Below are 69,837 nucleotides of genomic sequence, written 5' to 3' on the forward strand. Positions count from 1 at the left end.
TCCAAAATATCGCGAATCAGGCGAGACTGACTGTACCGCATTATGGTGGTTCGAGGTCGTTCGCTTGTCGCATGGAGCATATGATAGATAATTTTAAATTTTTAATTAGCATACAATTCTGTAGTTATTTAAAAAATTTTTAATTAATTCTCAAATTATAGAGAGATGCTGAGAGTGGGAGCTTCCTAATAGAATCGATATCTACCAGCGGACCCACCAGCGATGGTCAGAGGAGTGGACGACGGAGAGTCAGAAGCTCTTTGTAAGTTTTTTCAATTATTTTTTCGTTCGCAGTCTAATTTTTATTATAAAATTAAAATAGCTATAACTTTAATTTTCAGGACTATATGACAGACATGAGATTCCAGCCTATCCGCTCGATCGCACCCACAGATGATGAGATTTGTGATCAGATGTTTGGTACGAGACTTTATTATATTAGGAGTCTAGGATATGGAATCACTGCTCCCTCATCGTCACGCTCATCTAGGACTAACATTCATTCTGCAAACGATGCTCGGCTGACAGAAGTGCAGAGGCAGACTGAGCAGCGAGCTCAAGAGTTGGCTGCACGCATCGACGAGTATCAGCAGCTCCAGATCCAGATGAGGAAGCAGATGACGCAGATAGAGCAGACGATACAGCTGATGAGACAGCAACAGGCCGGTCCAAGTTCTTTCGAGCGCTCCCATTCCCTAGCTCGTTCTCCAGATGCCGACACTTGACGGCTTCTTCATGTACTTTTTTATTTTTATTTGAAACTTCTTGTAATCTTAATTTAATATAATAAAATAATAAAATTTATTTATCTATTTATTGTATAATTTTTTTATTTTAATTTTTTTATTTATAAAAAATATGATATATATAAATCAAAAAAATATATTCATATATTATTTTTTAAAAAAATATGATAAATTATTAGCGACGAAATTATTTTCGATGAAATATTGATCGCCAAAAATATTTTAGTACGATAATTTAATTTTTTTAATAAATATAAAATTATTAAAATTTTAAATATAATTAATAGCCATGAAAAATTATTCATCGTAAATAATTATTAGCGACGTAAATTTTTATCAAAAATTACCTTATTTACGACGTAAGATTTTCGTCACTAATATTATTTAATTTTATTTTTTAAAATTTTTTTATTAAATTATTAGCGATGAAAAATTTTTGTTGTAAAAAATATTTTTTGCGACGAAAATATTTCATCACTAAAAAATTTTAAAAATTTTATTTCAAAAAATATTTTAATTAAATTAATAGCGACGAAAAAATTTTCGTCGCTATTAATGTTTTATTTTTAGCGACGTTATAATTCATCGCAAATACTTTTTTTACGATTAAAATTTTTCAATAAAAATTGTTTAACGATGAAAATTATTTTATCGTAAATATCGTTTATTAGCGATGAAATATTTTTTTCATCATAAAATACTATCAACGATGCGATTATTTGCAACGAATAATTAGTGACGAAAATTTCATCGTTAATAATTATTATCGATGAAAATTGATTATTAGCGATGAAAATTTTTTATTGCTAATAACCTGTTTTATTGTAGTGTTTTTGGGCAGAAAATTTTTTTTCATGAATCAAATGAATCCTAGAATATTTCATTTGAGCTGCTTGGGTGATTCTTTTGAAGATTTCATTTGATCCCATGGAAATCTTTTATTAAGGTTTCATTTGGACTGTATCCATGATTCTCTAGAAGATTTCATTTGATCTGATGAAACCTTTTGTTGGTTTTGCAGTTCATGCAGAGGTTAATTAAAGCTAGTTCCCAAGGATAGGTTTCTCAGTAAATGAGAGAGAATAATTGAGGTCTTATAGAAACAAAAATAAAAAATAAAAAAAATAAAGGGGCTGTGGCCTCCGGATTTCCACAAATGGTTCCATATCTCTATCACCACACTTATTAAATGAAGAGAAGAGAAAAAATAGGAAAAAATTGGACTAGGGATGAAAGTGACCAAAAAATATCTGCCGGAATATTTTTTCATATCTAAACCTATTTGAATATGAATAAAAATTTGACAGCTGGGATTATTCCTCTAACTTAAGAAACTAAATGGAAAAAAAAAAAAAAAAACAATCTGATAGCTGAGATTATTGTCAAACCCCCAAATATTTTTGCCATTTCCTTCCTCCTTAAAATTCAATAAACTTAGAAAAAGGAAAATCATGTTTTAGTGAAAACTATTGAATTCCAAGCAAGCTATTGGTTGATAGATCTTTGCAAGCTTAGTGCACTGCAGTGCATTACCTCATGGGATGCTATAACAAGATAAAATGTCCCACATGTATAAGATGAAATCTACAGTCATGAGCATACAGTCCTATAGCTATAACAACATTTCTATCGCACATGCCAAAACAAGATAAAGCAGAAAACAAGAGTCATAATAAATAATATGCCCTTATTTTTTGATAGGAAAATGCTTCGTCCGCTCTCAGCACACCGGACTAAGTTGTTTGTGCATAGCCAGGGATAAAACAGAGAATAAATCACTTCGCGATCAATCTATCCATGCATGGCGTGCAAAATCTCGGTTCTGCACTTGTTCCAGATAAGTTGAGGGCTATGCTAAGCGGCACTCTTTTTAATAACCATTCTTGGGACATTGGAGCATGTGCAGCACGGTCACCGACACACATGCATCCCAAGTCGATAGTCTCAGGATTTTTAAAACATGTTGCATCTTCGTGGTATCCCATGGGACTGAAATCGTTCTAAATATCAAAATATCTATATTTATATTTATTGTGATTGAGGAATAAAAATATAAATATAAATATTATTTAGATATAAAAATATATATTTATATTTATTTTAAATAAATATAGATAAAATTTAGATATTAAAAATATGAATATAATTATGAATATAAATTAGATAATTAAATTTTATGACTATAAAATTAAAAATATTACTAAATAGATGATAAATCAAGTTCAGAATATATTTATATGATTATATATTTTTTAAAAAATTAATAAGTATTATATAAAATTATATAAAGTTATAAATAGATTCGATATTCGGATACAGATCAAATAGTTGTCTATTCATATCCTTCTTCAATGAACATGGACATGAATATGGATATTAGTCAGATTCTCAAACTTTTATTTATATTCGGATTGATTCGGATACGAAAATATATTCAGATGAATATTATCTATATCACTTTCACCCCTAATATTCCAAATCCCAGCATTTCATAACGCAAGCTTTGGCAGGGCAGCCATGATCCATAACACAGTAATCACATATGTCATGCTCACTTTGGGCACCAAGGTCTCAACAGAATATATCATTATATCCAAGTATTAAATTTGTATAGATATATAAGTCAGTCCATCGAAAATATATTTAGAATGTGTTTGGTTCATGACTAGAATAAAAATCAGAATCGGAATAAATTGTGATGATCATATTTTTCGGCATATTTGATTCATACTCATATGTGATTGGAATGACTAATCCTTAAGGAAAGTTAGGGATTGGATTTTTGAAGGGATTGAATCATTCTCATTTTTTCCTTCTCAAAAATTGAATGATACACAAATAGTTGGAATGAAAGTTACTCGTTCCCATTCCCATTTTAAACCTCATATCTTCCCAATCAAATATATCCTTATTTTATTTTTATTTTTCTTATAAAGATATAGCGTGGGGATGGCACCATCTTGGCTAAACCTGGATCGTCTCCATCATAAATTATATCACACACCTACAAGTCTCAACTAACATAATATTATATCTACAATATATAATATAGCATATAACATAGTACACATCTATAAAATGGAGTAAAATATGTAATGGTAAAATCTGCAATTTTAATTATAGCATTTCCACAACAATTTTGATGGAAAAAAATTTAACAAAACTTTTGTAGACCTCATCTATTTTTTATATCCATTTTCCATTGAACTTCACCATTTTTTACTCAGAAAAGATTAGATCTTTCCATTGAACTCGTTTAATGGAAATAGTCATTCGAATGGTTTTCAAAAATAGCATAGAAAGATGAATATTCTATGGGTTAAAAGAGCAGTACATGAAGATGGTTAGAACGAACGTACCCGAGACGATGAGGAGGAAGACCAAAACAAAGTAGGAGAACTTGGCCATCTCTTTGGGGGAGAGATTGTAGCAACGCTATGCTATTTGTTCAAGCTTAGCTCTGCTTTTTTTTTTTTTTTTTGGATGAAATAGACTAGAGAACTATGTATTTATAATCGCTTTGATGCATGAACCATGACCGAGAACTATGTATTTATAATCACTTTGATGCATGAACCATGACCATATAATTGTATCACTTGACGCATGCATGTATGTAATTTTTTTGATGAAAGATGCAAGTATTTAGTATCCCCTATTTGTTTATCACTTAATGAATTGTTGTTTTCTTTTTTTGGTGTACACTTGATGACTTATTTATTATCATTTAAGAACCACGATTCTGTGGGCGTTAGGATTTTCTGGGGTGTAGGTTTTTGGATGGTGATGTGGCAGAAATCTTCCAGATTTCATCATTAATCACCTTGATATGGATAGTAAATTCTTTTCTTAATTATCAGTCTGATCTTGATAATGATCAATTTAAACTGATAGTTCAAGAAAATACTATATTTAATGTTGTTATCCGATTTATTTTAACTGAGAAAATCGTAGAATCCATGTGATAGTCTATCATAAGTAGACAAAGAGATAACAAATATATCTCATCCAAAAAAGCAGGACTAATCATCAATTCTCCTTCTCGAGCCAGCATTCCCGATGAGGCAGAGATAACAATTTATCTGTTAGAAGATAACAAGCATATCTTGCCCAATAAGATCAGACTAAGTGTCTGATTTTTCTTCTCTCTCATGACTATTGAGACTCTATCTATAAATAGAGGCTCACAGGACATCCTCAAGATATACAATCACTTCTCTCCTAATATGCTTACTCCTTTCTATCTATTCTCGGATTTCTTATTTGAGCATCCCAATTTATCCAAAAAGAGAAGCAGGACCAGCAGCGGTAACGCATTACATAAGTCACCAATTGTTTATGGTCTTATTAGTCTTGTACATCTATTATGTATATTTTTCACATGGTCGATCGTGTGATGAGTTGGGTCAATTGCAATCATCAAAATGGATGAATATTGGGATCAAGTTTATCCAAACTTGCATTCTATAAAATGAGGTCGCGTTATGTAGTGAATGAGCCAACTAGAGTACTGCTGATAAGTTCTTTTGATGGTGAAGCAAAAGATCAAATCCCACCATCAATATTGGGAAGTTTTAAAAATAACACGAGCAAAATCCAATGGGCTTCATCTACCCACACAGAGGCATTAAAGAGAAATAGCACTGCATGCTAGAAAATAATAAAATCAATCATGGAAAACAAACCAATTTGTTATCTTGTTCCAATGTGAAATCTTAGATGCCATCCTCTTCAAACAAGTTGAAGAATGATTCAACAATCTTGCAGGCTAAAGAGTAATTTTATTTTTTTTTCCCATTTCATTTTAAGCATTGTGAACAGGGTGTTGGCCGCAGTCGCAAAGTTAATAACACATTTTATATCTATCCTGGTATATTTTACTTGCAGAAATCTTCTGCGGTTGGAGTGACATGTAAAACATGACCCATAAATTGGACATAACCAACGTAGTACGCCTCTTGCATCAATTGGTCCAGGCATTAAATTATTGATCACAAAGAACTATTAGTCAACTGGATTTGAGATAATTCTGGGCTGCTCCAAATTGGTGAATTTGATAATATTTTTGTTTGTGTCCGGATTCCCTACTTCGAGAGCTTGGATTTGTTAGTTGGTGACGACGGAAACAGTTACAAGAGATTGGACTCGCGAGGTGCGAAAATGAGGGATAAGGCCGAGAGAGCAAAGTCGGATGGCCTCATCGTCCGACGAGATGTGGGATATGGTGCCAAACTTTCTGGAAGATTACGTGTCGCGCGTTGGGAGCCGCGGAGGGCTCGTGGATTGAGGCATCCCTCGAGCTCGTCCATATCCCAAGCTCCAGGCCTGCACATTTCATATTAGGTGGGTCCGATCCGGTTTGGTTTGTATCCTCGAAGAATCCTTGATCTTCTCTCATGACATCAATCATTGATGGGAAGGGAAGATGTTGGGATGCTTTGGGGGCTATTCATCTATTTTGAGAGCTATGAAAGATATAATCCAATGATGAATATTATTTAAAAAAAATTAATTATTTTTTTGTGTGAAAGATGCCACTCAAATATGATCGAATTTCAGAATGAGATGAAATGCAGCTACGCAAAGGTTGTGCGCTAGGCACAGTTGGCAGATGGTTAGCATTTGGGTCGTGATAGGTTTCACAAGGTGAGAAGAGATAAGTCCATATTCTTCTTAACCCTTCGTTTCACTCATGCCATATGATACAACTTAAAATTGGCCTTTGTACACATGCCAACTATAACTACTAAACTTTGAGATCAAGATGAGGTTGGTATATCCGAGGTGATAGTGAAGTCATTCTACTTTTGATATGCTGCATGGGCACAACAGTATGAATGCCACTACTTGGTTGATGATTGGATTTAATTAAACAAAATCATCTTGTTTGAGTTTTTCTAGTAGAAAATTTTTCAACGCTCAAATTAGTTGAAATTCAACAAACAGTAGAGATAATGAGCATCGGAAAAGAATGAGATATGTTGAATGACTTACATGAGTTTATCCTACTTTTTTTTTTTTTTTTTTATAGAGGGAGTTCGGTAGTCATTATTAAAGTGAGTTGGACGTATAGTAACGGTATAGCAACAGCTACAATCATGATTAATGCACAGTAATGACTATCAACATGATCTCATGGTTATGGTCACTTTAATTACATGATAATGGCCAAATGAACATAACTACCGCTGCTAATCTCAGGCCGGCATGATCGTGCTTTTAATTCATTCGCATCCAAGGTGAATTGGTTGGACATTGCCAAGGTGACTTCACTTCAGTCATGATCAAGGTTAAAAAAAAAAAAATCCACCACATCACCAACCAATGGAAGTTCACCACGTGGCATGTATTAACAAATCGTTAAGCTAACATGCATAATACACAGATGGTTATCAAGCAATAATAGCGCACGTAACCTTACACAGTAACGAACACTGACCCTCACCATATATCGGCAGCACTTGGGGAATCTTCGGATACGCTTTGTTTACACTTTCTCTATGCTTTCTCCATACTACAAGCCACCCTCTCTTAAATCTCCACCATTTCCCCAAGGTCCCTACCCGACTTAAACATCGAAATGCTCGCACTGGGCAAACTTTGGCAAGTATACTTTAGTTCTTGTTTTAGGTTGGACAACTACTTGTACAATCTTGGCGAATCACTCTCTCCAACACACCATCTTCAACTCAAACCGGCTTTGCCAATCCAACCAGCATCTTCACCAACCTCACCTGCACAGGGCGACCTCATCAACACCATTCTCCAATCACCTCATGATTGGGGCCTAATTTTGGCGGCAACACCAAACAAGATCATAGAGAATCTTGCAACTGGCTTCTAGTCTCCTGATAGAAAGTCTAGTAAAAATTTACCGTCACCAAGGGACTTCACTAACGAACCAGCAAGCAAGCTTCATAGTTAAATACTGTTCCAATTGCAAGTGAACTGGGCGGAGATGGAGAGGCTGGAGGAGCTGGGCGAGCGAGCGGCGGCGGCGGAGACGCGGGAGGGGAGGGAGAGACCGTGGAAGGAGGAGCGGTGGTGGTCGAGGAGGGGAGTTTTGGGCTTGGCGGCGAGGGTGGAGGTGGCCATGGTCGCCAGATTGGAGGATAATGGGCTTCTAGGTTCTGGGTTTCACGCTGTTCGGAGGTTTTGAAGAGGTTTTGGGGATGGGGAGAGGGCTGGTGGGTTTGAGTGGTTTAAGTAGAAGGCAGGGTGGTGGGAGAAAAATGTCGGGGGGAGCACTATGGTAAATGAGTGGTTGTGGATGTTGTAGATATCTTGTGGGGTGGATTTATTTAAGTTTTCTGTGTTGTTTTAGATTAATTATTTTTTGATTGATTATGAAAAAATAAATTATTTTTGTTTTGATTTAAAATAATTGGAACTATGGAAAGGTAGAGGGATGGTGGGCACACAAGGGTAAGGGTGGGGGGGATCCAGAAATATCAAAAATTATATAAAAAATAAAAGAACTATATCTAATAAAACATTAGCAACAATTGTGGACAGTAATAATTAAGAGAGGCGCCAAGAATTCTAGTTTTCGCAATAAATCAAAATCTAAACCATTTTTGATAAGGATTGGACTTCGGAAAGCTACGTGAATGGGATTTTTTACCATCAGATCGACCGTGTATTCCATCAAAATTCGAATGTCCACCATCAAATTCTACCAAAATTCGAATGTCAAGATGATTCGATGGTGGACAAGTACATTTGCATGTGTGAATATAGTCTCCATAGACAAATCTTTTGACAATAAAAAATTAGAGGGATTGTTCCTGCTTTTACTTTCACCTCTACGATAGATGCAAGCATCGATGGAGGTGAGACCACCTCTAGCACTGCTGTCATTGCAATTGCATGCATTCTAAGAATGAATTCTATATTACTATTTCTACATGTCCACGGAGATGAGCCGTCAGTCACTACAATGTAAAGTACAAGAGGTGGACGGTTATTCCTCAAATTTAATTAGTCAAATAAATTTTTATATTTTAATCATTTTTTATTTTTAAATAATATAAGCATTCATTTTTTTTGAGCTAATTTGAATTTGAAGATTATGAGTCAAATGAGAATTCTAACTCTTTTAAGCATATATTCTCCTAATTGAGTTGCACCAAATTTAATTAGATACATTTAACTGCCAATTTAAAAGCAGCATGTTTGATCGGAGAGATTGGACTTGGGATGAGAATGAGAATGAACAATCTATATTTAAAGCTGTCCGATTGAAAAAAATTTTATTTTCATTTTAATTTCGAAAAGAGATGAAATACCTCAATCCTTCAAAATATATGCCTACTCTTTCTAGTATTTAAATTTTATTTTATTTTTAATTTTGATTTCAATCACGAGTCAAACATCTCTAGAGATATGGTTATTTTGATTCCAATTCAAATTATTTCGATTTTGTGAATGAAAAGTATCCTTAATTAAATTTTATTTTTATCAAAATTGCTTGATAAGATATTAGTAAGCTTTTTTGGCTCGTGGGGTTGTTGGACGGTTCATGCTACTTCTTAAATTGTTTGGATTGTTTACTTTTTAAACTAAACAAATTTATCTATATAATATAATATAATATAATATGAAAATTAATTTTTAACAGGAATTGCATGCAAGATTGCCAACTATACTTTAGAAGTCTGCTACATATATGACAAAAATATCTTAAAAATAGCTACTAGTTATGTTTTCGGAAAAAATACCACATACCAGTATTTTAGAAAATTAATAAGGTCTAAGTACCTTACATTGAGTCTTCTTGTTTTTAACTTTTTCATCTTTTTTTTTTTTCAATTTCTTCTTTTCGTATTCCATACCACTTAAATCGAGGAGATATTTATCTAAAGTAATGAATAAATTATTAATAAAAACACTTCTAAAAAATTAAAATAAGAAGAAATTGAGTGAGATTTGAGGCTATTGATAATAAAGATAATCTCGGCCTTTAATCCACATAAAGAGGAGATTATGGTACATAATCAAAGCGAGAGGATATGATGTCCATATTTGAAGAAGCATAAGGAAATACTGGTGAAGGAATGTGTTAAGAGAGAAAGATTTCAAATTTCTAATGATGACAAGCTATTCAATGTTTCATTTTCCTTGATGATAATGGATTCAGCCATTGATGACATCTTAACAATGATATTTTACTATGTGAAAAAGCTGGATCTTCTATAATAGTCCGATATTTGTTAATGATCATTAAGGTGACTACAACACCCATGGTCATGTCATGCAAGATAAAACTTGCATCAAACATTTTTTGAAGAAATGGTCTGCATTTAACACATTCAATTGTTTTGATTATGGGATGTAGTGGTATCCACAAAAGATTCATACATAAGCGTCGAGTTATACAGTGCCAATACCAAACAAATGCCTCAACCAAGAAAATGAAAAGTAGAAATGATGGTTATCTAACAGCAATGCAAATTTATGACTCCCATCAAATTTATTACAAGCCTTGAATTACTAATATCAACTCAAGGAATTAAAACCTTGATAGATAATAACGATGATGCGCTCCTTGGTACATTACGCAAATAGGTTTCCAACAACCTTTCAAAGATAAGAAAATTATGCAATGTTTCTAAATAAAATTCTGTATAAATTTTAATTATTCTACTAAGTTAAAATGAAATATAGTAACAAACTTCAACTTTCCATAAATTCATCATGGAAATAATCATCAATAAGCAATGCCAATTACCATGTCTATGATTCTTCATTTCCCTTGCTAGAAGTAATATATTTTACTTACACAACTGCATTCTCTCGCTGAAGTGCTTATACCAATCACACTGGTTTTTATTTTTCAGCTCTGCAATTCCATCACACCCGTAGAAATGAATTTATGTAGTCGAATCAGCAGATAATCTTTGATATTAAAATTACTCATAGCCATGGCCACGCAAGCATTAATTAATAACCACGAAAAAATCAGACTTTCGGCAAAAAGGGGTTATAGAAGTGATGAATAAGACAAATCTAAGGTGTTTATTATAATACGACACCACGTATTAAAACCCATGCGACGCATGGAATAACAAAATATATATATATATATATATATATATATATATATATATATATATATATTAAAATATATATATATATATATATATTATTAAAATTAAACAAAATAATAATTAAAATTAATTAATTGATTTAATATTAAAAATAATTAATAAATATTTTTTTTAATGATTAATATAAAATTTTTATTAAATTATAATAAATAATATTAAATATTCAGAATAGCACTTGTCAAAAGATCACTAATATGATTCTTCTCATTAAATTATAATAAATCACACTAAACATTTAGAGTGTCACTTGTTAAACATTCAGGATGCCACTTGTCAAAAAATTATCAATCTGATCCTTCCTTTTATTTGAAAAAAATCTACGATAAGTCTATCCGCATATGTGAATGGGTGGTGATTCGCACACACGGAGGCCCCCCGCCCTTTTTTTTTATCCCCCTCCCCACGCATGACTCACTGCATACGATGATTAGATGGTTATATGATATTTATCTAAATTATTTAAATACTTCTAGGATATATCCATTTTGATTTTTTTAACACGCATGTGACGACGTAGCAGATGATGATAGCCCGATTATAGATCCAATCACCACACGTAGTGATTAGATAGTTATGTAATGTTTATCTAAGCTGTTCATTACTTTTAGAATTTATTTATTCCTATATAGTCGATCCGTCATCATCTGCCACGTCACACACACGTAAAACACTAAAAAATTAAAAATAAATAAATTTTAAAAATATTTGAATAATTTAGATAAATATTGCATAACCATCCAAACACTATGTGCGGTAACTAGATCACGTGCGGGTGAGGGGGCGGGCTCCGTGCGTGCCAATCACCGTTGGTGGGGGGATGGAGCGATGGATCCATCATGCACGCCAATCACCATCCATTCGCATCGCATATGCCAACAAGTTTATTGTAGATTTTTTTATATTATACTAGATTATATTTTCACAAGCTTCATCCTTAATTAATTTAAATTATTAGATGTTTATTCGATGATATATCTAAATTTGAATTCGATTTTATTAATTATGATCTTTTTGTATGGTGTTTTGTTTTATTTTTTAATATATATATATATATATATATATATATATATATATATATATATATATATATATATATATATATATATATATATATATATATATGATTGATGAGCAGAAACTTAAATGGATTGATGCATTAGTTATGGAAGTGGTTGGAAATGGGTCTATATTTTTAGAATTTGAAATATTATTTAGTTTAGTAATAAATCTCATACCAATAAATACCGGTTTTGCTTTCACTTTCGAGGTTCAAAACTCAAATAAAATTTTCTTTTTTTGGTTCCCGATGGTTCTATCTGCTCATTCACGACGGGCGTGCAAGCAGAGCTCTTTTCCTAAATAATATAAAAAAAAAATTATTTACAAAAATAATTTAAAATTTAATTTTTTTATCAAAGTAATGCAAAAGGAGGAAACACCATTTTGAATAGTATTTTCTCCTTCCACGTCACCCCTATTTTTTTCCACGATGGCATCGTCCGAAAAAAAAAAAAAATGATGGTGAAAGTGACGTTTTTAGAAATGCGGGTTTGAATAGCGTTTTTAAAAACGCCATTTAAAATGACGTTTCTAAAAACACCATTCAAATTGGCATTTTTCATTTTTTTTATCCAAAAAAAAAAATCAAGAAAGTATGGGAAAAAATAATTTTTAAAATTTTAAATTAATAAATAAATTAAAATTTTGATTTTGATTGAAATTTAAAATATAAAAATTTAAATTTGTAATTCAAATAAAAAATTAATTTAAGATGATTTTTTTTCGAATTATTGTTTTTTAATAACAAATCGAAAAAAACTTTAAAAAATAAAAAGTGCCATTAAAAAATCAAAATTTTAAAAAAATTGAGAAAAATAAGAATTATAATATGAAATTTAAAAGAAATAATTTTTTTAAAATTAATTAAAATAAAAATATCATTTCAAATTACTTTCTCAAATTAAAATTAATTTATTTAAAAAATATTCGAAATAAATAAAAAAATAGCCTAAAAAAATTTCACAAAAACAGAAAGAAATGAAAAAAATAAAAAAGTTATATAATTATAAATTTAAATAAAAAAAAATTAAATTTTTAATTTGAAGTAAAATTTGATAAAAAAAATAAATGCATAAAAAAGTGAAAAAATGAGGAAAAAATGTGAAAAAAAAATTTAAAAATTAAATTTTTTAAAAAATAAGAATTTTAACTTTAATTTAAATAAAAAATATAATTTCAAATTACGTTGTCCATTTCAAAATATTTTTTAAAAAATTATCTCAAGAAAAGGAAAAAAATATTGTAAAAAATAAAAAATACCCTAAAAAAGAAAAAATAGAAAAAATAGAATTGAAAAAAATAGAAATTATAATTCTAATTGAAAAACAAAATTTTTAATTTTTAATTTTAAGAAATAAAAATTATAATTGTAAGTGAAATAAAAAATATATTTTAAATAAGTAAATTAATTTAAATATAATTATTTAAAAAATATTTTAAATAAAGAAAAAAAATACGTAATAGAATGCCAAAAAGATAAAAATGGAAGAAAAGTAAAATTATAATTTCAAATTATAAAAATTATAAATTAAATTTTAAAAAAAATATCATAAAAGAAGTAAATAAAAGAAAAAAATGGTAATAAAATAGAAATTATAATTATAAATTTAAAAAAAATTAACTTTAATTTAAATTAAAATTTATCATTCAAATTACTATCATCATTAAAAAATTTAATAAATAAATTTTAATTAAATTTATTTATTAAAAAATTATAAAGAAATAATTAAACAAATTATGAAAAAAATTAAAAAAACTAAAAAAAAGAAAAGAGAAAAAAAAAAAGAAAATGCCGAAGGGAATGACGTTTTCTCCTTTCCCCCCTTCTTCTCCCCTTCTCCCTCTTCTCCCTTCTCCCTTCTCCCTCTTCTCCCTTTTCCGGCGTCTCTCTGACGGCACGGTGGCACGGCGGTGAGCTGCCTCCTCTCTCTCCCTCTTCCTCTCTCTCCCTCTTTTTCATTGGCCACCGGTGTCAGAAGGTCGGTAAAAAAATATATAAAATAATTTTGAATTTAAAAAAAATCTAATTTTAATTGAAATAAAAAAAATCATTTCAACTTACTTTTTTTATGTTTTTCTAATATTTTTTAAATAAATTAATTTTAATTTGAGAAAATAATTTGAAATGATATTTTTATTTCAATTAATTTTAAAATTTTTATTTCTTTTAAATTTCAAATTATAATTCTTATTTTTTGTGATTTATTTAAAATTTTGATTTTATAATGACACTTTCTATTTTTTTAATTTATTTTTTGAATTTTTTTGACAAGAATTTGAAATGATATTTTTCAATTAAATTTAAAATTTTTATTTCTTTCGTATTTCTTTCTCTTTTTTTCTTTCTCTATGATATTTTTAATCTTTTTAATTTTTAAAATTTTTTTAGATATTTTTAAAAAACAATAATTCGAAAAAAAATCATCTTAAATTAATTTTTTTATTTGAATTACAAATTCAAATTTTTATATTTTAAATTTCAATCAAAATTAAAATTTTAATTTATTTATTAATTTAAAATTTTAAAAATTATTTTTTTCCCATACTTTCTCGATTTTTTTTTTCTGGGTGGAAAAAATGAAAAACGCCATTTTGAATGACGTTTTTAAAAACATAATTTCACGTCACGTTTTTAAAAATGCCATTTTAAGCTGCGTTTTTTTTTTTTTTTCGAACGATGCCATCGTGAAAAAAAATAGAGATGATGTGGAAGGAAAAAACGTCATTCAAAATGACATTTTCTTCTTTTGCATTACTTTGATAAAAAAAAATTAAATTTTAAATTATTTTTATAAATTAATTTTTTTTTATATTATTTAAAAAAAGAGCTCCGTGCAAGCAACGAGCGGCATCGGTTTCCAAAAGATTTCTCACACGAGCGCACGGCGCGGCAGGCCACACAGGCGGCGACGTGGTTCCCCGCGTGAACGTTGGGAACGACCAAGCGGTTTAGCCATGGGCCAATATCGACGATCGGGGTTTGGGAAATTCACGAGAAATTGTACCCACGGTCACATGTAGACCATCAATCACAGCTGCTCCTTTTTACAGCGGTACATCAAGATGCTAATTTGATGAATAAAACCTTAAAGAATACAACTATAGTTGATGATTTGTATAACCATGCAATGCATACAGTATAACATAATTTTTTAAAATTTATAGTCATAAAAAATTATATTCTACACTTCATATATAAGATCATCATGTACATAATTAATCATAACCGCTCATTATCATAACTCTTATTAATCAAATATTTATCTCAATGCTTTATTATATGAGTGAGACTGCTCTGACTGGACAATATGTGGGGTATTGCGTATAGAGTAGGGATACAAACGAGTCAAATTATTCATAAGTTACTTGAGCTCTATTTGACTCGATTATTATCGAGCTTAAGTAGCAAGATATTCGACTCAAAAGCTCATGAACCTACTTGAATAAATAAATATATATATATATATATATTATTTTTATTTATAATATTATATTACTGATAGATTATGGTTTGATTTCAAGCTAAGATTCAATTTCGAACGAAAGCTTGATCTCGAATATGGCTCGGTTGGTATTCAAGCTAAGTTGAATCATTCTCAAATTTTGACTATTTTTTATCAAATTGAGTTCGAATTTGATATATTAAGATTTAATTAATCTTCAATTAAATTTTAAATTTGAATATTTTGAGTTGAGTTGAACTCGAATTTTTAACTATTAAATTTATCTTGACTTGATTGGACCTCTAATTTAGGATATAATTTCTCTTGTTATGGATGTCTATGGTCACCGCTATGGATGGGGGCGTCCGGTGCTGGCAACAGCAAAATTTTCTGATTGCTTGTTAAACGCATCAGGGAGTGAATATAACCTATCCCCAATATCTTCTCCATTTTTTTTTTAATGCACCTTGATCTCGACATTTTGTGACCTTTTTGGGTGCCATAGCACGGGCGGCACGCATAAAGACCAAAAAAAACTCATGCTGATGCTCAAATCCATGGAAGAACGGGCGAAAAACTTTCGCTGCCGCCGTGTGCCCTCTTATCCATCATCCAGCGGTATCGATGTCAGCAATACATCCGTTCATCGGAGCGCGCTCTATCCAGCAGTATCTATGATTTTTTGTAAATACTTTTACATTTTTAATAGAGGCCGGTGCCACTCTCTTTATTTATTTATTTATTTTTATCTTTCATATCACCAAAAATATCTTCATTCTATTTCTAATAATAATATTTTTTTTTGATACAAATGAAAGCAGATACTAATATGATACAAGAGTAATCTAAAAAATCAAGATATACAAAATTTTGCAGTACCGATGAGCAGATCCCACTTTATCTCCGGACTCAATTATTCGAATGCTTTGTAATAAATATCGTCATTCAATCTGTAACAGTATTTATCTTCCGATAAATATGTCAAATTCTGATCGTATCCGATTGATAATATTAATATTTTTATTGAATAGAAAAAAAATAATTTATATTTTAGATTTTGAAGAGGGGGCTATGTTTCTCCTTGGATAGAAAGAGAGGGTGAGAAAATGCTAAGGGGTATGGGCTATGAACGGGAGCTCGGGTTTGGGTCATCGACCCTCGCTCATACTGATCGCTTGGGCCACGATTTAACCATCTCCTTGAAAGCCGAATCTCTTGCGTACAAGCACAATTTGCAGGAGCAGGTGTTTGGTCGCCTTTTTTCAAAAAAAAAAACCTTTTATTCAAGAAGGAAAAATAGAAAAATAGAGTACTACTATTAGGACAAGCAAGGGCTAATTCTCACAAGCTATCCTCTCCCAACTCAACCCAAGCGGAGACTCCCGGACAGACTAGCTGGGGAAAAGTATTTTACTTCTCCTATTATAACATAAGAATAAGAGTGTAGGGGGTGGGAGAGGTGACAAAAATCATATGGGCAGGCACTATAAAAAAGGGTGGGAGGGGTGACAAAAATCATATGGACAGGCACTATAAAAAAAAAAATGGAATGTGATTCTGATTTTCATGTTTCTCTTAGTACCCATTAAAAAAAAAAAAAAAGGGGTAAAAATTAAATATTTCTTTTACCAACTAAGTCATTAGTCTCATAATTAACAAAAGTATAGCATCCTCTTGACCTCTTTCCTCGTTATATTGAAAACATGCTTTTTGTTAGTAGATCCTACATAATCAAATAATACACATTAAATAAATTAAACATCTAACAAGTAAATGTACATCTATGGATAAACGGATATACAGTTTCTAGTATTAGAGTTTTAGAGAGAAAACTCAAAATTTTTCTTTCGTCAAAGGTTCCTAAAATCTTTTGCCTTGAATTTAGTCCCATTAGAAAAGAGCAATTTTCTTTTGATGCTTATATACCTTTTTTTCTTGCTCATTTTTGCTTTAGCCAACGAAAAAAATGAATTTTACATCACACATACGTGCACCATCCGGTCCGACTCGTTTCGCATGTGTGCAAAAATGCGATGTGGTGTGGCATGCATAGGTGATGGTATGACTATTTTATTTTTATTTTTATTATTTTATCATCATATTTTTTAAATTTTCGCTAACGCAATGGTCAATTTACTGTTTGACCAAATGATCGTATTTTTCAGATGAACATATCTTTCTTTGATCGATCTCTTCCCATCATGATCAATTAGTTAAAGTGTCTCATTGTGTCATCTTATAGTTTATATAAGACTATGAGTTCGGATGGAATCAGGCACTACAAGTAGTATATTTTTTTTTCTCAACTCTTATCTCTCTCTCTCCTACTTTATCTTTTTAGTATTTAAACACTTTTTCACTTCTGTTTAAATTGTTGAGTTTTAAGATATCTGTCAATTCTCTTCATGATCACGCTCTAAGAGAGAGTATCCCGATCATATCTTGAGATAAAATTTCTAATAAACACCAGCATAAGATTAAAAATTTATCTTAAAATAGTAATCACATACTTAGACTTCATTTCTATTTTTGCATTATAAATTAATGAGCTAATCCAACTAGACTCTCGATAAGTCAAATTTCTTACTCTTATCCTAATCATATAGTTTAGATAATTCTGAAGTTTATCAAAATCTTTTATATAAAATGATCATTATTTCGATAGAATACTATTTACAGAAAGACTCTCTATAACTATTAGAACATAATAATGACCAACATATAGTACACGGCCAAATCATACATGCCAAGTAAATTAATTATTAAGTAAGTTAACATATATCTCTAAATAAATTGATATAATTTTTAAAATATAGAGTTCATCAATACATAATCAAGTGATATATATTTAGCATTAGTCATCTAGCAATCTAATACGCATCTTTTAAAAATTGATACATAATTTATGGAATATCAAATTCATCAATATGCACTACATGATTGGATGATACATATTCCTTAATTTTTTGATATATATTATAAGCTTCATTAATACACACCCAGCAATAATCCAATAAATACTTATGGATAAAAAATATATTTTAAAAATTATATATTAATCTAAAAGTATGTATGGATCATCGCTAGATGTATATCAAAAAAGTTTGTATTATATATTAGGAAGTCGATGAATATATATCACTAGGCTATATTGTATGTATTGGTGAACATAATGTTCTAAAATGATGTATCAATTCATTTGGAGATATACATTGCGTTATTAAATGACTAATTTATTAAATATATATTACCTAACCATATATTATTTATTAGTGAAATCTATATCTCGAAAATTATGTATCATTTTACGTAGAGCTATGTATTAATTTAATAATTAGTTTGTTTGGTGTGTATTAATCGACTATATAGTATGTATTGATAAAAATTATATTTAAAAAAAAAGAATATCATATTTTTTATTTTTAATTATAAAACTAATGACTGTCTTTGATTTTTAGTTTTCATCTTTAAAATTAATATTAAAAAAATATGATAAAAAGAGTTTTTTTTTTTTTTTTTTCCTATAAAGGAAGGTTGAGACCGTCCCAAATGATCCCTGACCGCTCGCTTAACGGGCAAGAGACAGTACCATCCAAGTTAAGGTTCAACAATTGCAAGTTGTCAAATCAGCCATATAAAATTGGACCATGATGGTCCATATAACGCATCTTTAAAAAGAACATCTATGTTAAAATATATTTTTATTAAAAAAAATTTATAAACAAAATAATATCAATAACAATATCATGTATGATCAGACTTATCCCTGGGGCACTCTTTCGGCTAGATATATCACATGCTACAATATCAACTACCACCCATAATGCTGGTAGACATGGTGTTGCTCGTCTGGAAGTTTGGATGTTTAACCGAATTTGCCTGGGCCTTGAAAGCATATAAAATGGAGAGCCAATTTAAAATCTTGATGTTTTGGAAAATCTATGCATTATTATATAGCATATACAACAACTAGCACCATCTCTTGTGAAATAAGATCAGTTAGTCCAGGTCGCCAAGAATAAACACCACAATTTGATAGATATACGAGAAGAATGGAGTTGGAAAAAGTAAAAAACCTTTTGAAAAATATCTGAAAGCCGAGAAGGAGCTTTGCTCGTCTTTTTTAGAAGAGCGCTACAGGTGAATAATTCAAATTAGAACACTACCAAAGGAACGCCAGTACGCCACAGGGGGCTCTTGTCCAAAAAATGTCGCCTCTCTCCCTCTCTTTATCGTAAACAGCGAAGTCTTTTAAAAAGGATACCGTCCAAAAGGCTCACAAAAAAAAGGAACGAACCGGGATGTTTCACAAGAACTTAAAAAAGGACGTCTCTCTTTTTTTAAAAAAAATAGATGCCTCAGTTCTCTCCGTTTTCCCGTTCTTTTACCAACCAGCTCTATTCACAGACGCGCTAATCATGCTTTACATTAAAACCTGCCAACCTATAACAACAAGACAATAGCATGCATCCGTTCTAATGGTATAGAGTCTTCTACTCCATGTCCTTGGGTTACTTCTCCCACTCGTGACTGATGGAGGATCTCCTGCATACATTTTAGACTCAAACCAAACTTACCATTCTCCCAGGGACAACATTGGAATAACCAGGGTGAAACCAGGATTAAAATCCCAGTTCAGAGCATTCGACCCCGAAGAGAGTTGGTTGAACATCGGAGATCAAGCAGAAAAAAAAAATAATTTTTAAATTTCATATATATAAAGGAGCATGGAACCCTGAAGTAATTGATGCCATGAGTGATCCAATCGGAAAGAATAAAGATTTTCTGCGACCCACTAACCTCGAATCTAACAAAAAAAGAAAAGATAATAAAAAAATTATGAAAGTAGAATTTAAGTCTCTATTTTTTTATTAATTAATTTTCTATACTACAAACTGAGGTACATAGTCCCTATTTATAATAGTGTGATCCATCCTTACATATTTCAAATTTAATTACTTTTTTTTACTTTTTACAAGAACTTCCATCCTTGAGCAATTTGGATTGAATCCATCTTTCTACCTTAAATAGAGATCTCTAAAAAATTATGATGAATATAAAAATTATTTAAAAATACTAAAATTTTATAAGAGATAGATTTCAATTTTTACATTAATTATCTTCTATCACTCCATCTAATTCTTTATAGATTGAAAGATAATTTTCGATCAAAATCTTTTTTGAAAAGAAAAAAATTAGTTTGACTAATCCATTTCAAAACTCAAATTATGACATTTTGGTCCAATTTAGCCTTTTAAGGACTAGTCTAAAGTTATAAATCTTAAAAAGATATCTAATTTAAAAAAAAAACATCTCAATCGGACATCATTTAATGAAGTTATGCCTCCTAAAATTTGGCATATGATTCAACTTCTTGATACGATGGATCTTGATCTTAGATCCTATTTAGCTTTGTTCATAGTGGCCAATATGAACTACATCGAATAATGATAAACATAATCTATGTTAAGTATGATAATCTTTTTAAATATGCATAATAGTTAAATCAGTTCATATCGAATCTTTCATAGGAATTAGTAGGAACAGTAGATGTTTCCTTGCTCTTTTTTTTCTGTTTGCCCTTCACTTATTTGTACACAGGGAAAAAAGGATTAATAAACAGTTACTACCAAGGCTAGCGAGGCCTAATTCTCGCATGCTGCCCCCTCCCGTCCCAACCCAAGCCAAGACTCTCGGACAGGCCGGTTGGAAAAAAGGTATTTAACGTCTCTTATTTTGACACAGGGAGGGAGAAAATAAGGGAAAAGAAAAGTAGAAATCGATCCCCACTCGCTGCCACTATCCTACCCACCCCAGCTAATTGCTACGACAAGCAATGGGCTCCCAACAGAATCAGTTGAACATGAGAGATGGAGCAGATAAAATTTAGTTTTTTAAGTTCATATATATAGATGAGCATGGAACCCCGAAGGTACGATCTTGAGGAATTGATGTCATTATTAAACCTAACGATAGAAAAGCCATCCATCCACCCACTATATCCTACTACACTTGGCCATCCCATCATCGATAACCCCCAAAACAACGATAATTCTTCTTCCCACGATCTCTAGCAGCCATCCACTCGTATGGTTGGTGCGAGACTAGGATTCATCGTCTGCAAAGTGAAAGAGATGGCAAAAGCAACTCGATGTTTGGATGCAAAGCACCTCGTTGATTCCTTTTCCATAGTTGTTTTGTGTGTCTGTGCACGTGTGCTCAGATTTAGTTGATAAGACTATCGGATTACAGATTATTGGTATTTTCTGGGCTTTGCGCAAGCTTGATTACTTGCTAAGCCAGACATTTATTTGTTGCCCTAGGAATCAAAATCCAAATAATTTCAGGCTGGCCTCCTTATTCTGCCATGCCAAGGCTGACGGAGAACGCTACTTTCAAACCTCACATACCCGGGCGGGGTTTTCCCCATGCTGGCCCTGGCCTGGTGCTTTAAGCCAGTCACGCACTAGGTTTCTTAGCCTTGGCCACCATTGTCCTTTAATCAGGCTTGTCCTTCGTTGCAATGTTATATCAAATTTAGTCTCCGCATTAACCTAGGAGTACCTTCCTGCAAGAATTTTTTGTAACCTTAGGAAGTAATGTGGCCGAAAATAAGTCTAATGATAGCATGACCAAATTCATCTAACTCACGGCTGATGTAGTAACTGAGATAAACTCTGTAACTACTTGATGCAATCGGATCATGTCAACTTTGATCAATCTAAAACCCAAGCTGAGTATGATAGAAACAATCGAGCTCTCTGAGATCACATGTCACCCAATGTATCAAATAAAGTTTCACAACTCAAACAAATATTTAGCTCAATGGCTCTATTACTTAGTGTAGAAATAGGCTTCTTCCACTACGTCGAGAGTTAAAGCCTATAATAATGACTATGGATGATTACTCTACTTCTTTAGATAGTTACATTACATCCTAAGGTGATTAGGGTATAATCTTAGATGATTACATCATGTCCATGAATAGTTATTGTACCGTTACAGTATAATTTCAGATAGTTGTTCCATGATCATCAGGATATTTCGAATCCGATGGCTGCATATAACCCCAAACCCTTCCATGAAAAGTGCTGCAATATACATACTCACAAGCCTCTCTTTTCTCCTATTTTGCTCTTTATTCTTTTCCTCTATCATGAGAAATCTTTTCTGACTTAAGTATTGAAGGATCCGATCGAAGCCAACCCTGATAAATGCTCTACCCATTTGTTTTGTAGATTAACAAAGATGATGCATATTAGATTTGACTAATTTTGTCAACTGCATTCCATTCTATTGGAAAAGGTCAGTCATATCAATTGTTTTGTTTTGCATGGCTAAACCTAAAACAGTCCATAAATGTCAATGTTCAAGTGAAATCTTTGACAACATTAATATAGATATTTCCAAGCACGCAAATTTTTAATAAAATTTTGAAGTGCTTTCATTTTAATTGTAAGGCCTGGATTTGGATCAGAATGAGCGATCCAAAGATAAGTTATTACACTCCATAATTAATTTTATGATCGAATAAGGCAGGACAAGTCTTTTTTAAAATGGATAAATCATTTTTATCCCTATTTTTTGATTATTTTATACTATAATATCATTGAATCATGTTGGTTATTTGTGGATTAAAGATAGCTATAGCCATCTATTTTTTTGGCTAATAAATGATATTTTTGGTCATTTTAACATTATAGATGGGATAAATTTGGGGATAGAGCACTCATCCCTCCCTTATGGCCTTATTGGTATTACATATAAAACTGATAAGTTTGAATACTTCCATCCATCTACCAAGAACATCCTCGTATTTATCTTCAAAAACCTATTTTTAACCCAATAACTTTTTAACTAACGGTAAGTACCATATGTGCTTTCTCTCCACCTTTCATAATCAAATTATAACCCTTCTGTAAACTCTCAAAAAGATTGGATTCTTTCATTCTCTCTAATTTGATTAAACAAAATTCAACCGGTCACTTGCTTCTCCCTCTCTTTTCCCTAAAATGTGCGTTGTACATGCTTGGTTATAGCCGTAACATCAAAACCATCATTCACACGTTGAGGTGTGCATGATATATAATGTATATTAAAAAAATATAGACTAATCCTTGGCCAGACTAGAGCTTCCTTTCTTTATCGAAACTAGATTTTATGGTCCAAGTGTAATCCAACCTAAGCCTAAATATTAATGTTGCATTTGGTTCGGGAAGAAGAAAACTAAGAATCACAAAAGCTATATTTATGAAAATAATTATGCTGAATTACATCTTTTTTTTTTATTCTATTTTTTAATACAAAGAATAGCAAAAATATTGATGTTTTTTTTTTTTTAAATAATTCTTGAATGACGCCTTTTGTTCATTAAAAAATAAAAAGCAGGTATGAAATGGGTCCTTATGCGCAAAAAATAGCTTATGCAACTCTCATTGGGGAAGCTCTACCTATCCCAAGAAAGTACGAGCGGGATAACTATTTCCTATTTAGGTCTTCATCTCTAATGCTATTTGAAAGCCACAGGATTATTTCAAGCCTTATGCCTATTTTTATGCCTGAACTAAATGTAACCTAAAGAGATCGTTTAAACTTTTATTCAGATTCTAAGCATCAATTGATTGAGATGGATTTGGATTTGATGCATAACACCTGTTATATCTATGAACAATGTGAATGAAGCATGGATCAGGTCTAGCTCAATGGATCCATAATTGAAAAACTAAAGGCAATACATTGCAACCAAAAAAAAAAAAAAAAGAAGGCAATACAAGAAAAATAATTTGAAAATGAATAATAGTCAGAGATGGGATGATGTGAAGGAGCCTTTGACGGAGGTGACACAAGAAAGCGAGGAATGATGGGACAAGGGAAACTTACTATATCGGTATATTTTCCAAAAAAATTAGGTGTAATATATATATATATATATATATATATATATATATATATATATATATATATATATATATATATATATATATATATATATATGTAAATTACATTTATGCATGATACTTGTTGAATAGATTGTTGGATTTGGGTCAGGTTGGGTATGTTTTTCCTAAACCCAGACCTCGATTACAAGCCTTTTACTGGTTTATCTTTGGACCCGTACCCCAGGTAAAAGTTTACAGTCTCGATTGGATTTGGGTGGGGTACAGAGGTTAGAGTTCATAAGAGAGTGAGCATTATACATTACTATTGGGAAGATTGTAATGACGAGAAAAAGTGTGCTGTCCACCTTTACGTTAATGCTTAGAAGCTTTGTTATGGATCTTGCTCAAGGTGCCAGAATTATTGTGCAAGAGATTTACAACCATTTTTTTTTTTTTCAGGCCATGAATTCAATTCCGGTTCGGGACTCCTTTTGATTGCCAAAAAGCTGGACCGCCCTTACTGATTGTAGAACCGGATCTACCTACATCACTTAAAGAGCTCCTTGGAGCTTTCTCACAGACGTCTTTCAGAAATTTTGTCAAACTTTCCCGATAACCCCAAGTACCAAGTTGGGCAAAAAAGAATTCTGTTTACAATGCACCACGTTGTTTATTTATTGGCTAAAAATCTTTGCTAAAAATAAAAAAAAAAACTAAAATTTCAGTCTATCCATCTCATTTGTAATGGATTCTGTTTGCACTCTATGCCACTGAAGATTTTACTGAATTAAGAAAGCATTTAATCTTTTACTAGGTGTTAAGATATACCGACTGGTCCCTGTACGCCGACTTATCTTCAGACTGATCCGATCGACGTCCGACTCTACCGATCGATCCGACGGACGACTCCGACAACAACTCTGACAATAACTGCCGACAATGACTGCCGACAATATCCGACCGAAGGTATGCCGATCGAACAGATCCATACTGTTCTCGACCAGTCGAGCGGTCGAACCCATATCACTGACTCACTGTCGGGGGTGGCAGCCGATGTCCGACTTCCACAAGGCATCAGATCAGCCGACAGTGTTCTCGAGTCATCACCCGACGTTCCGACAGCTGAATACCGACATATAGTCTGCCGGCCCATCTGAACACCGTACAACCGCTATGGGCTGTTGTCCTGCCAAGAACACGCGGTACGGTCGCTCTGGGGCATTGTCCTGCCAAAGAGGATTAATTTCAATGACTTGACAACCCACGGCGATTTGACAGTCTCCGACGATTTGACAACTCCCCAGTTGTCTGCACCATTAATAGCGGGACCATATTGCATTCTACTATAAAACGGGGTAAGGCAATAGTTTCGATAAGCTTTCTCAAATCCTCTGAAGCGTCTTTAAGCTCTTGAGCTCTCTCTCTCCCCCCGTTGAGCTCCTGATTTTCCACTGTTGCCTAGTCTTCCTCTGACTTGACCGTCGGAGAATCTCCGCCGGAGACATCTCCGATCGGTGAGGATTTTCCTTGCAGGTGTGCGACCCCGGCGATCGGACGACGGGAGGATTGGCCGCTCAAGACCATCAAGATTGCAATTGAGATCACTGTCACTTGCATTGGCCAAGATTCCTGGCATTGAATCCTGCTAAGGATAATAATATTTCCACCAAATTAACAGCTGACTAAAAATAGAACTCAAGTTGCAGAGTGAAACAAGCTTTCCTCATCGTGCTCAACATGGGAAAGAGAAGAAGCCTTACGCTATATTTTAACCTGAAAGCAGATCTGTATGTCTTCTTTCCCAGTGTCGGCAGAGCACCTACAAGGAAACGGGCCATGTACTGGCGATTTGAGAACAACAAAATAGACCAAAACAGAACAATTCACAACATCACATCATATGGGAGCATTTCAGATGCTCTAAGTTTAAACCCAAAAGAATTAGTTCCTAACCTTTGCTTTACCCAATTCAAATTCAACTTTCACGCTCAAAAATAGCTCAAGGGACAGCCACTAACAGATACTTCCCGTGACCCAAGGCCATACTTTTGTGAGGCTCATAGGAACCTTCCCATTATTTAACGGCCAATCATTCATGTCTTTCTCTATCTCCTCCCATTCCAAATATTATACGCAACATGCTGCCCCCACTTGCAACTGTCTGTATTTGACCCAATCTCGAAGGCCAGCCCGAGGCAGCCTGGATTTCACATTCCGTCTCTGTATTCTTGACATTGAAAGGGAGCACTTCACTGTGAGTCTTCCACACTGAACCACCATGTATTTCTCATCTCAATACCCAGGGGCCACAGCTCAATTATAGCTAAGGGCAGTATTAAAAGCTGCCAGTTTCATTGCATGTCCATGGCCAGTTGTCAGATTCCTATTGAGCTCTTTGACCTAACTACCACGACATGGCTTGGTGTGATGGATGCACACCTAACTTCTTTTCAATTTTTTTTTTTTTTTAAAGGATCTGATCTAGTGTGATAGCTAGCATTATATAATTGTGAGTCACGCATGATATGTGAGGAATCAAAGCTGCTATAAGCTTCAGTGTGTTGTACGCTCTCAGGCTCCAGCTGGAAGTCTGAGGGCTAGCCTTCCACCTCTCCTTCTTCCCCTTCTTCCAAGGAGCAAATATGGGGCTATGGCTTTCTTCATGGATGCTTCTTCTATGCATTGCAAGCTCCATGAGTCCTTCTTCGGCAGCTCCGGCGAACCCATCGACCTTTTCTTCCTTCAAGGATAACTTCAACATCATGTGGGCGGAAGACCATTTCAAGACATCGCCTGATGGGCAAGTGTGGTACCTCTATTTGGACAAGAAAACAGGTGACAGCCTTCTTATAGTTTTAGTAACATTCTTGCGTTATGTTAATGTTGTTTGGTTGATCACGTTCCTATATTCCTTCTCTAAATCCATCATTAAGAAATTGAAGATTAGAATAGGAAACATATGATCTTTCTCTTTGCAATACAAGACATCTAAGATCTCAAACTGCAACCGATCTTTTGTGCATTTATCGATCACGTTCTTCTGAGATCCACATTTAGTGAAAGTATGATTTGAAGTCTCCCTTCTCTCTCTATTTTTGAATTCTAATGACAAAAACACAAATGCACTGCAGGTTGCGGCTTCCAAACACGACAGAGATACAGATTTGGGTGGTTCAGCATGAAGCTGAAGTTCGTCGGCGGGGACTCGGCGGGAGTTGTTACGGCTTATTATGTATGTGGCATATTAGATGAGATTTAGACGACAGTATCTTTGAAGGATTTGGATTGGATTTAGATCTCTGTGTTTGATGATTGCAGATGTGTTCGGACTTGGGAGCAGGGCCAGACAGAGATGAGCTGGATTTTGAGTTCTTGGGTAACAGGACCGGGCAGCCATACACCATACAGACCAATGTGTACAAGAGTGGGCTTGGTGGGAGAGAGATGAGGCACATGCTGTGGTTTGATCCCACCGAAGACTTCCACACCTATTCCATCCTTTGGAATAACCACCATATCGTGTGAGTATTCCCTTCAAACATTCTCCTTTAACTCTCCCCTTTAGAACCACTAGAAATCCAGGCATGCCTAAGGTAATTCAGGATGAGGTAGATCCTGTTAGTAAATTATGGTTCTTCAGCAGGGTCTTAAGTACGGTGGCTGCAGTAAGTCAACTCCAATCAAGTGGGCGTATGGGGTGGGGCTTCACTCTGATTGGAATAAGCAATAACTACAAACAGGTCCAACTGGACCCCAAGTACAAGATTTAAATACTAGGACCAACTTTACTAAAAAATGGGTGTAGAATATAAAAAATTTGCATCCAACTTAATCAGATTAGATCTGCCAAATTAACCTAATAAGTTCTTTGATAAACAAAGGCCTAAATCCGAAATCAGAAATTTTCCTGTTTGAAGTCGAGACCAACTTCATCAGACAAACCAAGTCATAGGCCTCAGTACCAAAGTCTCAAACCAACACAAATGAACTTGACTAGTTCCTGGTTTTCCATCAGCAGTGCAAATTAACATACCTACGAACTTCTAATATCTCCACGCTACTCTACTGCAGGTTTTTTGTGGACAGAGTTCCCATTAGAGTTCACAAGAACACTGATAAGCCAAATAACTTTTTTCCAAATGAGAAGCCAATGTATATGTTCTCAAGCATCTGGAATGCTGATGACTGGGCGACAAGGGGAGGCCTCGAGAAGACAGATTGGAAGAATGCGCCCTTCGTCTCCTCCTACAAAGACTTCCATGCTGATGGTTGCCAGTGGAAGGATCCCTTCCCAGCCTGCGTCTCCACCACCACCGAGAATTGGTGGGACCAGTATGAGGCGTGGAGCCTCCCTGATAGCCAGCTTGAGGATTTTAGCTGGGTTGGAAGGAACCTCGTCATATATGACTACTGCAAAGACTATGAAAGGTATCCCGTGCTGCCAGAAGAGTGCAATCTGTGACAAGCTCTCCATCACATCAAGAGAGAATGGTTTTGTTTCCTGGGCATGGTGCAGATGATATGATCACATTATTTAAGAGAATGATGTTATATCATTTATTCATTTGTTTTCTGTATTTAATTTTTATTATCAGAAACCAATTTAGTTTTCATTATCAGAAACCCCCAACCATGCAGGTGTGGCAAGAATTACGAGAAAATAAACAGACATGGTCGTTAAATTTCGAGTTGCAATTTAGCTTCTCTTTCTTTCTTTTTTTTTTTTTTTTTTTTGAGAGGAAAAAAAAAAGTTTAGTGATCCTTTAAATAGTAATTAAATTAAAAAAGCTTTCATCGCTCAAAATGTTTTGCTGGTGTACATCAAGGGTTCTTAATCACCTGATAATCCTCTCTAAAAACTAACGAAAGACCCATGAATTACAGGCCCTCACGTATTTCGTTGAAACCCATAAAATGCTTCCTTTGAATATTGTGGATCCCACATGGTTGCAACTCAAAATATAACACCAGCACCATTTTCGATGAATCTCTATCATTGAAAATACTAAAAATTTATTTATAAAAAAAAATATACTTCCTAGTGTATGTATAACAAATATTTAAAATTTTTTTAATGTATGTATAATAAATATTTAAAAATATTTATTAACTCATATAGATTTATTTGGACTATATTGGCAACATTCATATAAATAGGTAATGAATAGTTAACAAATAGACGAAATCAAAAAATTATTAGTTGAATTATTTATTCAAAAATATGTTCAAAAGTTGGCAATGCTTCCGCATAATATTACCTCTAACCAAATATAATAATTGTTCTGTTGCTATTTTTGAAAATAATTTTTTCTCGACAAAATATGATAAAATTTATTAAAAGTAAGTTCATAAAATATGCTAAAATATTGAAAAATCCTCTTTTCAATCAGCACTAACATACAAATTTTGTTTAGTACATATAGAACTTTTAGGTTTGCACTAAATTACTTTACCACCTTCCAGTATTTGGAATTCAACCGAGAACAGCAAGTGCTTGGACCTCTCTCTCTCTCTCTCTCTCTCTCTCTCTCTCTCTCAAGTTAGAAAGGATTGAAACAGAAGAAATTATTACATGGACCAGGTTCAGTGGACCAACCTAAATCCCAAATCCCATAGTATATGTACACAGTGGATAACAAGCACCCTACATTAGATCTAGAATTGTTTAAATAGAAGAGGGCAAGGTGGCGAGTGACTATCAGACTGGTCCGCTGAACCTCAAAACAGAGATTTTGCCACCTATAACCAATCCTTTGACCTCTAACTGAGCCAGAGGATGTACAATCCGGATTGAACTTTAGTGGTCAAGCGCTCTTATTTTAGGCTCTATAATGGAAAGTCCTCTAGACTGGCAGGAGCAGCAGGTTATCATGCTGTATTATGATGCTGAGATCTGTCTCAGGTTCTCCGGCTACCGATTATACTTATTCAGCATGTTGTTCTTCTGTGGCGGCACTCTTTATTGTCTTCAGAATCCCATATAGTTCACGTCTCGTGGGACGCTCCTTGGCAGGTTCTTACCTTATCATTGCAAGTTCCACATTTGTACTCTGTTATATTTGCAGGACGGATTCTATTGGTTAGAAATGTTTTCAAGTTACCTTATTTATGTTTGAGGATATGGCGCTGTGTATCGACTTATTAAGTGCCTTCACAGGCTCACTTTACACAAAAAGACAGAACCCTTGCTCGAAATATGAAACAAGTTTGCAACAGAAGAATGTTGCGACTTCACTTACCATTTCAAGGATGTGATGGATCAGTGGCGCTTTTTGTATCTCTTTGGTGAACCAATGCTTTTGCTTCTTCTCACATATGGTGGTTGCTGATGTTTCTTCTTCACATTCCTCCTATGACATTTACTCACAGATCAGGGGCTTATGGTTTTCTATATCGTTACCATGGTCTTTGTGGGATGCTTCTCTTATTACTTCACCAAGTTCTCTAGTGCAGCAAGTTTCCCTGGGGAAAAGCAGTGAAACTTGCTGCACTAGAGAACTTATCCATTCCACCACAACGCTGTCTTCCATCCTAACCGGTTCCAGTTCTATCTTCTATTGGCTTTGGGCCGTTGGCATCCCCATCGTCATCCTTCTCAAGGCTCCAGCGGTTGGTTCAAATGGGCACATCGCGACTTACAGATAGTTTTATTCATCTTAGATTTAAATTGTATTTATGATCTGTGACACTTTTGAGACCGTCTTTTGGTCTGCACGCTCCCGGCCCTACTTTGTCCTTGAACTTCTTTTCAACAGAGAGCCTGGCGGGAGGTGCTGAAGCATGCCTTCCACCAAATTCGGAGGGCCTCCCCTTCCTCGAATGAGGTATACGTCCTAACAATGCCAACTAGCCAACCGCTGGTTTTCTCAACGACTAAACATGAAATTTGAAATGCTCGAGAGCTAGAAGCACGTAGCGTAAAATACACGGTACCCAAACTATAAGATCTGTTATTCAAACCCAAACAAGTTAACTTCAAACTGTAGCTAACAACAAAAAACACAACGTAGCATACGTCCTTAATCCAAGTCAGGTCACTGAAACAAGGCAACTGGAGAAGTGCTCCCATAGTCTCACAGGACAGATTATATCAAGCATGAAGAGAGAAATAGCTAACAAGATAATATATGTCCAACTGCTGTCTGGTAACACTACTGCTGCTTGATTTGCAGCTGCTCAGAAACCATGTATTTTAATGTGCTCTTTCTTCACGATGCCGGCCTGCAACACAAGATTAAGTGTCATTAGCAGGGATAAGCAAAGCTTAGAACTACCCCCATGAGCTCCCCATCGCAGCCATACAAAACGGAACCACCGTGCATGGACTCGTCGAGAAGAGTAGTCAATGTAGGGGAGGTAATATGAAACGAGACCATCTGTCTGATATAAAGGGGTCGGGGAGGACGGATGGGTTAGATCTGATTAAAAAAGGGACACGATTTCTGCACAAACAGGTTTCCAAACAGCTTGATAAATTCTTAAAACCTATTTCCAGTCCCCTGGTAGCCGGATCCAGTAGGCCACAAGGCTAATCAAGACACCGCTCAATATTCTCTAATCGCTTGAACCAGGTATAACAACTTCAACATTTTGGTCTGGCCACCTGCACTGAGGTTCCATCGGTTGATAAATTTTTAAAACCTTTCTAGACCCCTGGGATGGTCGAAAGATCAAAGTTGGTCAATACCCTCTAACCACCTGAACCAAGCATAACAGATTCCAGAGGCCTCCTGCACTAACAGGTAAAGGGGACTTTGATAAATTCTAAGACTTCTGTCCCTGATCACTTGCAAACTTGGAGATTTACTGCATTTTGTTCATCACATTTACTCCACCCTCCCTCTCTGATGACCACTCGTAACTCCCTTCGTTTTGGTCTCGTGTCTTTTTTTTTTCTACCCCCAAGATATATGACTAACAAGTGTGAATTCAAGAGTTCTTTTGGTCTTATTCTTTTTTATTTTTTTTCTAAAGATATAACTAACAAGAGGGCCCTTTTTGTGTTGGGGAATTAGGTACCGTTCTATAAAAACATAATTCCGTTCGCTATGGTCATCCTTATCAACCTGATTGTCCACCCAGAATTCAGGAGAAAAAAAGAAAAAGACAACTCTGCCCCACCCCAAGCGTCAGCCATATTAATGAGGCTGAAAGTTTCCATAAGTGAACATACAGAGCCTAGAGAAATCACCCTAGGAAATCACCTCCCATCAAACAAACATGGCAAAAAGAATACCTGAACAAGGAAAGTGGCCACATTCTTCCGTTGATCACCTTGAAGTTGAATGACCTGCAAATCACAATGCATTTAAGGATGAAACAGAAGTAATAACAAGCGCACTAGAAATATATCCAGATTTCTTGCATTGTCAGCATCTAAATACATGTGATACCGCCGTACCTGGCCCAGCTCTGGGTCCTGGACAACAGTACCATTGCAGCAGAACTCCTTCTTGAGATCCTTTAAGATCTTGTTATAGCTGAATTCCTTTTTCAATCCTTGCACGGTGGTCAGACTCTTCCTGCCGTTGCGCTGCTGTATGCGCACATGCACATACTCTTTTGCACCAGCACCAGAGTCATCAGCATTTGCCTCGGCAAACGGATCTGCATCCAAAAGAAATCGGGGCACTAAAGATTCAGAAAGGAGTATAAATCATGCTTTCATATAAATGATTTGCTACAAAGAGAATGTGAATGCAAGCAAACAGTCAAGAAGTCAAGAACAGGATTTCGCAAACATACCAAAAGCAGTTGGAATCTGAACGTCAAGATCAGACATGAACACTTGACTGTTGAAAATCGACAGAGATCAAACGAACAAATATCTACCTGCTTTTTTGAAAGTTATGCTCAAGCTGAAAACCACGAGACATGAATTTTGTTAGATTTCAGAGGACAATTAAGAAGAAGCCGGGGAGGGGGGGGGGTGGGCGGAATGAAAATTCATAACAACCAGCAAACGAACATATCATCTCTTCAGCTACTCCACCAAAAGCTAACAAACAAATCTCATTGAAGGCTAATGAAGTATAAAATCAGCAATGGTGTTTTCTCAACAAAGCTATCATGACTATGAAATTACAAAAAAAAAAAAATGCATACCTAATTAAAATTATGTCCCAAGATTTTTGTCATAATATCTGCAATTTTATTTAAAAGCTTAAGAGGCATTTAACTCCAGCCTCTTCAATGAAAAGACTTTATGCATTTAAGCAGAGTGCCATTTCAATAATATTAACCCATCGTATAAATTAACAGAAGAATGACAGATATATACATGCATTATACATACATAAATATAAGTAAATTGATATGTATATTCCCTCAGTTATATTATCATTCAAATTATGAAATGTTATCCATATGATCTTACACTGTGTATGGTCTCAACATATGCTGTGGAATGGCACACAAATACCAAGCGGATGATTAAAACCGAGAAGAGAAGATTACATATCCAGAGTCAACAGCATGAATCCATGAAAATTGCCAAATAACCTCTGAACTTGATCACTCAAAAGCGTCAAACAAATGCATGAAATTTTCTCACGTTAAAGAACTGTATATTCCACTAGATTATTTTATTAGCCTAATCAGGAATATGTGAAATCCAATGCCCAAATTCATTCAGCAGTAAGGTTGCATCAGCATTGCCAAAAGACAAGCAAACTTCTCTCCTCACCAGATGATTTAAGCTCTTTGCATTTGTGTGAGGCCAAACTTGGACCTTGCCACATTTTCACCCAACTGACCAAGATTGACCAGGCAACACACCACTAAATTAATTTTTTAAATGGTCTTAACTCTTTACATCTAGACTCAATGAACAGTATAAATCTAAATTAACTTGTGACCCCCAAAACATTATCAACATGTTAAACCATGTCCCAACCTGACTCTTTTCGAGAAAATACCCATCAAAATTCTGGCCAAATTTGAATCCACTTGGTCAGCTTAACATCATTAATTATTATAGATATTAGACCAAGCCAAAATGTCTTGACAACCATTGACCAACACAGATCACACAACAGGACTCAATAAGCTTTCAAATCTTGGTATATAAAATCTAGCATCATTGCAGTAAAAATCTTCCTTTTGCACTCATCAGTATCTGAAAGAACGGCAGGTATGGACAGATACAATCTAGAATAAAAGGTTGGGACCAAAAATAACCTACATACATCGGTTATTCCATATATAACAAGCTTCTAATCGCAAACAAGTGAACAAACAAAACAAAATCATAATAAGGATAGGATTTCTCCTACCCAGAACACCCCGCCCACAAAAAAAAAAGGGAGGAACAAAGCCCCCCACATATTTCAAGATTATGAAAAAAAAAACGAGCATCAAAATGGATATCAAGTCAGGATCGGATACTTTGTTAAATTAAAATCCTAATTTTCATGGAAAACAAATATGGCCTTCACATACGCCCCTCTGGACTTGTAACCCTTTTCTAATAAAGATATTATCTAGCGTCTACATTTAGAACACAAATATATCACGCGATGACATACAATAAATAACATGCCAACAATGAAAGAAAAATTGAAGGAAAAAGAGCCAATATGTACCAATTTCTCGACATAAACCAAGGATAAAACTTTCTTTTCAAGAAAGGCTTGCAAGGATGCGTATCAGGGAACAAAAACGAGGAGCAAAAGGAGATCTTGAATACCCTCAACATAAACCAGTAATATCATAAAGAAGCCCCGACTTTCAAGAACTCTCTACTAGTAATCCACGCAAAGAACCAGATCTCAGATACCGCAAACAGGAACAGAACTAAAAAATAAAGAATTTACCAAGGAAAACGAAAAAAATCAAAAACCCCTTATCAACTCCAAATCACAAGAGGAAATAAGAAAATCCTAAGATCATACGAACACCAATAGAATAATTCAAAAAAAAAAAAGCACGAAAGAAATACTAGTTCACCGAACAAGAATCTTTCCTACCTCGCCGGAGACGAGGATTTGGACTCGCGTCGTTGAGATCCCTAAATCGCTCGCACGGGAGATCCGCTCTCGGTCCTCTTTATGAACTCCTTCGCCGAGACTTAGTTTCCTATTTATAGACGGAGATTAAAAAAATTCTTAACTCCTGGGGTTTTCTTTTACTCTTTCTTTCTGACCACAGACCCTTTCATCCTTATGCTAAACTCACATACCCCATCCAACCGCCCGCATAAGAGTGCTATACGAAACAACTAATCTAAGGCCAACGTTCTCTACAATTAGAACCTAGCTAATCGTAAAGCTAACCGCATACTAATAAGTACGGACGACTTGGTATATCCGTGGGGTTATTCTCTTCTGGAACGATCTTCTAGATGCTGTCAGTTAGTTGGCGTCCGCTGGCGGTGGTGGGAGGGTGCGGACGGCTGAGATTGCTCGGTGGGTGCTCTGGAATTCGCGAGACAAGGTCGGTTTGGGGTGTCGAGCGCGGTGGGGCGTGTCAGTTTCCCATCGGGATTTGGGGGCTCACATCACGCGTGCGAATCGAATTCGTGGGGACCAGCGGGCTTGGCGTTGGAGCGACGCAGTTTCCGCACCCATTACGGTAGTCTTCTTATCGGGATTCGGATTAGCTGGTTGGTGCACAACGCACAACAGCCAAAACTGGTGGCAATGAGCCGGTTAGTTGATTCTGGTTGGATTTTACTACTCCTCGTCTGAAGATTGCTATAGATTTTACTTTTATGTGGTAAGAAAAAAAAAAGGTTTAATATCTCCTGTAGAAGTTGTGACCTGGAATCGAACCCAGTTCACCTAACTTGGAGCCTTCTTCTTGCGAGAGAATAGACCAATACCAACTCAACCATACCATGCCTATGCATCAACTAAGCCAAACCCATCTTGTCCCATCAGTTCTAATTAGTGCAGTGTTAAATATCCATAAATAAGAAGGGAAGGTAACACCATATTTCAACAAAATCTACTCAAGAAGGTGATAATTTAATATGAGAATTAGGTTGCATCCTTCGTACAAAAAAAATAATTAATTTTTTTTATAGTATCAAACATTTGAATGCGTATTACACAGCTGTCAAAGCAATTCTTTTTTTTTCTTCGATCTATCCGCAAAAATTTTAAAGAGGCCATTGTGCCATCCAACAGTTGATATCGCGAAAAAAAAAAATATATTTTTTCACATAAAAAATATAATTCAATTTTTTTAATACAATGATAAGAAATTAAATCTTAACTTCACAAGATCAAGAGATTAGAAGAAAAACATATCAAACAAAAATAAATTAAAAAATATTTGAAAGATATATTATCTATGCAAGTTCAATCATCTTAAAGAGACCTAGCAACTAATAACAAAATAACAAATTAAACATAAAACACCTTGATCAACCCAACCTAGATAGCTCATATTAAATGTGTGTGAATTCGACATCAAATAATTTTGTCCAAATCCAACACTAACAAATTAACCTAATCAAATTGCCATGATACTTTATTTCAAGTCCATAAGTTGGGCCACAATTTTCAACCCTTAATTGCAGAGAAAATGGTTGGCACATTATAACAATAATATAACTCAACTACGACAAAGATTGTTTTCTTAAAAACATAACAATGACAAGATTCGGATTTCAGAGTTTTGAGAATTACAAAGAATTATTTTAAGTTTATGAAACATCAAGTCATTGAAAGTCATAATATATATAGGATAAAATCATTAGTAAACTTCTATTATATATAACTCTCTGTGTGTGTGTATGTATGTATGTATATATATATATGTATGTATGTATGTATGTATGTATGTATGTATGTATGTATGTATGTATGTATGTATGTATATATATATATATATATATATATATATATATATATATATATGTATGTATGTATGTATGTATGTATGTATGTATGTATGTATGTATGTATGTATATATATATATATATATATATATATATATATATATGTATAATAAAGACTCAGCTCATGATAAGCTTCCATTCATCTTATAAATATCGATATTAATAGCACAAGTATTATGTATTCGACCATCATCAAAGTTCATCACTTAATGTGTAACAAATATTAACAATATTAATATTAATGTGCTTGGCAATCACTAAAGTTTATTTCATAATGTACGACAAAAATGTCACTATTAAAGCCTTTTATTTATCACATTGTTTTACATTGTTATTTGAATTTCAAGAACTAATCGAAAAAAGAAGAAAAAATTTATATCCTATGCATCATGCTGGTGCTATTAATGATATCAGTATAATGGCAAGTCATTATATAAGTTCTATGTAATATATAATTTATTATATATGAATGCTAGTATTAATGATATTGTTATTGATGATGGGGTTTTTGTTCAATTATCGTTAAATTTTATTGTTTAATATAAAAAATGGGCTATTGGAGTATTCCATTTATTATAATTTGTTATCTTGTTATATAATATTTCAAGAATAGTTGCAAAAAAAAAGGGAACAAATCATACATGCGGACCATATACTAGTTTCATGTAAAAAGCACTTGCACGGCTACAACAATAGAATAAAATAGAGCTTCCGATAATGTATACATTATTACTTTTTAGTCTAGGTACTTGTTGGAAGGTTCAAGTCAAAATATTAGTGAATCATGCTCAATTGGCAAAGAACGATTCTAAAGATAATTCGACAAATGAAAGGGTCATGAATGATTCAATATTTATTCAACACTCAAAAAAATATCATTACTATAGTCCACAACATACTCTTCTTCAACATAACTATTTTTCATTTTACAGATAATTTTGCTCTAAGTAGTAAGACTTATTTCTATTGACAGATTTTATGGGTCAGGTAGATAAGTTAAACTTTAGAACTGTATTTCAATGAATTGCTGAGTATTTTTCCATGAAAATGTCAAGAAAAGAAAAGGATAAATAAAAACTTTAGGAAGCAACACTTGTATTCCTTTATTGTTTATCCATAATTTTCCATTATAACAACTGCTAGTTATTATTGTAAAAGCCATTATTTTCCTTCCATGAAGGCTAGAACAAGCAAGTATCAATCATTATTTTGAACCATTATGGGAATTAATCTTATGGAAGAGGGTCTGATGTATGGCGGTATTAGTGTCATCGAGACAGTCTGGGTTATTTTTGATGAAGGAATTGGAAAATACTAACATACATCCACCCATAGAAAATAAATCCTGAGTATCATGCATGAATGCATAATGACATCAAATGGTATAGACAGTTGCCAAAAAGATTGATAGACATACGCACCCTTTGAAGAACTAAAAGATTGCCAAGTTAGATCTAAGAAGATTAATCGAGCATTTATTTGCATGTAGGCAGTTACTTTAATTTCCTTCCCAAGTCATTCTTAGCGTTCAACTATCTTGTGTCCCGGACAAATAAATATATGTCAAACTTGGTTGCATATTGAGTTGGTTCAAGTACTGTTGTTAGCTTATCTGCTCTAGTTTTAAATTCAAAAAAAAAAAAAAAAAAAAAAAAAGACAGTAAGTGCTCTCCAACAGTCGCGATTTGGATTGCGCATTCCTCTAGTATGGCTGCATTAATTGTGTCATTCCATCCTCTAGTATGACTGCATTAATTGTGTTATTCATCAATTGCGATGATCAACCGATTGCAGATTCTGATTTTTTGAACCTAAGTAGTTGCATTTCTGAAGCAACCACAGACCATTGAACTTGGCCGAGTCTTCCATGTACGGTCTCCCAGTGTTTTGTTTAATTAACCATGCCATTCGCATCCACTTCAATTCTATTTCCGATCTGGGTCTGCTCCCTGAACTTACCTATACATTAAACTAGTCCATCGTGGATGCAAAAGCTAGATTTTCTCAGTGCCGATGATGGAAGTTTAGATGATCTCCGACCACCCCGTGTGGCAAGCTGGTTATCTGATACAAGAACACAACTTTAAGAGAACATCACATCCAGCCCTGGGTTTCAGCCTAGCAGGCCGCAGATCAATCTGCCGGTGAGAGCACAGCGACCAAAAAGGAAGGGCTAAAACGCAATCATCATCCTTGTTCTCATCGACAAGCTATAAAGTTCGGCCATTAAAAAAAGCACCATCAGAATAAATAAACCAGAAACTTATATAGTCACATCACTATATGTGGAAGTCACAGAAATTCCATTGCCATAGCAACTATTGCTAAAGCTCTTCAACGAAACTGTAGGAGATATCAAGAAGGCTATACATGCATCATGCCCAAATGCGTAGCCATTATTACCCTATATAATTTTAAAGGAAATATTAAAAAATTTTGAAAATAAACTAACATGCATATCAAAAGATCAAATATCACAATAATCTGTTCTCTCTCTTGCCCTTTATCATAGAAAACGCGTGCATAATTTAAGCTCGGATCAGGGGCTGAGCTAGTGCAGCTACTTTGACAACAGGCATAGCACACCCTCTTCTCTTTAGCCAAGCGGCACAATCTAGTGCCAAAGGGTTTTGAGAAAATATAAGATTGTAACAGACAGACATAAGACCACTTTTATTTTCTTCCAAAATGGGGTTTTTTGAGTTCTAAGACAGGCAACAAAAATTTTAACACGAGTTTTTCCCATGACAATGTAAGAACTGGTAAAACCATTATCACGATTTGAAGGATAAGCCGGGGGACTTTTTCTACAACCTTCTGTTGTTGCAGCCAAAGTCTGCAGGAAATGAAACCAATTAGCAACTCTACCATACACTTCAAAGGGCTAAACTAAAGCTACGTGAGGCTTAAGAGAGTAGCGCACATTCAACTAACCAAGTTGGTATTTCCTTCTCTAAGTTTCAGGCTCCAGTGAATCATCAGAGTCACTTTTCTCGCGTTCACCACCCCCATTAGTAGCAGCCTCCAAGGGGACGTCTTCTGGCTTTGCCTCAGGCGTCTCAGCAGGTTTCTTGTGTTGACCACCTGCCTCAGGTTCAGCCATTTCAACATGCAAGCCTAGGAAGGAATTAAGGAACCATTTCATCATAAATATAATTTATATATCTGTGTCTTACACGGCAAGAACTGCAGGCAAATTTCAACCCCAACATATAACTTTAAGACATAAAGGTCTCCAGGTACGGAACTAGGATCAAATTGAAAAGAAATGCATTATTAGTTCATCATTATTGCTGTGAGAGAATAAGAAGGTGAAAACAACATTGAAAAATGAAGACAAAAGGTCGCATGCATAAACCAAACAACCTCCCATGAATTCATCTGCACACGCAAGGTCCCAGTGAAAGCAATTATATCTCAAAAAACATTATCATCCAAAAAGGATATTCTCTACTGTCCCACCAGACATAATGTTAAGTAGATCTTTTTCGACCCGCTGGACGAGCTCTGGCTGCACATGCAAAAAGATGTGAGAACCACCAAATATATCATAGACAAAAGTTGCAGCCAAGTACATTTAGATCAGGTTCTCTGCGGAAGCGCCTTCTGCGAGCATCCCTCATTGGTGGGGTAAGGCCATGCTTGTACTCAATCCCTTCTGGAGCAGGATCACCTTCTTCTCTTACCATAATAATCTGTTCTATTTCAATAGGTCAAGTTCTAATCCATCTTTAACTATGCAAAGCAGAGCACATCAATCAATTACCTGACCAATATCAGCAGTTTTGATTAACACAGTATCATCATAAGTTTTATAAGATTCAACTATGCATGGAAGATCCAAGAGGGAGGCAGGAAATCTTTCGTTGCCAATCATAAAAGTACCAGTTCTTCCATCCTCTGCATGAAATAGGACTTAATTTAGAAGTTGCACAGAAAAACAATCAAGAGAACAATGTACATGAACTCAAAACCAAACGTCCTACAAGAAAATGCTTGGTGCATACAAGAAGAAACATAAATAACATAAGGTAAAAGAATTGGTGGGCATGAGAACACCACAGAAGGAATCAAGTTTTCTTTTAAAATTATAAACAACAAGACACTACATTCAGAAGAAAATCAGATGGATATTTACATTAATAACATTAGTAGGTTGAACCTTCCTTAACGGTATTGGAGGGTTTCCCTCCAAAAAGGACAACTCAGTGCTTGGGAAGGCTTGTTATGAGGCTATCAAAGCAAGCTAGCACCACTCTGTAGTCAACATAGTTATCTCTACCCATATCATGCTCAATTCATAGTTTCACAGTCTATCTGCACTATCTTCCCCTGCACTACTCTGGTGCCTTCCCAAGATGCCAACAACGATGGTCACATACACGGCATTGATGGGATGATGGATTCAGCTGTCATCATGGAGCCTCATCCATCTAAACATTCCATGATTTCTGGCCCCCATGCCACTGAGGACACCATCATCTATCTTGGCTGGATCAACCAATGGCCTCAAGCAAGGGTGACAAGGATGATGGGTTCAACCTCAGTCCAGGAAACCTCTACCATCCAAATATTGCAAAGAATGGTGGCCTGGAATCAACGAGGATGTTGTCATCAATCTCTAGTAGCAATCAACTGATAGCCTGGCCAATGTCATGGCTGAGGTTGGAGACATGGCCGATGATGGTGGTCCCATTGATAAAGGCACGGATGTCATGCTGCAGAGAAACCTTTAGCACAGGAGGTCAGCAAAGTGGATATTCACAGGCAAAAAATTTGAGAGAAAGATAAGTCAGGAGAATAAAGACGGATTATTGGTGTTTTTGGGAAGAGCGATGGGCCTTGATCAGGGAATGAACTAATTCACCTCTTCTGATGAAGTTGTTTATTCTGGGTTTACTAGGATAACCAGATTAACATCAAGTTTGACTGGACTAATGTACTCTAGAGTAGCTAGAATACCATTCTGTTTTTTGGCAAAATAGTTGGTTTAGCTGATATCAATTCCACGGTGCTTCCCAACATAGCCTAAGAAATCAAAAATATGGAAAGCAATTTAAAAAGGGGTCAAATCTTTAAGGGAAGTGGGGAATCCAAACTGCAATGCCTAAAACACACAAGCTGTGCTCAATGAATATATGACAATGGTGTCAATAAGAAACAAATCTTCTGAATAAGTCAAGATGAACTGACCACATTTAACTAGGGCAAATAACTTAGAACTAATTTAGATGAAAATGATCGTCAAGTTCTCGCGCATGCATGACAACATGACATGCAACCACCAAGAGATCTCAAGTAGCAATAAACCTTAAATTGCCTGAAGCTAACTCCCACACCATTCATTATTTGAGAGAGCAACTCTATCACCTCCTCTAAACTGAAGCTCATACCAAGATTCTACAGTATGTCCTATCCCAAACCCACGACTAACCTATTCACCTCCCTATTCCAATTGTAACAACTATATCTTGATTTGTAATGCTTATGCTTAAACTATAATCATATTTATATATCATATCGCATGACACTCAACAAGTTTTAAAATGCATGAGCTCAACCTTACCTAACATTCATTGTGAATTGATCATTCAATCTTCAATTTCACTCAGTGGTTCCAGGCCAAATATCCTTAAATCGGGATAGGGAGTATAATGTTATCAAGATCCATGAAAAGTTCTAATAATAGGATTTCTGAGTTATTGTACTCAAACATGTACATATGCTACTTAAGAACATTCGATCACCTAAATGGTTTCTTCATCGTCTCTGTTACATTTTGTAGAATTGATTAGCTTTCCCCTAGATGTGACCATGCAAAACTCCAACAACCCACACAATTGGGCCCATAATTTTTCCAAAGAGAATACTAGAATGAAAGATTTTCTTAGAGGAACCCCCTCTGCCACCAGCCCTAGTCAACAAAAGAGGAATTATCATCACATTCACGCAGGGGTCTTTTGATCTCCAACTATACCTTCATGAAAAGTTCATCATAAGACTACAAATTTGCATGGAAAAGTAAAGAGCGATAGACAAAGAAATGAGATTGTCACAAGTACACATTAAGTTTGTAACACAACTGAAGACATTTAATAATTATCAGCACCGATCAGGCATGAACCAGATTACGTTGCAGGACTATTAAAAAAACAAGAAAATAAAAAGCATAGGCACAAGGAAATACCTGAAAAGGACAAATCCAACGAACCATCTTCCGAAGAGGAAGCATTCTCATTGAAAAGGCGTTCTATTCGTTCAGATACAGAAGGGGGGACCCGGAGTATAAATTGTTCTTCCATCTTACGGATGTTCCCAACTCAAAATTACAAGTCTCCAACCCTTCAGATTAAATAAAAGCATGATATAATACCTCTCAAAAGGACTTGAGTAATATAGCAACCTATCCATGATGCCAAATCAAACACTTCACCAACAACTATGCTTAAATCTGTCCTAAATCCCAGCAGAGTACAGCAAAACCCTAGCTTCTACACAAGGGGAATATCGATAGGCACAAAACAACCGAGGAAATCGTATAACCCGTCAATTATGAAACCCTAGAATAAATTAATCTGAAGAATTCATTATAACCAATCAGAATTTGTCAAACAATTGATGGACCACGAAGAGGATCCTGGTATCCGAATTTTAAGACCGTAAGCCAAGCCATCAAACAGAGGAATGGTTATCCAAAGAAAATGTTCAGACGAGGAGGAAAAGCAGCAGAAAAAAGAGGGCATACCTTGAGCTGCGCTCCTCCACTTGGCGGTAACAAAGCAAGGACGGCGAGGGTTTCGAATTTCTATTCGAAAGCCTCCTATGGAGAACAGGCTCAGAGTTGAGTAATCGAATAACCATACCAAAGTAGATAATTTTAATCATCACATCGATTGCCACATCATGGCCGTTCATCAAGTTATACCTGGTCATCTGCCTCTCTTGCATTAAATCTATTATATATATATATATATATATATATATATATATATATATATATATATATATATATATATATATAAAGATTTGTGTTGCCCAGGAGGTAAAAAAACAAAGAAAGTTGCAACGCCTCCCACCGGCATTCAAAAAATAACAGCAAGAAACGCGGTAATAAGGAAACGTAGAACAAGAAAATCAAGATTGGGGCAGGAATAATCGGCTGGAGAAAGGAAGAAAGAAAGCGGATCACCTGGATTTGGATCGCAATGAGGTCGGTGATAGGTACGGAGGGGGGGGGGTCTATTCCGATCTATTCCAGAAGGGTTTGGATGCCGGTTTTGGGGGGACAATGAGACGGAAGAAGAAGACGATGAGAAGAAGAGGAGGGAGAGGAGTGGTGGGGGGAAGAAGTGATTCACCGTGTGGAAAGCTGGGATAACGCCACCGATCGGTATCCGTCCAACGGAGCGGCGATTGCGAGACCCGAGGACGCGCTGTCCTCCGCACGGCGCATGCGGATATATGTACCCACCTCGAATCACAGTAACCATCCTCCAAGCTCTTTCTCGCTCCGCTCTTTATCTCCTGACCTGACGATACCAGGTAAAGAAAAATGCACTCCAACCGGTGATATCCGGTAAACGATATCTGGGACTTTATTTAAAAATAACGAATATATGCTGTGTGAAGAAATTATGAATATTTGAATAAGTCATATGTCAACCTGATGACCTAGAGTGGCTGCATAAAATGAAAATGATGGTCATTATTTATGGTTTGCATTCTTCTTCTACATTGAATAATATTTTTATAGAATTCCTGTTTTATCATATTTCTTTCAAAAATTATACAATCCTGAGGAAATATTTTTTTCAAAAAAAAATTAGTATCTTTATGAAAATTTTTTATGTCAACTGGACTTGAATGCTATTATTATTTAATTATAATATAATCATAAAGTTATCAAAACAATTATTATTATGAAAATAAAAAATATAATTATTTGTTTATATTATAAATAATTTTGAGTCTTTCTGAACGGTGCCGACAATGGAGGTACGATCTTGCTGGGTCGATCGAAGAACGCCCAAGTCTCGCTCCTGCCTTGAGGTCCAAATTTGAAGCGCTCTCTCCTTCTCCCAGTCACTCTCACAGCCGTTCATAACCTACATGAGTCTACTTTCCGAGGGAAGAGGGAGGGGAAGCAAGTGCATTGGAATTGCCGTCAGGAAATTAATACCCTCCACATCATCGAAGGAGACGTTGAGTTCCTGTGCTTTGTTTTTTTTTGGGGAGAAAGTTCTGATGCTTTGTTTGAGCAGAATGCCAGGAAAAATATATGGTATTGGAGAAACAAGAGCTTCACATGCATTAAGGTGCAATGAAAATGACCTGAGATATTTTGAATTTGTTTGACGGCCTTTCGTTTTAGAGGAAGAAGTTATTAAGAATTGACATTTCTTACGATGATCATAAATTACTTGCTTTTAAATCTAATAAAATATTTATCATTTTTTTGACATCTATATTTAATTTTTTATAAAATATAATTTTATTATTTTATAATTTTTTTGGAAGAAAAATAAAAAAAATAATATATATTTTTGATCCTTAATTTACAGGATGTTAAAATTAATATTGATTGAGGATTGTTGAGAGAATTTAAAACTTTTGATATCAAATAGTTTTTAATCCTTCAATTTTTTATTTTTTTCTACTCAAATATTTTTTTTACATATTTGATTATATTTTTTATAATTTTTTGATAATTTTAAATAAATTTATCATGGCATAATAATAGCTGATTATGGACTTCTCATGAACTTTGCAAATGCTTATGATAAATAATCAACGGTTTAGTTCACTATGAATACCTATTTCCTAACTTTAATTTTTTAAAATTTAAATTGAATGGTACATCAATCCTTCTACTGTCCATCAGTAAGTATAGGATGCTTAGCTCCCTTTGAATTGTCTAGCTCGCATAGAGTGTTGAAGATAAGGAAACTTAAATATACTGCGAACTTTGAACCAAACAAAAGGATATATGTGTCTGAGTTTATATTTTGATTTAGAATATTTGATATAATCTATGATATTTTTTATATTATATTAGATTTTTAATTTATAAAAATATTATTTAAAAAAATAATTATATACCATGTATCGTACGGAGTTCTAAGCTAGTGCTAGTTTAGAGCTCAACCAAGTCCTGCCAACCAATCCAAATCAGAGAGCAATTGTACAGTTCTACTTAGGTGATTAATCAATGGGATAAAAAACCACCAGAGGTGATTCATCCTCCCCCCACCCCACACCAAAAAAAAAAACAATCCCCTAAATTTCAATGATTCTCGGGCTCTACCTTCGCACCACAATCATCTCCGATTCCATCTTCACCCACGCCATCTCCTCCTTTTTCTCTCCCACCGCCACTCTCTCTCTCTCTCTCTCTCATCGTAGCCCTCTCCCAGTTTCCCTCCTCCCCTTCTCCAACTGTCCCTCCTGATCCTTCTCCTTCCTCATCCTCCGTCGCCTCCCTCTCTTTTCCTAGCTCGCCCCCCTCGGACAACGGCCTTCCCACACCCTCCGCCTCCTCGCCGCCTTCGCCGACCACCGCGAGACCCCTCCACCCTCAACCTGCTCATCACCGCCCTTTGCTGCCCACACCGCCGCAACTCGCACAAAATCCTATCTGCTTGAGAAAGAAAACCTAATCGGAGCATAAGAAACCCCTATGATCTCCTCAGATTCTCTCGTTCCCCAAAGACCTACAAAAAAGAGAATGAAGCGAAAACAAAAAGAAGCAAAACACAAAAAAAAAATAATAATCTACATGGGGAAAGATTTTACCCTTGGGGCCTGTCCCTTTGCAGATAAGTATTATAGAAAAATTGATCGATTTTTTATTAATCAATTTATTCAAATTTTTATAATTTTTAGAATGGATAAGTTACTTTCTCATGAATAATATTTACTCATGAAATGAAAAAAAATCTTATCCATCTAGGAGATGGTTAAATCATTTTTCCAACTAAAAAATAATTCATTTAATTAATTCTTAATATATCTTTAATCATATAATAATATAATATAATACTTATATAATATATTATAATAATATATAATAATATAATAATATAATATATTATATATATATATTAATATTTATAATATACTATACTATATTATCATAAATAATAATATTATATAATATATATCATATTATTTTAAAATAAGATATTAATATAATATTATATAATAATATATTATATTATATTATATTAATGTATAACAATAAAATAATATAATACATTAATATTTCACATTCTCTTATAATAATATAACAATATAATATAATATCATATGTTATAATAAAATAAAATAATATATAATAATAAAATATATAATATTATATATTTATATAATACTATAATACTGCTATAATATAGTATAATATATTATAATATACTATAATATATTATAATAATACAATAATATATAGCAATATAATAATATAATATATTATATGTTAATATTTACAATATACTATACCATATTATTTTATATAACAATATAATATAATATAATATTTTATACTATAAAATAATATATTATATTAATATTTTATTCTATAATATTATAAATAATAATTTAATAATATAATATACTATTATAATATATGATATATTATAATGATATAGTGTATAATCATAAAATATAATAGTTATATAATATATTATAATAACCATAATATAATATAATATATATTATATTATATTAATATATAATAATAAAATAATATTATATATTAATATTTTATAATATATTATGCTATATTATATAATATAACATAATATAATATAATATATAATATAATAATAATACATAATAATAAAATAAAATAATATGTTAATATTTTATACTATAATAATATAACAATATAATGTACTATTATAATATATGATAATATATTATAATGGTATAATATATAATAATAAAATATAATAGTTATATAATATATTATAATAGTATAATAATATAATATATTTTTATATATTAATATAATATAATGTAATATATTATATTATATTAAAAATATAATATAATATATAATAATATTTATATAATAAAAGGTATTATGAAAAATATAGATAGACCATAGCAACTTATCCAGAAAAATAGTAATATAAAAGAACATAGATAGCAGATTCCTAAATCATTTTTCAATATATAAAAGAATATAGATAAATTATTTTTCTGTCTAAATGTTGCTTGAAAAATACTTATCTAAAAAAATACAGTTTTTTAGGTAAATTTTTTACCTGCAAAAGAACGGGCCTTTAGGGCCCAATTGATTGACAAAAAATAAAGGAGGAAAAAAGTACTTTTTGAAAAATAGAAAAAGGACCTCTCGTTTGATTGGAATTTTAGCAGAGAGAGTAAAAAAAATACTTTCTATGGAAAATTACTTCTCACATTTCATTAAAAAATAGAAATTCATGGAGGAGATGGATTTTGACACTTCCCATGACATGAAAAGTGGTGATACTTTTTTCTTTCGTAAAATATCTTTTTTAAGATCCACAGCTAAAATTTAATAAAATATCAATGAATGGTTAGGATGAAATACTAAAAAATAATATAATATTATATTAATATTATCTTAATATTTATATTAATATTAATTATATTTTAATATTCACATTAATATAATATTAATATTAATATTAATATTAATATTATATTATATTTATATCTATATTAATAAATTTATTATATTAAAATATTTATATTAAAATATTTATATTATATTAATATATTAGTATTATATTAACACAATAAATTATTATAGCCTAATGTTATATTATAATATATTAATATTAATATTAATATATAAATATAATATAATATTTATATAAAATTTATAAGTAAAAATGTATGATTTTATATCTACCGAGAATATAATAGATATTTTACATAATTTTTTTAAAAAAATATATGCTCATCCAAACATAAGTTAGTTTATAATAAATCATCTTTTTATAGTCAATCAAATATATCAAAATTTTATTTCTAAAAAATTAATTTTTAATAAATTAATTTTTTAAAAATTATTTTTTTTTTAAAAAAATTTCCACGGATCAAAGGAGTTTTTAAATTTTTTTTCCATCTTTCCGAATTTTCTTATGTTTTTCGCCGGTTTTTCTTCTGTTTTTTTCGTTGTCAGGAGTCCCAATCAGGTGGGCGGCTAGGAGCGGGTTTCGCGTTTGGTATTTGTATGTAACATTTAAATGTATTTATCAATCAATTTCAAAATACATATGAATTATGGCGCAGTGATTACACCATAAAAAGATTTAGAGTTCAAAAAATCCTAAGGTTGGCGAGGGTTTCCAATTTGTATTTGGAGACTTCCTGTGGAGATCGGGCTCAGAGTCGAACAGTCAAATAACCAAAACTAGTAGATAATTTTAATCATTATATAGATTGTTACATCACGACCGTCCATCAAATTGTATTTTGTCATATATCTCTCTTGCATTAAATTATAATTTAGACCCCAATCGGATCCAGCGGACCAACCCAGAATTTGTATCCGTAAGCTTCACGTGTCTCTTTTGCGTTAAATGGTAGTTTGTAGTTTAGACCATAACCAGGTCCGATCGTCCAATCCAAATTAGGAAGCAAAATGTTTGGTAGGTAACAGACACTTCTCATCTAATTTTGAATTATTTAAAAACCTCATATCCACCTACCATATATAGTTTTTTAAAATACTATAAAATATATTATTGTATAATCTGATTAGGTATCGAAAGTGCAAATTTGAAAATCCATTTCAAATCACCATGAATTTTAATTTTAAATATCAAAAATATAATTTTTTTATGTAAATTATTTTATAATTATAATGATAATAAGATATTTTGATAAGAATAAATTTATTATTTTGATAAAAAAAATAAAGAGATGAAAAGGAGATAAGGAAGGGAGGGAATGAAAACCCTAAAGTTGGCTAGGATTTCTAATTTGTATTCAAAGGCCCCCTATGAACATCGGGATCAGAGTAGAGCAGTCAAATAATCATATCCAATAGATAATTTTAATCATCACATTGATCATTACATCATCACCATTCATCATGTTATATCCGGTCAGAGGCCTTTCTTGCGTTAAATGGTAGTTCAGAGCAGAACCAGATAATCCAAATCATGGAGCAAATATATGATAGGTAACAAGCAACCCTCATTAATTTTAAATTGTCTAAATGCAAGAGAATGACAAGGTGAGAGGCTATTAGACCAGTCCATTTGATCTGATGCATCCGATAATTAGACATCCTTGGAGGTCCGTTTTGGTTGGAGATGATAAAAAATGAATCATATATTAGATTATTATATTTGATATAAAAAAATAATAATAAAAAATTGATGATTCTCTATATATTTTTTGAAAAGAGAAGATAAAATAAATATTATAGAGATGTTGATATTTGATAAATTTTTCGATAGTGGTATTGACAAAAATATCTTCAATAAAACTACATATATAATCATGAAATTTATTTTAATATTTTTCTAAATTTATGTAATAAATAATTTTTATAAAAAAATTAAAATAGAGATGGTATTATGCAAAGGGCTATATAATTATAGTCATTATATAAAAATTAATTAGAGATGACAATGCTATCTTAATATTAAATTTTATTTTATATTAAAAAATATATTTATAAATTTTATTATATTCTTATATATATTTACCTCCAACTAAATATAAGAATTTTTTTTCAATATCATTTTTTGGAGTAATTTTTTCACTGATCAAATATAATAAAAATTATTTTTTTATAATTATTTTTTAGATAAATGATTCTCAGAAATTATTAAATTATCTCATAATCTAATATATCCTAACTAAACAAACCTAAGGATGCATTTGATTCGGGGTAATTTGACATAGAAAAATGAATCCTATATCAGGTTACCATGTTTAATATGAAAAATAAAAGAGAGATGATAAAAAAATTAATAGTTCATATTTATTTTTTGAAGAGAGAAGATAAAATAAATACTATGGAAGGATTGATATTTGACAAACTTTCGAGTGATGATAATTCGTATCTGACAAAAATATCTTTAATAAAATTACATATGTAATCATTAAATTTCTTCTAATATTTTTTCAAATTTATTTAATAAATAATTTTTATAAAAAATTAAGATAAAAATAATATTATTTAAAGAGATATATGATTACAGTCATTATATTAAAATTAATAGAGATGACAATACTATCCTAATATTTAAAAATTATTTTATATTAAAAAATATATTTATAAATTTATATCATATTTCTATATATATCCTATTAAACATAATAATATTATTTTTAAAAATATTTTTTTATAAATTAAATATAATATAAATTAATTTTTTTCATAATTATTTTTTAAATAAATAATTAAAAATTATTGAAATATCCTGTGATCCGGCACATCCGAACCAAGCGCACCCCAACGGTTGCTAGTCATTTTTGGTGACCCACTCGTGGCTGCTAATTTCGGCCCGGAGCGTCCAAACAACCAAGTGGGAAAAAAAAAAAAGTAATGATAAAAATAAAACCTTGTTCCGTGTACGACACGTCTTTACAGCTCATATCCCATACGTGTCCGCCGATAATTGGCATTGCTTTTCTCGGTGGTTACGTCGTCCGTGCATTTTCCTCGCCCAAAGTCGGCAATCCCAGCTTTATATAGGACCCATTCCCTGCAATTCTTTTCCATCTATTCTCCTTCGGTTGTCTTCTTGAAAGGAAGAGTTCCTAGGCCAATCTCCCAAGGTATATCCTATCTTCTTATCTCCGTTGTTTTTTTTTTTTTTTTTTCTATTGAGGAATTTTTCTTTGCTCACTTTGTCCAGATCTTGTAGGACTGTTAGCGACCCTAATTCTTTTTAGATTTTCGATAGGTTCTACTCTGCTAAAATTACGAGCGATTCTAAGTCTTTTTGTTTTTTAAAAATATTTTTGATTTTTTTTGATTTTGTTCTCTCCATAACAATCGAGATAAAGATCTTTTATCTCTTGTTGTAATTTCTATCGCTCGCTATTTTTTGGATGGTGATTTGATTCGTTCGTCCTTCTTGAATCCCCTTGCGCTATCAATCGATCTACTTATAGTCTCAACCATCGATCAACCGCTTTTCGCTTTGTTTCTAAAGTGAGTTCGATCTGTTATTAGAACCACCTCTGATGCCTGTTCTTGGTTTTCTTTTCCTCAAAACAGATGCAGATCTTCGTCAAGACCCTCACCGGCAAGACCATCACCCTCGAGGTCGAGTCCTCGGACACGATCGACAACGTTAAGGCCAAGATCCAGGACAAGGAGGGCATACCCCCGGACCAGCAACGTCTTATCTTCGCCGGCAAGCAGCTTGAGGACGGCCGGACTCTCGCCGATTACAATATCCAAAAAGAGTCCACCCTCCACCTCGTCCTCCGTCTCCGCGGTGGCATGCAGATCTTCGTCAAGACCCTCACCGGCAAGACCATCACCCTCGAGGTCGAGTCCTCGGACACGATCGACAACGTCAAGGCGAAGATCCAGGACAAGGAGGGCATCCCCCCGGACCAGCAACGTCTTATCTTCGCCGGCAAGCAGCTTGAGGACGGCCGGACTCTCGCCGATTACAATATCCAAAAAGAGTCCACCCTCCACCTCGTCCTCCGTCTCCGCGGTGGCATGCAGATCTTCGTCAAGACCCTCACCGGCAAGACAATCACCCTCGAGGTCGAGTCCTCCGACACGATCGACAACGTCAAGGCCAAGATCCAGGACAAGGAGGGCATCCCCCCAGACCAGCAGAGGCTAATCTTCGCCGGAAAACAGCTTGAAGATGGCAGGACACTCGCCGATTACAATATCCAGAAGGAGTCCACCCTCCACCTCGTCCTCCGTCTCCGCGGTGGGATGCAGATCTTCGTCAAGACCCTCACCGGCAAAACCATCACCCTGGAGGTCGAGTCCTCGGACACGATTGACAACGTCAAGGCGAAGATCCAGGACAAGGAGGGCATCCCCCCGGACCAGCAGAGGCTCATCTTCGCCGGGAAACAGCTTGAAGACGGCAGGACCCTCGCCGACTATAATATCCAGAAGGAGTCGACCCTCCACTTGGTGCTCCGCCTTAGGGGAGGGATGCAAATCTTCGTGAAGACTCTCACGGGTAAGACGATCACCCTCGAGGTGGAGAGCTCGGACACTATTGACAACGTGAAGGCGAAGATCCAGGATAAGGAGGGGATTCCGCCGGACCAGCAGAGGCTGATCTTCGCCGGGAAGCAACTGGAGGACGGGAGGACTCTCGCGGATTACAATATCCAAAAGGAGTCTACCCTCCACCTGGTGCTCCGCCTCCGTGGTGGGATGTGAATTCTCAGCCGTTGATCCGGTGTAGTCCTGGTGCCGTTCGCGTCTGTCATGTGTCCGTGGTTTGTCGTGTGCGTCTCTCGTTTGTGTGGTGTCGTTGGCCGGCTTAATGTGGTCGGCTCAAGTCGTCTCCTTTGTTTTCGTCTCCGTCCATTTTCTGTTTGGTGTTGCCAAGAAATAATGCCAGGACTAAATTGAAGCTTGTAAACTGTTTTGCGCCTATATTATAAGAGAGAAGAATTTATTTGGCGTAAATTTTGGAGTATTTAACCCTGCTTTCTAAATTTCTGTTGGCTGTGGTTTAAATATGGCCGGGTTAGAGGATGCTGCAGATCTACGTTATAACTACTCATCCGTCCGATCTAGCTAGTTTGTTGCTGCTTCAGACATTAGAAGAACTTTGGGTATGCATTGGAAAAAATTAAATTACTTGAACCATTCTCTGGGGTAAAAAGAAGAATTATTCTCCTGATCGAAAAGATTATCACTCACAAGTGAACTGATCGTAATACCGCCATATTACTCGCTTTGCTTGATTATGTGGCACGGTTCATAATGCAAATTCAAAGAGAGCAGCGAGAATACAACCCACCGTCTGAGTGATCATCTGGGTTTCATTTTTGAGTCACCAATAGATTTTTCATACAAGAAGCCAGAGGGGAATTGGGGCCATGGTTAAAAAAAAAAAAAAATTTAAGCGTGCGATCGTTGGTTATCATAATGCCGAACACCCATCTTTTCCGGACTAGCGGGTATTCAATTCCTGGTGGTGGTCATCACATTTCTTTCATCAAGGAGTCCTACGGGAATCCATCTCGCAACTCTCTAGGGGCTTCATGATCATGGCGAAGAAGCGTGAGGGCATTTGAGGCATTTGTGCAAGTTCACATCCTGATCAATTGGAACCTTTAGATTCTCCATTCTTTTCGTGTCTCTAGCTCATAGACACCAAGATCTCGGTTCATCTTTAAGCAAAACAGTTATTGAAATTGAGGAGAATTAAGGAGAGAGGGCCAATACTTCAACAAATATGGTGGGTAAAGCTTGGTAAGGGATTGCTCCACAACCAAACTAAGGTAGTCTTACCTACTCGGTCGCATCATACATCGTACAAATCCTTTTATTTTATTTTATTTTTTTTGGGTGGAAATGGAGGCTGGGAAAGCAGCCACCTTCTATTTATAAAGCGAAAAGGTAGTACAAATCCTTGTCACTATTGCCTGCTGATGCCAGTTTTAGGTGCCATTTCAATCGAGTTCTGACTTGGGAGAGTTAAGTTGGAATAATGCTGTTCATGCAAGGGACTAGTATTGCTGGTTTGCTCTGTGTGCTACATCTAGTGGTTTTTTGCCTTTTCCTTTCTCGTAGGATCATAGCAAGTGCTCTAGCGTCCGATGCTCGCACAAGATGCAAGGAACATTTCCTGGCCGAGAGGTCTTGGTGCATTGGCGGTGAATCAACTTTTATTATAGCCATGGCCTAATCTCAAATTAGAGCATTGGAATGATTCACGAAGGTAATATTGATGGTTCTTTTATTTGGTGGCCAACGATTACACTTTGAGTACAAAGTTCTGAACTAATATTTTTGCTCGTTCAACTTTGGCACAGGCAAAAGAAAAAGGCTCCAATTATGCCATAAAAGTCGGCGAGATGAATAGAATCGTTCGCTCTCTCTCTTCTTTTTTACAAAATACAATCGTTCTCTTGGCAATAAATCTCGGCAGGATAAATAGAATCGCTCTTTCTAATAATACGACCCGATTCATTTCATGTAGAAGGTAGAAAAAGAAACTATCTATTATTTTCTAATTGCGACCACATAACTATTTTCCTAATATATCTTTGCTGTTTGACTGATAAGATTAACCTAATCTATGAAAAAAAAAATGGACAAGAAGGAATTTATTTGCTATTTTGCCGATGACTACTACCAAACGAATTTCCTAAAATATCGCATCTCCACGAGTGATTTGCCATATTTGACTTGTTAAAATTAGAAACATATATTTCCACATGTCGCAATTTTTACTAATCTAATCGACACATACTTGCCTTCTACTGCCACTTGTTAATTCCACGTTCAAATGCATCGCCTGGTTTTTACCCTTCAATCATGACCGTTCGTGGTGTATCAGGAGGATCTCAACTAAGTTCTCTGGAGGCCAAATTTGCGATGGACACTACATACTCACATTTTTATGCTCTCTCTGATGCACTTGAGCTGTGTGAGAAAAAAATGAGAGTCGGAGTGGAGATTCTAACAGGGAGGTTCTTCTATGTGGAGATTGAGGAGGATGCAACGGTCGGAAGCCTTAAGAAAGCTATCGCAAGCAAGGAGACCTTCCAGGAGAACAGGCTGATTTTGATGCTCAGCAATGGCCGTCTGATGAAGGATGATCAACGTGCCCTAGCTGACTATGAAGTTCTTGACGGGTCCATGGTCTATCTTTTCTTCACATCCACTGGAAATCCCAATTGGCTCACCTACTTTGAAGATTTTGTCACTTTTTTTGTAAGGGAAGGTTGAAAACCTCTTATACTACTTCTTATGTTCGTTCCAGACACAAGCTTAATGTTGAACAACGAGAGTGCTGTGATAATGTTAGCAACTCAGAATAGCATGGATTCAATAGATGCTCGGCTGATCTCATGTATTGTTGTTGATCTCTACGATAGATTTTCTGAGTTAATGTACCAAATGATACAACTGCTTTTGCATATTTGTAGATCCAAGAGATTTCTTAGATTCTTGAGTATTTGATATATTATTCTCGTGCAAAAATGGCACGCAAAGCATAATCATCAATCTTCTTCTAAATATTTAAATTGATGTGAATTATTCTTTCTGATTGTAGAAAGAAGGAGATTAATTATTGAAGGGTTCTGTATCTCCAAGCATGGTAAAGGACATTTGCATTAATTCAGGATCATATGAATCACGATTATAAAATTATCTGTTGACTAAATTTATTATTGTTAAAGAAATTTTAACAGATACCACAAAAGGCATTTGCTTTTGTCGCTGCCTTTGCGTCAATTGTCAAACCACATATAGACATTCTATTAAATATCTGTACTGTTAGAATGCAAAAGTTCGAAAGCAAAATTACACCAATGAACAATCCTAATTTATGTGTTCTTATCAAAAGAAGACCCTATGGTTCGAATTTGGCTCGTGCCCGCCGCTGCTTCTCGATGAATTGGAGGTTCTGTGCTCTGAAGTCTCAAGGTTTGGCCAAAGATATTATAGTTATTTGGAGGACTAGTGTTGCTACGATGGATGTCTTTCATCATTGATTCCAGCAAATTGCCATTATCATTTCTGAAATAAATGGTATTATTTGGCTTTTATCTGATGTGTATGTTAGTACTGACTATAGAGAGAGGAGATCTATTTGGTAAGAGGTGTCGTGCTTGATTAATCAGGGTACTCTCACAATTGTGGCTGTGATTTCAATTGCATCATGGGTCTTCATGAGAAACAAAATGGTAGGCTTTCTGTAGAGGATGCAGAGTCCAGAGAATTTAGAAACTTCTTATATTTGGCTTTGCTAGTTCGAGGTTCATTTGGTTTAACAACTGCTAGGGGGTGCTAGGGTTTGGAAAAGAATTAATAATTCTCGCGACGGCCCCCTAGATTCAGAGATTTCTCAATGACCTGGTTCATCACCTGCCGGGAATAGCCTTTGACCACTGTCCGATCTTATTTACTTCTGATGCCTCCTCTTCCCAATGTCCGTTCTGGTTTGAGAAGTTTTGGCTTTCTTACCCTTAATCTTGGGATATCGTGAGGGAGGTCTAGAGACTACTGGTGAGGGGTGATGCTAGGTACTAGATGAACTGGAGGCTTGAGTTGACGAGGCAGTGGTTACTACGATAGAATAGGGTTGAGGTGGATGGTATCTTTAACAAACTGGAGATTGTTGAGGCTGCTATTGTATAGGTTCAAAAGCGTGAGGTTGGGAGGGTGAGCTTATTGATCACGATCTTATCGATATTTGGGACATGCTCTTAAAGCATCACTCTCTCCTAAGACCGCACAAGATTTTATGGAGGCAGAAATCCAGAGTTCAATGGATCAGAAAGGAGTTTGAAACATGAGATTCTTCTATCAGACCACCATTATCCGGAGACACCAAAATCAAATTCCAACGACTAGGAGTGCTGATGGATAGTGATTGATTGAGGAGATGATCAGATAGGAGCTAGTGCACTTCTTTAGATTGAGATGGATGATGCCTTTAAGAGGAAGTGGTGCTTTTTAGTCACCTCCCAATGAGGTGGTCTTGGAGCAGGAGAACAGAGACCTTACTGGTGTAGTGGCAGCAAACAAAGTGCAAGGGGTGGTTTGGTCTATGGCGGAGGATCAGGCCCCCGAGCAGTGCATAAGTCTTTCACCATGGGTTAGATGCTGTTGCCCAGCTATGCAACCCAAGAGGGGGGGTGAATTAGATTTTTAAAATTTTAAAGTTAATTTAGAACCACAAGGATTAAGTAATAATAAGCAAGTTATGTGTAGTAAGTGATTTAAGCTAAGTATGGAAATGGGATGCAAGAAAGCAAGAAAATAAAAAAATTTAGATAGAGAGCAAGTATGCACACCACAAACAAACAAGATTTATAGTGGTTCGGTACCAACCTTGCACCTACTCCACTCTCCAAGCTCCTACTTGAAAATTTAAATCCACTAAAATGTATTCAACAAGAATACAACGTCGGTACCTCCAACTCTAGCTAACCCAAGCTAGAACACTTATTTTTCGGATACAAATCAATCCAATACAATTCGATTCAAGGTTCGGATCAACCTATCCAAGTTTTGAAATCCTTCCAAAATCAAAAATCAAGATAAAAGCAGAGTAAGTTAATGACAAGAAATACAAGTTTAGCTCCTTTAATGAGCAAATAAAACCTTAAATACACTTTACACAACAAAGAAGAAGCTTTTCTAATTTTTTTCAAGGTTGTTGAAGACTTGAATGAGCTCTTGAGGAGTTGGTAAACTTGAAATGAAAGCTTCTTTTGCTTGAAGAGGATTTTTTCCTTAAGGCTGAAATGAATGCTTGAGAACTTTTAAAACCTTATCTTTTTTCCTCCTTCAAGTGCCTTTATATCTTCAATCGATGCTAGAGACAAATCTGGACTGAAATAGAGCCGTTGGAGTGCATTAAATGAGCATTAAATGTGATCAAAATGAGCTGAAAAACTAGCCGTTATGGAGATTTTCCGTCGCAGGAGTCGACTTATAGGGTTGACCTTTGCACAGGAGTCGACTCATAGGGTCGACCTCTGTGGTGCAGAACAGAAAGTCACTGTTCTGTATCTTTGACCTGCACAGCAACAGAAATCGACTCATAGGGTCGTCCCCTTTGGGTGTGCCAGTCAAAAATAGCATGCTATTCAGTCCCTTTTGACAAGAGTCGACTCATAGGGTCGACTCTTTTTTTTAAACTTAATTTTCTCTCAAAATATGTATCCAAAAAATATGAGATTGCCTCCAATAGATCACAAATCTTATGTTCTTATTTTTGAGGCTCTCGAATCAGAACTTGATAAAATTATAATTTTGTCCTTGAAATACAATAAATCTTTTTTCAAACCAAAATCATTAGTAACCCCCTCAAATGTATTGTAATCATCAAAATCAATTCATGGAGCAATAATCTTCTCCTTTTTGATGATGACAAAATACTTGAGCAAAAGCAAAATATAACATATATAAAGTATTGATTAAAAATTTTAAATTTATGAAGATGCATCACTTAAACATTATAGTCAATTTGTTTGAATAAAATATATCATGAGTAGTTTGCAGATTAGTTTTTAAAATAGCTTATAAGATTATTTTTTTTTTATAAATTTATTTATTGCTCGATTTTATTTCTCTACTTCCTCTTTTTGATAACATCAATTAAGATCACTACTATGGCAATCATAAAGGACATTTCACCTTGCTCATATAGAGGATATTGCCATTCATAATATTTCATAGTACATATATAAGGTATTTTTCATAACACAAAATTAAGACATTTCAATTGATGCCATTCATAAAAATCAATCCAAATGATACCATATTCATAGAAGTTAAAAGCATATATATATATATATATGTTCAAAATGACATAAGTGTCACATTACATAAGAGTCAAGTCAAAATACAGCTTTTCATTGATCAATCAGTCAACAAATACAAAGGTCATAAGCTAGATCCTAGACATTTAAGACTAACTATGCTAGATCTAATAAATATCATGGCTAGAGGGATCAGAATCAGAAGAGTCGGAGATATGATGAGGAGTCTCAGGATCAAAGCCACGGGCACGTCCTCGACCACATCTGCCTCGGCCATGGGTAGAAGTACCGGCACGAGCAGAAGAGCGAGAAGGTCCTGGAGCCTAGGAAGCTATGGACTGTGCTAAGAGAGAAAGTCTGATGGTGTCCAATTATTCCAAAGCTCTCGTCAAGGACTGCATCAGGGTACCAATCTGAGTAGAAACAGTCTCACTGGAGCTCCTGATCTCCTTCCTCAAAAAATCAAATCCACTCTACAAAACACCTCGAATCCTAGCCGCCTCTGCAGACAGGTCGGAGAAGGGCTAAGGCTAATACCTGCCTCTGTAAATCTAAAACTCTATCTATCAGTCTCAGAATACACCCCTCAAGCTCCTTAATTCATGCAGACTGAGCTGTAAGCATCTGAAAGACAGTAGAGATATGAAGGATCAAGGTCTGATCTGAAACAGCTTGAGATATCATCCTCTGAGTAAAACCTAAGGTGGCAAACTGCTGGGATAAAATGGAGGCAACCTGTTGGAACATCAACTCAATCTGATCGTTTGCAAGTCTAACCTCTAAAGGATCTACTCTGCTCCCAGACTGTGAGACAGAAACATGCCTCCTCACTGACTCTGAGGGACCAACCTCGTGATCTGACATGAACTGAATATCAGAAGATGCTTTGTGATCACAAGGAGGTGAAGACGGTCTCTCCTCCTCTGCTCTCTTCTCTACTCTTTCTTCTGCTCTCTCTTCAACACCCTTCGACCAACCGCCATCAGTCTTTGAAAAATTCATACGATGTAATGTGTGACGATTGATGGTGTCAGAATATGATAATCTGATGACTGTCTCTCCCTCAAAATAGACTCCTAACCTGTTGGGGGGATGTCTTGCCAGGGCACCACCTCCCAAGATCCTTTCAGTACCACGCGATGCAGCAGGAAGAAAGAAGAAACAAAACAAAAGGAAAAACAATCAAAATACGTGGATCAGCCACAAAAGGGCTCGCCTCCACGGGGCATGCAAACTTCACTATGAAAAGAAAATTTTACAAGAGGAGACCTCACCCTCAACCCTTGTACACCCAATTCTCTCTCACATAAAGTTTTCCTCACAAAAGCTCTCTCTCTCTTGGAGACCCCCCTGAACCCCTGAAGAGCCTGGCGACCGCTGTCCAGGAGCCTCCTGCTCCTTCTCTCACAGCGCCTCATGCCTCTCTCTCTCCTCTGATTCGTACGGCAGCGAGAAAACCGAAAACCACCACTCTCTGTTTCGTCTCAGGGCCTTTTAAAGGCTTAAACATAGGTTAAAACACGATTAGAGAAGGATTAGGAATCCTAAACAAAGCCAAAAATCCCCTGGACCGTCGGATCAAGACCGGGAACCACCCATGCCGTTGGATCGCACTCCGATCCACGGAATAGTTCCGTGGACCGCGAGAAACGCGTGGAAAACGCCCACGCGGTCCACAGGCCGGGCCGTGGACCACCCGGTCCACGGTGGACCGGGGCAAGGGCCAGCAGGCCCGCTGGCCTGGGCCGGCCCGCGCGCGTGGGCCTGGGCCGCGCTTGCGCGCGGGCCCGCACGCGCCTGGGCCGCGCGCCCACGCGCGCCTGGGCCGTGCGCCAGCCTGGGCCGCGCGCCCGCCTGGGCCGCGGGCCCCCCCCGCACGGGCCTGGGTCGCGCGTCCCGCGCGCCGCCGCCTGCGGCCGCGCCGCTGCCGTCCGCCGCCGGTCGCCGGCGATCCTCCGCCACCTCGATTTTCATGCCGACTTCGAAAGCTCGTATCTCCTCCATCCGAGCTCCGTTTCAGGTGATCTTGATCTCGTTGGACTCCGTTTTTCACCACAAACCTCACTGTGGGCTCAATGTGGGCTGAATCTCGAAGCGTCAAATCCTAACAGTCTCCACCTCGACTCGATATTCGGCCTCCTCCAAACTCTGAGAGCTTCTGGATCTCCTCGCCCCCATGCCCTGGGGCAATCGCCTGCTGATCATGGATGGGCAAACATGGGAGTCGAGCCAGGCTGCTCGATCTCATCTCCGTCGTATGCTGTGCTCCTCCTGACCTGAGATCTGCTCGGGGCATCATCCTGCGGCAATAGGAATCTTACCTTGCGACGTCGCCTCTCGTCCTCCCGAGTCTCTTGTCTCGTGCCCGATCCGCCTCCTGGAGCTCCACCTCGCTCTGGGCTCCCTGCCAGGTAATAATGTCCTCTGCTCCCCTTCTTCCCCTCCAGCACAATCCTATCGCCGCGTAGCACCCTCAGGATTCCTCCATCAGCTACCGTCCTATAGCCTCTCGAATCCAGTCTGCTAAGTGAGATAAGATTCCGTCTGAAATCGGGTATGTATCGGACCTCCCCCAATCTCCTCACTGCACCGTCATGTGTCCTCCAGCTGAACGTCCCAATGCCTCTGATCGCACAGCTCGATCCATCCGGCAGATATACAGTGCTCTCACTGTTCTCCAGGGAGTCAAACTGCTCCTCTCTGCAACACACATGATAGGGGCATGCAGAATCTAATATCCACTGTTGGGAAGAAGTAGATACCTCGTCAGATATCTCCAGGACATCTCCATCTGAATCGCTGCTGGCCGTCGCTACAGCAGCCACCGTCCGATTTTTCAGTTGAGGGCAATCTCTCGCTAGATGCCCCAACTCCTCACATCGGTAACACCTAGTTTTGCTCAAGTCCCTCCTGGACTTAGACCGCCCTCGTTGCGATCTCCTGTCGCTCCGTCTACCACCTCCTGCACCTCCAGAAGTCACCAAAGCTGAGCTATCGACACCTGAGCTCGAAGCTGGGTTCTCCCTCCTGAGAACCTCGTTCTGGGGTATCGCCGCGGTGACCTCGTCCATCTTGATAGTGCTCTTCCCCACTAGAAGAGCAGTCACCAAGGACTCGTACGAAGGGGGAAGCGACGCCAGCAAAACCAGCGCCCTGGTCTTCCCCTCAACGTTCTCGCCAACGCTGAGAAGGTCGGTGAGGATCTTCTAGAAGTGGCTCAAATGCTCCTGCACGCTCTGTCCCTCAGTCATCCGCAGTTGGTAAAACTGCCTCCAGAGGAAAAGAGTGTTGGTGAGAGACTTCGCCATGTACAACTCCTCGAGCTTCGACCACAGCACCATCGGGGAAGTCTCGCTCAGCACATGGATCACCACCTCATCCGCCAGGCAAATGCGGATGGTACTCACCGCCTGCATCTGTAGTCGTTTCCAATCCTGCACCTCCATGGTGGTCGGCTTCTCATCGCACAAGAGGGCATCGATCAACCCCTGTTGGATGAGCACGTCCTTCACCCTTGCCTGCCACAAGGAGAAATTGCTCTTACCATCGAACTTGTTGATCTCCATCTTGATTGTTCTTGTTTTCTCCATCTTCAGTCTTGCTCACCACCACTGCAATCTGCGTCCTTGTACCGCCTTGCTCTGATACCACTTGTTGGGGGGATGTCTTGCCAGGGCACCACCTCCCAAGATCCTTTCAGTACCACGCGATGCAGCAGGAAGAAAGAAGAAACAAAACAAAAGGAAAAACAATCAAAATACGTGGATCAGCTACAAAAGGGCTCGCCTCTACGGGGCATGCAAACTTCACTATGAAAAGAAAATTTTACAAGAGGAGACCTCACCCTCAACCCTTGTACACCCAATTCTCTCTCACATAAAGTTTCCCTCACAAAAGCTCTCTCTCTCTTGGAGACCCCCCTGAACCCCTGAAGAGCCTGGCGACCGCTGTCCAGGAGCCTCCTGCTCCTTCTCTCACAGTGCCTCACGCCTCTCTCTCTCCTCTGATTCGTACGACAGCGAGAAAACCGAAAACCACCACTCTCTGTTTCGTCTCAGGGCCTTTTAAAGGCTTAAACATAGGTTAAAACACGATTAGAGAAGGATTAGGAATCCTAAACAAAGCCAAAAACCCCCTGGACCGTCGGATCAAGACCGAGAACCACCCATGCCGTTGGATTGCGCTCCGATCCACGGAATAGTTCCGTGGACCGCGAGAAATGTGTGAGAAACGCCCACGCGGTCCACAGGTCGGGCCGTGGACCACCCGGTCCACGGTGGACCGGGGCAAGGGCCAGCAGGCCCGCTGGCCTGGGCCGGCCCGCGCGCGGGCCCGCGCGCGCCTGGGCCGCGCGCCAGCCTGGGCCTCGCGCCCGCCTGGGCCGCGGGCCCCCCCTGCGCGGGCCTGGGTCGCGCGTCCCGCACGCCGCCGCCTGCGGCCGCGCCGCTGCCATCCGCCGTCGGTCGCCGGCGATCCTTCGTCGCCTCGATTTTCGTGCCGACTTCGAAAGCTCGTATCTCCTCCATCCGAGCTCCGTTTCAGGTGATCTTGGTCTCGTTGGACTCCATTTTTTGCCGTAAACCTTGCTGTGGGCTCAATGTGGGCTGAATCTCAAGGCGTCAAATCCTAACATAACCTCCTAAAGATCAGAACGAGTGCCATACCATAAGGCAAGTGAGCCTTAGACCTATTCAGGATCTCCCTCATGGCCTCAAACATCAAAGCAGGAAGGTTCAAGGGGATCTCGGTGATCACATGGTACATGATGCAAATATCTCTACCAGATAAGAGGTCATGCCTGCCACTCTTGGAGATAAATAGTTTGATAACCATGTGATGCAAAAGTCTCATCTCTACTGAAAGAATTCTTACTTCTAATTTATTTAAATTTTCAGTAAAAGTTCTCTCTAAAATAACACTTATTCCTTCTTCTTTGATTGGGAGCTCCGTATGAGTATAACCTTCACAAGGTAAGTGCAAGATTTATCCCAAATGCAATGGATCAAGAACAATGTTAACATCTTTCATTAAAGATTTTACTGTTCCATTGCAGTAACTTAAATTCAAAAAGAATTTTAGAGGAAAGCTAGGATAAGCTTGATTTTACTGTTCACAGGGAGATAAACCATCGGTTTGGAGACGAGGGTTTGAAGCTAGGATAAGCTTGATTTGCCCAAACGAGGAAGAGAAGGAAAAGAGATTTAGTTTTTAAGAGGGCGATTTGAACGAAAAAGACCGGTGGGAAAAGAGATTTTAAGAGATTTTTGCAGTTGAGAGAGTGGAGAGGGAGGAGATTTTTGTTCGGTGGGATGAGGAAGATAAAAGACAAAGGGTTGGCTCATTTACAAAAGGAGATTTTTCAATAAAACAGAGCACCCGATGAGTTTTAATGAAAATTATAAGTTTACCCTAGGGTCGACCCTAGGGGTCAACTCATGGCTACAAAAGTTCAAAAAAATGATGAAAAAATTTTGAAAAAAAAATTGAAACTAGAGAGAAGGGTGTCTATTTATGAGATTGATCATATGAAGGATAGTTTTGAGCTTTTAAGAAAGGAGATATGAGAATTTAGCTCAAAATTTGGTTCAAAAAAATTTTGACAAAAAGAACTTGGAATTAAAAAGATACTTAAGCTGATGGATCAAGAATTCCTAGTTCTCTCCTAATTTTATAAAATCTATCTTCACTTAAGGCCTTGGTAAAGATGTCAGCCAATTATTTTTCAGTACATACATAATCAAGAATTATATCATGATTTTGGACATGTTCTCTTATGAAATGATGTCTAATTTCAATATGCTTTGATCTAGAATGTTGAATTAAATTTTTAGTTAGATTAATAGTACTAGTGTCATCACATCTTATGGGAGTTTCATTGAGTTTGATGCCAAAATTCTCAAGTTGTCGCTTAATCTACAAGATTTGAGTACAGCAACTTCCGACTGTAATGTATTCGGCCTCGGCCGTAGACAGTGCCACCGAATTTTGCTTTTTGCTAAACTAAGAGATTAAGTTAACTCCAAAAAATTGACAAGTTTCACTAGTACTTTTTCTATCTAATCTACATCCAGCAAAATCGACATCTGAATATCCTATTAAGTCAATTGATGAGTTCTTAGAATACCACAATCCTAGAGTTTGTGTACCTTTTAAATATCTAATAATTCTTTTAACTGCATTTAAATGCGACTCTTTTGGATTTGATTGAAAGCATGCACATAGATAAATACTAAATATAATATCTGGTCTACTAGCAGTTAAATACAATAAAGAACCAATCATGCCTTTATAAAGTTTTGAGTTTATATTTTTACCTCCTTCATCCTTGTCAAGCTTACATGATGGGCTCATGGAGGTACCAATTGCTTTGGACCCCTCCATTCCAAATCTTTTGAGTAGTTCTCTTGTGTACTTGCTTTGGATGATGAAGATCTCTTCCTTTATTTGTTTGACTTGAAGTCCAAGGAAGAATGTAAGTTCTCTCATCATGCTCATCTCGAACTCTCCCTGCATGAGCTTAACAAAATCTTGACAAAGAGTTTCATTAGTAGATCCAAATATAATGTCATCAACGTATATTTGTATAACTAAGATATCATCATGATTTCTTTTAATGAAAAAGGTTGTGTCTATATTTTTTCTTAAAAAATCATTATCAAGCAAGAATTTACTTAACCTTTCATACCAAGCCCTAGGAGCTTGTTTTAAGCCATATAATCTTTGTTTAATTTGAAAACATGACTAGAAAAAGCATGATTTTCAAAATCGGGGGTTGTTCTACATAAACTTCTTCGGCAATATAACCATTTAGAAAAGTACTTTTTACATCCATTTGAAATAACTTAAAATTCATAAAGCATGCATATGCAAGTAAAAGCCTAATTGCTTCTAATCTAGCAATAGGTGCAAAGGTCTCATTAAAATCAATTTCTTCTTCTTGATTATAACCCTTTGCAATCAATCTTATTTTATTCCTGATTATATTTTCATGTTCATCTAATTTATTCCTATATATCCATTTTGTGTCAATTACTGGATAATTTTTAGATCTCGATACTAAAGTCCATACATTATTTCTTTCAAATTGATTAAGTTCCTCTTGCATTGCATTTATCCAATTATAATCTTTTTCAGCTTCATCTATGATTTTAGATTCAAAATGAGAAACAAATACAAAATGATTGTATGCATCTCTAAGTGAAGAACGAGTTCTTACTCCATGTATAGGATCACCAATAATTAATTCTTTGAGGTGATTGTAATCATACCTCTATTCTTTGGGTAGATCATTTGTACCTTGAGGTTGTTCTTGTTGTTCTTCATCTTCATGCTCTTGTTTGTTATCATGTTCTTCTTCATTTTAAATTGTTGAGTCTTTTAAGATGAGCTCCTTCATCCCTTCTATAAGAAGATCTGCATCATCAATACCTTCACTCTTCCTTGAAGGAAGATTATTAGTCTCATCAAAAATAATATATATTAACTCCTCTACTACTAAAGTTCTTTTATTGAAAACTCTAAAAGCTTTGCTAGAAGAGTAACCAAGAAAAATAGCTTCATCATATTTTACATCAAATTTTTTTAATCTCTCTTTACCATTGTTCAAAATAAAACATCGGCAACCAAAAATATAAAAAAATATAATATTTGGTTTTCTTCCTTTCTAAAGCTCATAGGATGTTTTCTTTAGAATTGGTCTAATTAAAGCACGGTTTAAAGTATAATATGCCGTGTTAATTGCTTCCGTCCAAAAATATCTTGGGAGGTTGCTTTCACATAGCATGGTACGGACCATTTTTTCAAGGATTCTATTTTTTCTTTCTGCTACCCCATTTTGTTAGGGTGTCCTAGGTACTAAAAAGTTATGGTCAATACCTTTTTCATCACAAAACTTTTCAAAATCTTGATTTTTAAATTCGGTTCCATGATCACTTCGAATATTTTGAATTGAAAAATTTTTTTTCTTAGTAACTCTTCGATAAAATTTTGAGAATACATAAAAAGTTTCAACCTTATGTGCCAAAAAGAAAATCCATGTAAAACGAGAGAAATCATCAATAATTATAAATCCATATCGTTTTTCACCTAAACTAGTTGTTCTAGTGGGTCCAAATAAATTTATGTACAATAATTCTAACAGCCTAGAAGTTGAAACAATATTTTTAGATTTGAATAAAATTTTTGTTTATTTACCTAGTTGGCATGCATTACAAATTCTATCCTTTTCAAAATTCAATTTAGGTAAACTGGTAACCAATTCTTTTTTAATAAATTTTGAAAGTGAATACATACTAATATGTATAAGTCTACGTGCCAAAGTCAACTAGTCTCATTAATTTTGGCATTCAAGACTACTAGACATTGCAAGTTATCTTGAAAAGATTATTCAAATCTACCATATAAACATTACCATGTCTATGCCCAATAAATTTAATATCTTCATCATTGGGACTAGTTACTATGCATAATGAAGATTCAAAAATAACTTTGTACCCTTTATCACAGAATTAACTAATGCTTAATAGATTATATTTTAAAACATCTACTAATAAAATATTTTTAATATACTTGAAGGGAGTGATACCAATGTTACCTATACCGATGATCTTTCCTTTGCCATTGTCTCCAAAGATGACCATCCCTCCATCTTTTGCATTAAGTGTGATGAATTGAGATTCATCATTGATCACGTGTCTTGAGCACCCGCTATCAAGATATCATTTCCGATTTGTTCCTTGGGATGCAAGACACACCTACATGTAAAAATCAAGTTTTCACTTTAGGTATCCAAGTTTTCTTGGGTCCTTTTTGGTTAGTCATAATGGTTCATTTTGGAACCCATATTTTTCTCATATTCAAATTTTCAGATCTGCTAGAGAAACATGTATAGGATGTATCCTACTTTACCACATTTAAAGCAAGTAATATTTGAAAATTTGTTGCTTGATGAGTTCGCATAGATATTTTTCAAAAATTTTTATTTCTTTAAAGGGTTGTAGCCAAAACCGACTTTATCATAAATAATCTTTTGATTATCAAGTATCATTTGAAGTTTAGTTGAACTAAGAGTGAATTTTTCTATCATTGGTTTTAACTTAGCAATTTCATTTTTCAAGTTTAAATTTTCTTGTGTCAAGATCAATTTTTTATTTGAAATAATTTTATTTTCTTTTAGTAAAGATTGATTCTTTAATTTCAATTCTTTGTTCTTTACCCCAAACTTCTTTAGATCATCAACTAGATCATAAAATGCTTCTTGAAGTTCTTCAAAAGTAAAGTCATCAGGAGTTTCAGCGTTTACCTTATTTTCATGTGCCATAAGGCACAGGTTGGCTTGCTCATATGAATCTTCTTCTTCGGAGCTTGACTCATCACTGTCACTCTATGTAGCCACCATAGTCTTTTTCTTGTACTTCTTGGGATCCTTAAGTTATGGACATTCGGACCTAAAGTGCCCCGGCTTCTTACATTCATAGCAAATAAGGAGCTGCTCTTTATCTTTTTCCTTGTTATGCTCTCCTTTTGTAGGTGGCCTCTTTCTCATCCCTTATTTTTTTTTCTTCAAAAATCTTTTAAACTTTCTAGTGATGAGGGCTATTTCTTTATTTTGTTCTTTATTTTTTATTTCATCAGATTCCTCATCGAGTTGAGCAGTGGATTTGAGGGCGATTGTTCTCTTCTTCTTGACATCTTCTTCTTGATGTTGTTTCATACTTAGCTCGTGTGTCATTAGCGATTTTAGAAGCTCCTCCAAGGGTAAGATATTCAGATCTTTGGCTTTTTGGATTACGGTCACTTTGGCCTCCCAAGTCCTTGGTAAAGACCTAAGAATCTTTCTCACAAGATCATTGTTAGAATAAGACTTATCCATACTTTTTAGACCATTAATAATATCCGTAAAGTGAGTAAATATTTCAGTTATTGATTCATTGTGCTTCATTTTAAAGAGTTCATATTTGTATACAAGCATGTTAATTTTTGATTCCTTAACTTGATTAGTGCCTTCATGAGTTACTTCTAACCTATCCCATATTTTCTTAGCCGACATGCATGTTGAAATGCGATTAAATTTATTAGCATCTAAAGCACAATATAAAATATTTATGACTTTAGCATTGAGTTGAGCTATTTTTTTGTCAACCTCATCCTATTTTCTTTCGGGTTTGGTTGATTCTACACCATCAATTATTTTAGTGAGTGTGTGTGGTCCATTAACTATGATACTCTACATATCATACTCAAGTGCTTGGATAAAAATTTTTATCCGAACTTTTTAATAGGTATAAATTGACCCATTGAAAAGTGGA

General features: G+C 35.4%; 4 protein-coding genes and 1 long non-coding RNA gene across 5 annotated transcripts; 2 read left to right on the plus strand and 3 right to left on the minus strand.

The window, feature by feature from the left end:
* Positions 1-7,071: 7,071 nt before the first annotated feature.
* LOC114914189 (uncharacterized) lies at positions 7,072-7,920 on the minus strand. The gene is made up of 2 exons (XR_003800857.2): positions 7,622-7,920; positions 7,072-7,480 (listed from the first exon to the last, which is right to left on the minus strand). It is a non-coding gene; the product is annotated as an uncharacterized lncRNA (long non-coding RNA).
* An 18,837-nt stretch (positions 7,921-26,757) lies between these two features.
* LOC105051978 (probable xyloglucan endotransglucosylase/hydrolase protein 8) lies at positions 26,758-28,931 on the plus strand. Its single transcript, XM_010932650.3, has 4 exons — positions 26,758-27,071; positions 27,368-27,468; positions 27,555-27,757; positions 28,308-28,931. Exons 1-4 carry the CDS (start codon positions 26,879-26,881, stop codon positions 28,696-28,698), a joined length of 888 nt encoding a protein of 295 aa, XP_010930952.1. The 5' UTR covers positions 26,758-26,878; the 3' UTR covers positions 28,699-28,931.
* A 2,235-nt stretch (positions 28,932-31,166) lies between these two features.
* On the minus strand, positions 31,167-35,343 carry LOC105051987 (protein translation factor SUI1 homolog). Its single transcript, XM_010932661.4, has 5 exons — positions 35,204-35,343; positions 32,982-33,094; positions 32,638-32,843; positions 32,473-32,526; positions 31,167-31,457 (listed from the first exon to the last, which is right to left on the minus strand). Exons 2-5 carry the CDS (start codon positions 33,016-33,018, stop codon positions 31,413-31,415), a joined length of 342 nt encoding a protein of 113 aa, XP_010930963.1. The 5' UTR covers positions 33,019-33,094; positions 35,204-35,343; the 3' UTR covers positions 31,167-31,412.
* A 4,384-nt stretch (positions 35,344-39,727) lies between these two features.
* LOC105051997 (transcription initiation factor TFIID subunit 7) lies at positions 39,728-44,000 on the minus strand. The gene is made up of 7 exons (XM_010932673.4): positions 43,827-44,000; positions 43,269-43,423; positions 40,848-40,981; positions 40,657-40,776; positions 40,529-40,592; positions 40,005-40,198; positions 39,728-39,917 (listed from the first exon to the last, which is right to left on the minus strand). Exons 2-6 carry the CDS (start codon positions 43,381-43,383, stop codon positions 40,035-40,037), a joined length of 597 nt encoding a protein of 198 aa, XP_010930975.1. The 5' UTR covers positions 43,384-43,423; positions 43,827-44,000; the 3' UTR covers positions 39,728-39,917; positions 40,005-40,034.
* A 7,707-nt stretch (positions 44,001-51,707) lies between these two features.
* On the plus strand, positions 51,708-53,708 carry LOC105052028 (polyubiquitin). The gene is made up of 2 exons (XM_073252297.1): positions 51,708-51,865; positions 52,311-53,708. The coding sequence occupies exon 2, from the start codon at positions 52,311-52,313 to the stop codon at positions 53,454-53,456; it is 1,146 nt and encodes a 381-aa protein (XP_073108398.1). The 5' UTR covers positions 51,708-51,865; the 3' UTR covers positions 53,457-53,708.
* The last annotated feature ends 16,129 nt before the right edge of the window (positions 53,709-69,837 follow it).

Source organism: Elaeis guineensis, chromosome 2, assembly GCF_000442705.2.
Source record: "Elaeis guineensis isolate ETL-2024a chromosome 2, EG11, whole genome shotgun sequence".
NCBI lineage: Eukaryota > Viridiplantae > Streptophyta > Magnoliopsida > Arecales > Arecaceae > Elaeis > Elaeis guineensis.

Coding starts and splice junctions, on each gene's coding strand:
- LOC105051987 (XM_010932661.4), bottom strand. CDS start 33,018: ATGTCTGATCTTGACGTTCAGATTCCAACTGCTTTTG. Junction 32,527..32,637: donor AGGACCCAGAGCTGGGCCAG/GTACGGCGGTAT, acceptor TGTGATTTGCAG/GTCATTCAACTTCAAGGTGA. Junction 31,458..32,472: donor TGGCCACTTTCCTTGTTCAG/GTATTCTTTTTG, acceptor CTTGTGTTGCAG/GCCGGCATCGTGAAGAAAGA.
- LOC105051997 (XM_010932673.4), bottom strand. CDS start 43,383: ATGGAAGAACAATTTATACTCCGGGTCCCCCCTTCTGTATCTGAACGA. Junction 40,982..43,268: donor GTTGGATTTGTCCTTTTCAG/GTATTTCCTTGT, acceptor TATTTCATGCAG/AGGATGGAAGAACTGGTACT. Junction 40,777..40,847: donor AAACTGCTGATATTGGTCAG/GTAATTGATTGA, acceptor GAAATAGAACAG/ATTATTATGGTAAGAGAAGA.
- LOC105052028 (XM_073252297.1), top strand. CDS start 52,311: ATGCAGATCTTCGTCAAGACCCTCACCGGCAAGACCATCACCCTCGAG.
- LOC105051978 (XM_010932650.3), top strand. CDS start 26,879: ATGGGGCTATGGCTTTCTTCATGGATGCTTCTTCTATGCATTGCAAGC. Junction 27,469..27,554: donor GAGTTGTTACGGCTTATTAT/GTATGTGGCATA, acceptor TGATGATTGCAG/ATGTGTTCGGACTTGGGAGC. Junction 27,758..28,307: donor TGGAATAACCACCATATCGT/GTGAGTATTCCC, acceptor ACTCTACTGCAG/GTTTTTTGTGGACAGAGTTC.